The sequence below is a fragment of the Numida meleagris genome, chromosome 6 (genome assembly GCF_002078875.1).
Source record: "Numida meleagris isolate 19003 breed g44 Domestic line chromosome 6, NumMel1.0, whole genome shotgun sequence".
Classification (NCBI taxonomy): domain Eukaryota; kingdom Metazoa; phylum Chordata; class Aves; order Galliformes; family Numididae; genus Numida; species Numida meleagris.
The window spans coordinates 48,120,244-48,181,463 of NC_034414.1; the positions used below are offsets into that span (position 1 = coordinate 48,120,244).

The following is a 61,220-nucleotide window of genomic DNA, read 5'->3' on the forward strand; positions in this document are numbered from 1 at the left end:
ACTTTATGTGCAAGTCTGGTGTTTGGAGCATTGCATCATATTGTTTCTGGTTGTGTTGGATGAAGAAAAGCAGAGGTCTTTGGTCTTGTTATGCTGACTCTTCCCTCTTCACTGACATAAACCGAGTACTCTTCAGCATCTTCCTCCCTGTGCACTCTCCTCCCTCACCTGTGCACTCTCCTGGCTCTGCTTCCAGCCACAGAGCTTGGAAGTCTGGCAGCTGATGCTCTCGTGTTAGACACAATTCTCTGTGGACCTTAAATTACTGGTGTTGTTTCAGCCAAAACCAAGTGCTTGTGCTGATGTGGAGATCCACAGTCAAACAATTGAGATAACTGTCAATGCTATCTTCCTGGTCAGTGGACTATCTGGTTTAAGGGCAGAGCCTCCTTCAGCCGAAGACTTGGTAGAGAGAGCCTCTGTGATAGCACAGTGATATTTTGCAGACCTGGGAATGAAACCAAAGGGGTTTCTCTGGAGATGCCATGTGGTTTGACTGACATCCACGAGGAGGAAGAGATGTAGTAATACTGTACTATGCTTTCTTATGTTTTTGGACTCCTTGCAGGTCATAGTTCTAGCATGACTGATGGAATTGGATAAAAAGTACTAAATCAAATTGGAGGGTGTGTACCTGGAAGACTGCAGCTATGAACTTTGGCTGGTGAACTTCCAGGCAGCTGGGAGGATCTGGAGGGAGGGCCAGTGGTGCTGCTGGGCTGTACTGTGAGTGGGACACACTGATCATCCGGCAAGACCTCTCTGCCAACAGAAACTGTCTTCCTTTCCACCCTCCATGCTATCAAACATGCTTCATGACAGAAGCTTACTTTGCCAGTGTGAGGGAAAATATCTGCTGCTACACTCATGAAACCCTGTGTGGGCCCGTCTGTCCTCAGAACCAAAGAAGGCACTCCAGCTGGCTACATGCTGGGTCCAAACGTCCTTTCTTTACTATGAGTTCAGGACCTTGCTGAGGAAGAGGGGAGCATCAGAGGTGAAAGAGTAGCAAAGACTGTGCTGGAAACCTCTTGGGGCAGGTCTCCTCAGCACTTTGTTTCTCAAGGCCACATCTGGACAGTGGGGACAGCCAGGTTTGGGGGTTCGCAGTATTAGGGCTGGTGGAAGGATGGAGATGAACCAGGGCAGGGTGTGCAGTTAGCAGTGTAAACAAGCTTGGCTCTGGTGGTGAAGTGGTAAGATGTATTTTTTTAATTATTGAGCTGTGTACACATTATGAAACCATTACAGAACCAAAGAATATAACATTCCAAATTACAAATACCAGCTTATACAAAGGGGTAATAAAATAAATAATACATTAACTAGCTCAAGTACTCTGTATTCATAGACAGTAATGGAACCATATACATCAGAGACCATAAAAATGCATACATTAAGCAGGGTGCACAGTGGTAACTGAGGGTTCATCTTGACACTTCCTGACTACATGAGGGTCTATTAGTGCTGGAGGATGGGAACTGTATTTGCCACTTAAGCAGTTATTGATTGAGAGAGGGAAACACAAACCTTGCAGACCAGGCCAGCAGGAAAAAGGGTGAGAACTTAGCTTGACATAACACATTAATGTTGTCAACAAAGTGGACTTTGAAGGTTATTATATGTGATCACTACATACTGCACTTCAGGGTCTGCCTTGGTGTGGGATGACAACAGGGAGAACTACATTTTCTGCAGGTAGAACAGCAGTCCATCTTGTATGGAGGAGGTGTCTTCATCCACCCTGTGTCACCCTGCAGATTTTAGCAGGGGGATATATTTACTACAGGAATAACCTGACCCAGTAAAAATGAAGTGCAAAAGTCTTACTTCTGTAGAGTGTAGCAGAGCTGATATAGCTCAGGTATTCTGGAGGCAAAAAGAGCTATGCGGTAATTTTTAATGTGCCAGTCTGGTCTGGGTGGACTTGAACTAGCATCCTGTTCTCCCATTGCTGTGGATGTGTTCAATTATATCTCACTGAGTTATGAGAGATTTCCCTGACTCCTGTGCAGCACCATGCAAACGAGGGGAGCATATGAATTTGGGATGATGGAGGACAGAATGCGTAGCCAGGGACCTAAAAGCCAACCCTACCCTCTTCAGATTAACAGTCCTTTGCTCTCACTCTTGTTCTGCCTGCCAAAGCCCCTACATTAACATTTCTGTGCATATCCTGTGGTGACCACAAGAAATAATAGTGTACCTCTGCTCTGCTGGTGAGCACTTGGTCTTTAAAAAGCCTGTCAGTGGGAGAGTTTTCTATGTTAGGGTCTGTGTCAGATAGCTTACAGAATTGGTCTATTGTGAAAACTTAGGGAATTCTTAAAAAATGCTGGAGAAGAAGTTGAACAAAACTATCAGTCTGTCTCAATGGGTAAAAAAAATGTATATATGTATTTAAATATATTATGATAGCCATTTGACAACATGAGATTAATTCAGATAAAAAATGAAGCTTATTCCTTGACTCAGTTCTGTTGCTTCTTTTTTCTCAATGTGGCATACAGATGCATGCCCAGAAATGTGTTTTCACCAGATCAGGAGGTCATTCTGAAGCAGAATCTCTTTGTCTACTTGACTTGAGTGATATGAATGTCATTATCCACTTGCTGGCACTACAAACCCATAGGGAGGGAGGGGAGAAGGGGAGTCTATTAAACCTCCTAATCTTTTGTTTCATAATTTCTAACCTACTGATGGAAAAGAAGGGAAGGGAAAAAGTAAGGCAAAGGGGAAGGCACGTATAGATACTTCTCTGTGTACTTTCTGCTGTCTCTTTGGCAAGACCTTCATCTGATGTGAGTAAACACCATTCCATTGATTTTACTGACTTATAATGAGATAAGGATAGAGCACTGTAATCGATTAATGCCCTGTGAAACACAGTTTACATCCTTATTTCTGTTCTGTATATATTTAGAATGCGTGTTTGATTCCTAAACACCACTAAATGTAACGATGCTGCTATCCCTTGCTCTGCTTCTGTGTCAGGCTCTGATCTCACGTACCTAGATACAAAGTTAATGAGTTCATGTTAACTTCTGTTCACACGGATGTAGCAAACACTTAGAACTTATGTCTCCCTCTTCCTCACCTACACAAACCCTGATATAATCCATACAGAAATCTGTTGTGTTTTAATAACTAATGGAAAAGAAGTTCCAGTAACAATTTATTTTGAAACGTATGTAGTGGGCAGATGCAATACCATCCCAGTATACTGAGTTATTGTGCATCCTTTTCAAAAATTCTGTATAAATTCAGCTCAGAAAGGATTTGGAAAGTGGTTTTTTTTTTTTTACCCTTAGCAATCACCCATATTGCAATTAAAGCTCATGATGTAGGTTTCTTATTCCCTCAAGAAGACAATAAGATTTGCTGTCTAATTTGAAGAAGCATTTATAATACTGCTATTCATGTTGTAAGCTGATTATAAATAAAGTTCAGCACACTTGCTTCCATCAGAAAATCAGAATTCACAGTCAGATGAAGTGTACAACCCTGATGTGTAGTTGCTTCTAACTGCTACTGTACATAAATCAGATTCTGCTTAGCAACTGCTGCATATCATGTTTATTAAACACCTTCTGCTTATTACAGCAGAGGGTACTAAAAATTCTTCATGAAAATTTCTCAAATATATTTTCACATCTTGGATATTTTTAAAGGTCTCATTTCAGCGAACAGAATCCTTCTGCGGAAATGGTACTTGGGGGCTCTCAACATGTGCTTCCTGTTCCAGCAAGTCACATGGAAACTGTTCTCAGTTTACAAACCAGACAAATTGTTTTGTGTTGTTGCTTTGGTCCTCAAGCTCAACTCAGCATAAGGAGAATTAAGTTTCCCACTTTAGATAGCACTGAGTATTTTATTTGGAGCAGTGCTTTTTATGAGTCCTGGGAAGTATTTGAAAGACAATTATTTCATAAGGAAGTACATATGCTACAGAAGCATGTTGGAGCAAGCGATAGTTCATCAGAGAGAACAATCCTTCATTAACCAGTGATTATTTGGCACAAGCCACTGTAATCAAATAATTTCTCAGGGCTAGTTCATCATTTCATAAGTGAGGCATGTACATCACATGTAGGGCTTCACATTTACATACAACAGCAAGCCTCTTAAAATAGTCTTGGATGCTTCCAAGGTCTAATAGACTGAAAGTAGTCAGCTGAATACCCTGCCAATCATTAGTGTCACAGCATGTGGAACATATTCTAAAATGTCAGGCTCCACTTCATTGAATATCTTACAAAAATAAAATAGCAATAGAAATACTCATCTTTGAAATAACTTTCAGTCTGCCTCTTGCAGCTTGTTCTCTGCTCCCATCCCAATCTTTTCTTGTCTGTTGCATGTTTCTCATTTCTTGATCTTTATATCTGTATCCCAGACATAGCACAAATGTCACATCTCAGTCCCTACATTACTCTCTGCATCTTCTGTCAAGGTGGCCACTGAGTGCTGCTGACCTGGTTATGCAGCTAGCTAAGGTGGGAGAGCGTGGGGGTTGGCAAGTCCCTCCTGAGGGAGTCAGGACCATGAAGGCCATAAATCCACATGGACTTTGGAGATAACAGGGCACAGCTTTTCCTGGACTTCTATACCATTTTTTTTTTTAACATAGATTCATGGAATCATCTAGGTTGGAAAAGACCTTCAAGATCAGCAAATCCAATGAGCAAGTTCACTTACCAAGTTTCATCATACATTCCTCAGTACCATGTCCAAAAGTCTCTGAAATACTGTGAGGGGTGGTCTCTTCTGGAGTTAGTATCTTACATGCTGGACTCTGCTCCTGCTGGTACCCAAAGGTTTTTTTATTCTAGCGCGTGTGCTATACGGATATATCCAAAACACACTTCTTCCATCATGGATGATACAGCCACTGAAATTAATCATATCTCTAGTGAATTTCTGTGAAACTTTGCATGCAAAACTAAATGAACTAGCATCATAGAGATGGTGGCTCTGTGGAACAGAGTAGCCAGCTCTTCCCCAGTACACTGAAAGCAGGTAGCAGTGCTGTGTGTCACTACTTCTTCCAAGGCCATGGCTAGCACCAGCCCAGGCTCTGGCTCATATTGCAGCGTACCTTTGTCACAGATAATTATATAGCTGGAACCTGAGAGAAACCCTGCCTTGTTATCTGTTACACAGTAAACCTCAGAAGTTCTTTATCATCATACAAACTTTCTCCTAATTGTGCAAATTTCTTGGAGCCCCTGTCTTTGATACAAGCAATGAAAAATGTTATCTGGATAAGAATATATTTACATAGCCATGAGCTAATTACTGTTTGTCATAACTAAAATCAAGGCTTTATTACCTGAAACCTTGTTTAATTGTGCACTGGTATGGGAGAACTGCTGCTTTGTCCTACCCCAGAACTGGCTGCATTTGTGCAAACAATCACTCAGCTAATGGCCAGATGCACTTTCCGGTACAAGATGTGCTGTTCCTTCTCTCTTCTATTTGTTTTACTTTTTTTTTTTTCCTGAAGTATTCCTCCTGATTCAGTCTAGTGCTCCTACAGGTGGAATCTGGCACTAGAATCTGTAAAACACATTATACTGAATTAAAGGTGTTGTGTAGACACCAATTAGTAATAATGACATTCAGGCACTTCGGATGTATTGGAAAACAGTTGGCCGTGCTTGATGTATGGTAGAAATATGAAAGGACTATATCCTCTGTCCCTATTGTAAGTCTAACTGGGCTGCAGGAGTTTGATGGGATAGATGTCACAGATTATCCTTCCTGCACAAATCCATAGTTACATGATTTATGCTATTCTTGAGTAGCTTTATTAACAAAAATTGCCTAATTTCGGTTGTTTAGCAAAATTTAGCAAGTAAATAGTGGTAAAAAGCACTGTGCTATTTTTCTGCAGTTGTATGTTTGCACATTTATGTGCATTTTAGGAATTTTTTTTTGCAGTTATGACCAAATACTAAAAAAAAAAATATAAAAAAATAAAAAAAAATCCAGAAGAATTGCAGTTAATTCAAGATTTTCAGAAGCACTGTGTTATGTACAATGCAGCAAAGCATTAATCATGCCAATATGATTAGAACAAGCAAGACATATAAAAGGATGATGTTCTCTGAAATTTTTATAAATCACAGTGCTCATAACTTCAATGCGTACTTCATGTACAATACAAAAAGTTAGTATCAGCTGTATCCAAGTAACTGATATGTGTTAACCTAACTCTTGTCTTCTTTTTCTTCCTTTTTTTTTCTTCTCTCCCACCCTGCTCATCAAAGGCAATTTCTTTCCAACCATCTTTAATTTGATATTAGCCTCTTACCTTCTTTAGTAGATTGTGATTGCTGGAAGCCGATGGCTCTCAATGGTCTTGGTTGTTTTCATGTAGTGTCAGTCTAGTTTGAAATAAGAAATATTGAGACTGCTTCTAGTTATCTTGATTGCTCTAAATGGACAAATTGGCAGTGCTTTTCTTATTCTAGTGGAGATGTACAGAAACTGAGATCCACAATTTCAAGAACTGTACTAATACAGTTGAAGATCTGATTATGCAGCTGACACATCTAAAGGGAATAATACTTCATTGCTATTATTTCTTCCAGTGTTTTTGCATTGTAGAACTAAGGAGGTTTTTTATCCTTGTCAAGCAACCAAAACTACAATCTCTGCTAAGAATTCTCTAATGCTACTGGAAATCATATCAAAGCTACTTTATTAAGTATGGTTAGAACACTTTTAAATCTAGAAACAAATAGGGATTCAGGCTAGGTATCTGGGGGGAAACATTTTCCATTCTCCTGTGAATTTTGTACTCCTAAAAATTCTTATGTTTCACAACATTTTTTCATGTATGCTTTATGTGCAGTCATCAGTCTTTTTTTAATAACCATACAGCAGAAAGGACCACACACAACTTCTTTTCGGGATTGGTCCTTGTGTGGAAGACCTTACAGCACTCAGGCTATGTACCTCAGTTTCCTTCTAGCTAGAAAGATTATTCCTCGTACCATATACACATATATTATTTCTCTGATATTATACAAGTCACAACATTCTTTTGTATTTGCAAAACAATTATGACAATGAAAGCCTTACTAAGCACAACCTTCTTCAGACTGAATTTGCTGTCACAATCAAAAGGGAATCAAAATAGAAGATATGTATGCAATCAGTGCTAATATATGATCCAATCTGTGCCTCTCTGTTTTTGGGCTTGCATTTGACACTTTTTATGGAACATTAGGATCACTTATAATAACACTTTTGCCTAGCCACATTTGTGTTGATATGTATAGAAAAGCATGTTGAAACTCTTCTCCAAGAAGATCCCAGAGATCGCAAGAAACAAACAAACAGACAGGCTTTCCTTCCTTAAGCTTATCTTGTTGTGACCCTGGAAGGTGGGGCATCCTTTTCCTGTTTGGTTATCCCTGTTGACTATTAAAATCAAAAGCCTGCTATGTAAGTACACATGGACATTTAACAACGTTTCTTTTCCTTGTAAGCAAGATGCTTTGGGCAAATTATCCTTTTACTGTATACGGTTTTCTTTTTCTTGGAAGAGATACTGGGGTGAGGGATGTTGGGGGGGAGGGAGAGACAGAACCTTTTTTGTTAATCCTCTGCAGGAAGCAACAACAATCAATTCCCCTTTGGCAGCTGTTTTGTTCTTCAAATATACTATCACTTTTTAAACTGATGGTGAAGGTAAGAATGCATTAATTTTCAACCAGATCAGGCTTCAGGAAAAAAGCAAGTTCTAATGCTGAAGAACAACATGGCATAATGTTGTTTTTCAAAACACCCCCAGATTCGTCTTTCTTTTTAACGTTCTTCATTTTGCTTCTTAGAAAAGGGGTTAAAATTAGTAGGCACATTTCATATTAGCGTATTTCATGCAATAAAGCATAAATTATTTAAAATAACACGACCTTTTATCTTGCACCTTTTGAAGGAAGCAAATTAAAAATGTAAATTGGGAGCTAATTAATATGCAAATGTATTCATTCGCAGTTAACAATTAGCAATTAAACCTGCAGTGTCTACAAAGAGCACGGACAAAATTAGTAACTTAATTTATCATTAAAAAATGAAAACGTACACAAAATTTTAATTGACTTTCAAAATATTTCCCCTGCTTTTTCCCTTTATTTTTAATACAAAAAATCATATTGAGCTTTAGATACACAGATGAAACTTGCTACCTACAGCTTTCTACAGAAGTTCATTACAAAGACCGAGAAGGAATCATGTTAGGAAAAGTTTGTCTTTTACATGCAACGAATTAAAAGGACGATTGATTTCTGCTAGTTATTCTGTACAAAACGTAGTTACTCCAAGGCATACGAACACATACCCTTAGCATCAAGCTCGCTGCATAAGCATATAGAAAGTGTGCATGTGTGCGTATGTATTAAATATGCAGAGCCACTGGAAGGTTTGTGCTTTGGTGTTTGATGCTTCAATAGAAAAACAGAAACACAGGAAATTAACAGGCAATAAATAGCTGAAAAATCTAAATAAGATACTCTAGATAGATAGTCACGCATGTTTATATTTAATGCTTGCTTTATTCCCCTTTTACCAGTTTTTCATTCCTTTTACTTCTAGAGGAGTTAAAAAACCCTCTGCATATATTACTGCATTTTATGTCCATTTTCTCTGTTTTCTCATAATTAGCGCTGCTCTTTCTGCAGATGTGAGCCTGTATTTTTAAATATTCTCTTTCTAATGTCACGCAGCATACTGCAAACAAGATGCGCTTAGTCTCGCAAAAATATTCACAAACATTTGTTTGAAGAAGAGCCACAATGCTGTGATCATTCACATTTTTGCCCTCCTCCATACATTTTTCACGAGCATTTTCTCCCCAGCATTTTCCTATCTCCAGAGATACAGACATGGAAATTCAGCTCCAGCAAGTCGAGGTACCCAGCTCGTTGTGTGGCCGTTTCTTGAGTTCTTAGTGGCCGAAGACGTCTCCAGCAGAGGGGCAGCCTGGCAGCATATGGCCTCCACGGGCTTCAGAGCAGGCATTGTCTGCAGGGCCTGGGTTCAGGTCTTTGGGAAGTACAGCTCTCACGTAATCACACCAGCAATTGCAATAGCTAGTTTGCAAGCAAGTCAAGAGCTAAAATATGTATGTGCAAATTAATCATCATATCACTTTAAATATCAATCAAAACAGAACTCAGAGTTTGTTGTTTGACAATCTGTGTACAACAAAGGAGGCAAAATAATCAAATAAATTAACTGGAGATGTGTAACTTTTCAGTTCCTCTTAATCCCTACAAGACCTGTTTTTGCTGCCTGTTTGCAACCATTTAAAAAGTTATTTAAATAGCATCTGCTAAATTCCACTTGCAATCACTCTCTTGTTTTAATCAGTTTAGTGTTAACTTTTTGCTAAACTCCTTTTTATGAGCGGAGCTCTTTGGCTGTTCCCTTTTCTGTGTTCTGTTGCTTCTTTTTAAAACACTCAGATTACATTGTCTGAACTTGGATATCTCCTCCTGTTCGAGGAAGCCAGCTTTCACAACCACCAGACACCTTTGTGTGCCAGCACAAAGCTTAGAAAGAATTTTTGTTCCTGGGGTTTGTTCTGGGGCTGCCTGGTGACTTCTGCCTCCGGAGCTCGGAAGTAACTGCATCAGTACGGGCAAGAGCTGCCCTCCTCCTTCCTGGTCCCTATGCTCTAAAATACTTCCAAAGCAAGGTAATAACAAAATGGTTAATTTGGTTCGATGGGCAAAGGGATGTCTAATTTCAGGCAGATTTCAGCAATTCAGCGTGCTGAATATCGTCACAGCTGACTTGAATTTTGAATTTGTTGTCTTAACCCTTTACTCATTTCTGTGCTGGGATTTTACACATTAGATGTTGATCGAAGGGAGAAGGTTGCTTCATGTCTTATAATTTATACATATATATACATAGGTATCTATATTTGCATTTGTAAATAAAGGACTTTCTAGGACACACGTGGGCAATAACCTTCTGCAGAATATCTGCTTGCTGAACTGGTTTCAGTTCTTTCTCATTAAAATGAATAAAACAATGGGATAAGGATATCCAGAAAAATTTCTTGTAATGATAAATTATTTCAAGAAGAACTCTTTCTGGCTTGTCTTGATTATCCCTGTGTTTGTGGGTGCTTTTTTTTTGTTGTTGTTGTTTTAATTTAAAAACTATCTATGTCGATATCTAAGTTGGAACATTGTTAAAAGGAGAAATTGAAATTTAGGAATTACATGGGATGCATTATACACACGTGTAACAATAGTTTAGGCACGCAGGAAGATTCCGTGCATATAGTTACACACCTACCTGATCATCGGAAAGACAACATTAGAATTTCACGTGATTTCTACTGTCTTTTTAATTTTTTATATTTCTGTGCAAGAAAAATACGAACAGAATGTCATACAGCTCTCTTTTAAAAATATTTAAATATACCTATATGTCTCTCCTGGGTCTTTGCTTTGCAGCTTCTCTAACTGTTAAATTAACAGGGATTTTTTCAGCATGCACTTGTAGGATTTTAACACATTTCTCCACTGGAAAAGTTATTTCATGGAAATAAAATCTGAAGATAGCTGCACCTTTTTATCCGGTGCTGTGTTTTAAAGAACTTAATAGCCTCTCAGTATTTTTAATGCCTGTGATATTACACAGCTAACAAACAATTTCAGAATTCAGTTACCACAATTAGGAATTTGAAGCAGGTGGCACAATAATGGGGCTTTTTCATTTCATTTATTAGAAGGGGGAGGAAAAAGCCCAGCAACGCAGAGCTTCATTTATTTTCATCAGCTCCACAGTAAGAGCATGGCAATTTGCAACACCAGAATCATTTCAAGTACAGCTTTGCATACATCATTCATTTCTTTAGTTTTAAAAGCTTCTTATCGCTCAACCAAAATTTGAAAAGATAATTTCCTGTCTAAAGTCCAATATGGTTTGTGCATCCCGCACACTTTTTAACACTGTGTTGGCTTCCTCGGGGAGCAGATGGAGTGCTGCCACTGTGTAACCCCAGGTGAGTGTGACTTTGCTGTGTGTGCCCACCTGAAATTGCCCTGAGCAGGGGCTTGTCTTGGCAGCTCCCAGTTCCAAGTTTGCTTTGGCTTCCTGCTTGCTGGGAAGAGAGCTTGAAGTTCATTCTGCTTCAGTCCCAACCTCACTGCAGAAGCAGCACGAGGTAGATGCAGCAATACAGCCCTGAGCACTGCAGGTCCTGCTCCTGCACAGGCATCATGCCAGCTATATGCCACCCCTGCAGGCAACCCTGCACAACTTGGATGAGGAGGCAAGGCTGCCCACAGGGCTTTCCATGCATTTTCTGCTATACAATGTGCTTTCTGTTGTGCTTGGGGATATGACTGCTTTGTGCCTTGCCATCTACTGGAACACGTTGCCCAGAGAGATGGTGGATGTCCCATCCTGGGAGACATCCAAGGTCAGGCTGCAGTGGGCTCTGAGCAACCTGATCGAGTTGTAGGTGTCTCTGTTCATTGCAGGGGAGTTGGACTAGATGGCCTTTAAGGCTCCCTTCCAACTCAAAGGATTCTATGATTCTAGCACTCAGCCCCAGGCATGGTGTTGACCACAGGGCTTTGGAGAACAGGAGCCACCATTGGCATCTTTGCTATCATGAGGCTTTTATGGTACTTTGAGAGCAGTAAGGCTCTGTTGCTCTTGTGCCAAAATACAGGTGTTTATTTCACCAAGTAAATCTAGTAATAGAATCATAGAACCATTAAGGTTGGAAAAGACCTCTAAGATCATTTAGTCCAACCTCAGTAGTACGGGGTCAAGAGACATGTTTTCCTGTGTGTTGTGTTAGAAGGGTGCACAATTTTAAGTAAAGCCTTGACACAGTGTTCTGGCACTGCTCATGCTCCCTTGGACTGCCTCACAGCTCAGAAGTTAATTCAGTGCTTCAACAGCAATCCCTGTCACAGACCATAAGTGAGCTATGGCTTCTCACTGTCCATCTGGAATTGTGCAGCCCCTTCTGCCCACTGGAAATCCTTGGTGGGAGATATATGCAGTCTTAGTATCCTGCTACAGTTCTGGCTGCACATTCTGCTGGTTTCAGCCTTCTCAGTATGACTTTGTCCAAACGTGTTCAACATCATGCACAAATTTTGCAATTCTTAATTTGCATGTGTACTTGCCATTCAGCATTACTGAAAAGTTTCTCCTTTTCCCAGTCCTTTCTGCTTCTAAGCAGGTAGGGAATATTAGTGATAATATAAAAAATAGAAAAAGCACACGGTCCTTAGCTTAGCCCTTAGAAGCCCTCTTGTGCAGAGACATGGGAGGATAACTCTTGCAAATAGGAGTTACCTAGATAATAGGTATATACTGCCATGTATATTAATATCATAATCACCACCATTTTTGAATTAGCAAGTGGCTTAAGTGGCTTCTCTGTCTCTCTGTAGCAATTCTTTAGGATCAAGATGACATTCTGAAGACCCAGATGGATTTCTCCACCAGGATGCAGTGCTGCACAATTGCACAAGGGCAGTAAGGAGGGCTGATGCCTTCCAGCAATGTACCAGCTGCAGACACCATCCTCTGTAGGCAAAGGTATGGTCATGGGTGAAGGAAAGCTGGGCCATTATCACAAAGGGAACAGACACTGCAAACTTCAGCCCTAACCTGAATCATAGAATCATAGAATTGTTCAGGTTGGAAAGGACCTTCAAGATCATCAAGTCCAACCACAACCTAACCATACTGCTCTAACAACCCACCGCTAAATTATGTCCCCGAGCACCACATCCAAACAGTTTTTAAACACATTCAGGGATGGTGACTCAACCACCTCCCTGGGGAGCCTGTTCCAGTGCTTAACAACCCTTTCTGTAAAGAAGTTTTTCCTGATATCCAACCTAAACCTCCCCAGGCCTGACTTTGTTGCCCATCTATAAAACAGAGATGATTTTACCAGGTCTCTAATGATATGATGTATGAGCATTATTGAAATAAAGGGATATGTTTCTAAGATAGATGAATGGACAGATGGCTCACAGTGTCATCCTGCCCACCTGTTGCAGAACATAGCTCAGCTACTACAGCTGTGTTGAATTAGTTGCAAAGTATAAAAACTGCTGGGCCAACAAACCCCTGGTGAAAATGCAGTGACATCAGTAATTAAGGTACCTCACACATTTGCACAACAGTCACATTTTTGAGGAGCTGACAACTATTTCGAAAAGCTGTAGGTGTATTTAATTGATGTAAAATGAAAGTTCAGTTGTAAGAGCTTCTGAAACCCTGACGTGCTCTTTGCCATTGGTCTCCTCCAAACCTTGATTGCCTTTGTAAGAAACAACAGACTTCAGGACTGTGTGTTGTGAGGTGGAATACACCTGCATTACCATCTGCATATTGTATCGATTTGCTGCATTTACTTTAGAAAGGGCTTGTTGATTAGAGGTTAGCTAGTTCCCAGACCAGAACTATTCATTTTTCTTTTGCATCTTTCACTCTTTATGATGCCTGGTTATAGTCAGATTCTGTTGTGCTCTGTATCAGCACTGAATACTGAATCAGTATTGGAGTCCCATAAAGTCTACAATAGTTCTTAATTATTTATGTGTTGAAAGATTCTAGTGTTATTTATAGTGTTTGTAGTGATTTCCAAGAGAAATTACCAAGTTTGGTCAGACAAAGTAGATCCTAATATTGTTCAAAATTTGCTTTTTAAAGTAAATGTTTTCCCTAAAACTAGTGATCACCGTGTTTTATCAGAGAATAGCTCCTTTTCATTATTCAGAAATTAAATCTACCTTTAATTTCTTGAAAAAGTAAGTCTGGAGAAGACAGAGTTTTACCCCCTTTGAAAAACACCTTTTCAGAGAAAAATAAGCCTATATGTGTTTTAGGTACAGCTGATTTTGCTTTTGTATTCGCTTGTATAACGTGTAGGTGAGCAACACTTGTCATTAAGGGTGGGCAAGCTGTTATTGCAGCTTTATCTTCTTTTAGAGGAATTTTACTAGAATGACAGATGACTTTCATCGTTTTTGTGATCAGTGAAGCATTTCCTTATTAACCATGGACACCAGGCACTTACAGCCCCGTCCTTTGCTAGGTTAGTGTAAAATATTGTTCTTTCATACATGGTTTTTACATAGCACTGCTCTTGCTTCCAGTACATCTGCGATAAGTTACATATTAGTATTAATATTGTTTACCTTTTTTAGATTGTTTGTTGGGTTGCTGAACTATGAATAGCCTTTCTGGCTATTTTCTTATAAACTCTCAAAAAGTTTAGGGGAGGAACACTGTTGCAGCCTCACATTTATCAGTGAGAGCTGATGCACGCTGATGCCATGCAGAGGGGTTGGTTTTATTTAGGCATTCGGAAATTGATATTTAATTAAATTTTGAAATGAAATGTTAAAACCAGTGGGTGACAGACTGTCTGTAGGCGTGTCCCCTGAGGTGCTCCCTATTTTATTTGCTAATGATCTTTCTTCTTTGCCCATGCTAAGCCAAGCTCTACCCACTACTGCTATAGCACCATTATTCAGCAATTAATTTGCTCACAATCTTTTAAAATATAAAACTCACTCACACTACACTTAATTGTTACTCTCAGTGGCGATGATTTTTGCCCTCAATGGCATTAAAGCTGTCAGTGGTTGGATCTCTGCTTCTGTGTGTAGATACTTTTGTTATTTAAAATACTTAGGTACTGTTTTGCAGTCACAAAACAGTAGTATTGACAAAAGTGAGATGATCTGAAATAAATTAACCAAATTCAAACCATTAAGACAAGAATATGCAAGAGGTCAAGGACTGACATTTGATATTAACCATTGTAGGTAGAGAAGTATGGATGCTTAAGGGCAGATGCATGACCTAAACACTGAATTTGAAACTTGGAGTTTTTGGAATTTTCCATTCAAAATTTGCTTTATATCTATTACTGTGGCAAAGATGTCGCATGAGGAATACTTACAGATTAGTAAGTAGATGGGCGTTGATAAAGCTTGTAAAACATACAAGTTTCTTTTCTGTAGGACTGAACTGAGGGCAGGGCCCTGCTGAAGTTAGTGCAGATCTGGGTGGATTAAGGACATCTGACTGCAGAGCTTGCTTGTGGGAAGCAAAATTGCCATAGAGATTCACTTTATTGGAATTAGATATGTGCAGACACCAGCAAGGACTTCTTGAAACCATTCCTTGATCATATTATATTATGCTATTTCAACTTGTTTGTTACTTTGTTTTAAATTATACTGAACATTGCCATGATGAAAAAAGCAAGACTGCTTTTTGGATATGAAAGAATGGGTTACTGTAGGAAGTCGGATGAAAAAAGGTTGCAAAATGAAGTTGAGATATGCTTCTCTAAAGTTAGAGAAGAAAGCACCATATAATTCCAGCACAGGTGAACCTTAGAAGCATACAGAAGGGTGATAAACTAAGTCAGAGGATTTTTGAATATTAGTTAAACCTAAATAAATGTCATTCTCTTCAAAGGGAACAGAATGGACCAGGATGCTGCCTGCTGTCACTATCATGAGTTAAAAACCTGTTTCTCTCTTTTTTTCCAGCCTACTTCTCTATTAAATCAGTGTCGGGAGACTACTTCTGTTCAACTATAAATGATTAGAAATGTTTACTCCCTTCAGCTCAGTTTACAATAATCACTAGACAGATATTTTATTGTTGTGGTTTTTTTTTTTCATAGTCGCTAATATAAATCTCATATAAGGAAATGACTGCAGAAATGTATTAACAAGCACATGTTTGTTTCAGTCTGTGCCACTGGATGGCTCAATGTGTCATAAAAGAAATCTCTGCTAGCAGCGTAAGTTAAATTGGGGTTGTGAGGAAGCTGTTCCTCAAAGAGGATTTCAGTGTTTTCTGCTATGGATATGAAGTGGCCGTGATGGTCATGTTATTGAGATGTGTGACATTTTCTCTGGCTACAGTTCTGTAACATTGCTTTTAAAGTCTCCTGTAAAAGATGGAAGTAAATTCTTTGCTGTAGAGAACAGAAATGGCTTTGGGCAGCACAGTATGCTTCTTGATGGCTGAGAAACTAAAAACAGGGAAATGCTAATTTGGTCATTGCCACCTCAGAATCTGCTTGCTCACTGATGTGTTAAGGAGCAGCTACGGGGTGTGGCTACTCCTTACCCTGGGCTTAATCAGATCAGGACGTGTGCAGGTGTATGCTGGAGCACATGTCTCCATGTGAAATTAAAACAAAAATAAGCAGATGCCTTAAATTTCTACCTGCTGTAACTCTTTGCATGGTGAGATATCAAGTCTTCATTACTGGAGTTGCTCCAAGTTGGGTTCTGAGTCACAAATGTTTGAGAACTGATATAATGGGCAGTATCATGCCACAGGAGTATCGCAGTTCAGTACTGACTGAGTGGCTGCTCTAAAGACAGGTGGCACTGAAATTTTATGCACAGTATTGCAAATCAGGCTTGAAGTGCATGGTAACAGGGAAAAAACTGCTTTTCTGTACAGACTTAATTTTATTTGTACAATTCACTTTTTTTCAAGAAATTGCAGCTTCACCATAAAACCTTATAAATTACATGCTGGGTGTAGGTGTCCCAAGATCATGTCATGCAGTGAGAAGGGAAAGAGTGCAGTTCTGAACCATCACAAATGGTCAGCTCAGCAGGCGCCAGCCGGAGCATGTGTGGCCATGCTAAACAAACTTGGCTGGGAGCTTGAAGCTGGCAAGGATTTTCTACCTGCTGCCTTGTCTGCTTTAGTTTCCCTCCTTCCTCAGCTGGAGAAATCCATACTTGCTAGAGTGGTAGAAGACCTCTGAGACAGCTACATTTTATTCTTCTCCTCCTCCCACTGCCTGTCCTTTTCTTCTCTGATCAGTGCTGATTTGAAAAGGCTTTCCAGTTGGCCAGCCCATCTCTCCAGCTTTTTCAGCTCAGGTCTCCTTGCCTGTCTGGATTCTCTGCCTACACGTGCTGCTTTACCTGCTTCCCACCAAACTGAGTGCCCAGAAACACCAGGTGCAATACTCCTCTCCCTGCCACCAGACCAAAACCCTCAGCTGCCCACTCCTACCTGCTGTCACTGCTGTCACTTGTCTGTTAAATCCCCAGGATTCTTGCATTTCTAGGCAAATGTCCTTTCTGGTTCCTTCTTGGAACATCTTCAGTGGGTTTTGTGAATCTTTCTCTGTGTTATTTTTCATGATAGTTTTGGTTTTTTTTGTGTGTGTGTGTTATTTCATCTGTTAGAATACAGTAGGAAGTTGAATTATTTTAATGTGCTATTGTGTTTACTCACAATTCACAATGAATTGAAAGGGCATAAAATATTATTAGATCACACCTTTAATGGTTTATATTCACTCTGTGTTCACATTGCCTTAGTAAAAATGACCACGTTAAAGACAGACAAATTGATTTTTATGATGCTAGGTTGTTAATTAAAAAACAAACAAACTTGCCTAAAAATGGTGTTTCGTAAAAAGCTGTTCCAATGCCTTATAATAACTTGCAACCTTTATCTTATGTTTAGCTTTCCAGTGGTGGAATGGATGGTGAAACTGATTTAATCTATCTATTAGAAGTTATGGTAATCTAAAGAAGTGACAAACAGCATTTGAAGGAAAAGGTTTTATATGTTATTTGACGAAGTGCATACAGAAAGGAATGGTGGGGTCTCGATGAAGACTTATAAGGAATGTAGCATCTATGTTTGATAGGCACTCTGTGGCTAATAACTACAAGGAGGGAGCTTTTCATGCCTGAATGAAGGCATGGGTAACAATCTGCATGAGAGGCAGCGAGACACGATGTCTGCACTTGGGCTAGTTTAGCTATCCCTGCATGCAGTGTTGAGTAAATGGAGCCAACAAATCCACGCCTGAGGCAGGCAGACCTGGCCCCTTGCTCAGAAAACCATAGAAATCCAAGTCAACAGCAAACACCTAGGAAATATTTTCAGCTTTAAAGAAATAACTTACTAAAAGGTGTAAAACACCTGATGAGGTAATCTAATCCATTAGAAAGTTGTTCCCTCTTGAGTTTTCTGAACTAGAAATGCAGGCAAAGCAAGCTCTATTTTGGGGCTTTGCAGATAAATTATGTATTAAAAATATGCTATTACTTTAATGATCATTCTCAAAAGACTCTTAGAAAATGAAGCAAAAGCAAAGTTTACATTGGTGAAGGACGCAGGACACAATTCTAAGAAATATTCAGGAATGAGTTATGCAAAATTCATTAATCTGGAAGATTTACTCTTTTACCCATCAATTTTGGCCCAGCTCAGTTACTTTCATCAAGAGAGCTGGAACGCTTTATACTTACAGCCTTTCTAGCAGTCAATATAGTATTGACTGTATTGCAGCCAAAGTAGCCAGTGTGGTGATGAGATACTGTAGTTTTCACAGGCTTTCACTAGGTTTGCTGTGAAATGCCATATTCTCATATTAGTCATCCTTTCTGCTTTTTATCTTAGAAGATGCATTTCAAACTGTTTTTAAAGTATATTATTATTCAGCTGTTCACCAACATAGAACAATATACATTATAATATGCTTAGAAGGTGGCAGTCTTACAATTCAACAATTTAAAAGTTACATTCCATCTAAGATAGCTACAAAAATTGTTTCAAAAGGCAGTGCTTACTTTTTGGAGCAAGTAGTTCTAAATGAAAAGGTCGATGGCTGCAATTTGATTATTAGCAAGTAAAAGAACACAGATAGAAAGATTGCAGTCAGTATGTTGATATTCCATGGAGAATGAAAAATGTTTAGTGGACAGTTTAGAATATTGTCAGTATATGGTGCCATAAAACTGCTGAACTTGCTTCTTTATTTATATCATTTATATGCCATTTAAATATCTTCAAAGCCAGGTCTTCACTGACAAAATTAGCTGTTTCAACAATAGATAGCAAACACTTTTCTCCCAACATTTTACAATTTAATACAAGCTATAAGCAACTAGAGACTGAAAAAGCTTAGCATCTCCTGCCAAAAAGCTGCCAGTCTGCAGAGAATGCAGAACATGGAACATGTACTGCGTCTTTCATATGTGTAGATGGAGCCAGGTTTAGGTGTGTGAAGGGAAAGAGGTAATGTTCTGAAAAGGAGTAAATTTAACATATTTTTAAGAGTGAGGCATAAAACAGAGAGAGAGACCATATCAATTCATCTTCTCTTAGTGCCCTGGTAAGTTAATTGTGGCAGAGGACAAAGCTCATTAAACATATTTTCTTAGTTGCTACTAGTACATTAATTAATTCAATGCTTTCAACAGATGTCTGCATGAAAATACGGGAACTCGGCTAGAAAAAGCAGATCTCATATACAGAGATCTCAGGAGCTGTGATAATACCCAAGTAAAACAGTACTTCTCTGAATAACAGGGCCAGTTCCAATTTATGTAAAATAAGCAAATGAGACCCTGAGGACAGATTGAACATGGAGAGAAGGAGCACATTTGTAGTGTACCTCTTGAGGTCGAGGTTGGAAAAATGCTGGGATTGTGTGTGAAGCTACATGTGTGCTTCTGTAACTTCTTAAAAGCCTTACATATGTCTCCACTGTAAAATTTGTTTGGAGTTAACCTCACTCATCATTGGAAAGGAGGAAATGCTTTATCAATTTGCTCTTGGATAAGAGATTGCCATAAGCTATCTAAATACAGTTATGTCAAGTTGCCCTAGTTTTGAAATATCCAAGAAAGTGGCTTTAAAACCAAAAAGCACTGGTCATGTGCAAGATGCTCGAATTAACAGCTCTGTCCGTGGTATTGCAAACCTCCCATCCTCAGCTCTCTCCATGCAGCCAGGAGAACGCTCTCCTGCCTCCAGCCCTTTCATTCAGAGCCCTTGCTGCTGCCAGCATGTGTGACAACCATTGCCAATTGTAACAGTTGTTTTTGTGAAGGGAGACATCTGTCTACATCAAATCAGGCTGGGGTCTGCAAAGTCATTCACAGAGGCCATGAAATAGTCATCAGATGGTAAAAAATTACCTCCTTGGTTAAAAGACAAACCAGCATCCCAAAAATGAGAGAAACTCTGTACTCACCTAAGCCACACGACGGCCAGTGTTGTGTGGTCAGGGGAATCTTTGTAATTGCTGACAGATGGGTTCCCGTCTAAAGAGCCTTCTACTTCTATATGCATCTTGAATGTTCTGAAGTGCTAACATCAAAAATATATTCCCCACCATACACCAAAAAAGCAGGAACATGGAATTTTTGAAAAATATATCACTCTGTCCAATGGCTGTCTCATCATAAACCTGAGCTGTTTGCAACTTTGAATGGAAGCACTGGGGCTGTTCAGCCTGGAGAAAAGAAGGCTGAGAGGGGACCTCATCAAGGCTTATAAGTACCTAAAAGGTGGGAGGCAATTGGATGAGGCAGGACTCTTTTCAGTGGTGTGTAGTGATAGGTCAAGGAGCAATGGCCAAAAACTGGAATGTAGGAAGTTCCATGCAAATATGCAGAACAACTTCTTTACAGTGAGGGTGATGGAGCACTGGAACAGGCTGCTTGGGGAGGTTGTGGAGTCTCCTTCTTTGGAGATATTCAAGACCTGTCTTGACGCCTACCTGTGCGACCTATTGTAGGGAATCCATGTTAGCAGGCGGGTTGGACTCAATGATCTCTAGAGGTTCCTTCCAGCTCCTGCAATTCTGTGATTCTGTGACTGCCCCAGTAGTTTTGTAGAGTCCCACAGATGGGACTGTCCAAGAGTAGTTTCAATGTGAGCCCAACTGTATTCTTGGCATCTTATTTCTCTGCTGGTTGGTTCTCTGAGTTGTTTGTTTACCTTTCAGGCTGCAAGTCCAAAAGCAAAAAAAGCACCCCATACAGTTGGTGCCAACAAAGCAAATTAAGGATATAGATTTTTAAACAAAAATAAAAATGACATGGACAACATTTAAGCATTTAAAGCATGACAAGAATGAGTACATTATTCAGTGAATGGGAAGGCAGTTCCATTAACTCTTGACATTCTAACTGATGCAATGTATTTGCAGAGTAAATGCATTAGCAGTTTCGTGTTTCTTTAATTTTTGCACAGAAGCATCAATTTTTTTTTTGTCAGATCACATTCTGTAACACAATATCAATCTTGCCATATCCATGTTCTAGACGGGCTTTCGGGATTCTGCTGTAATTATGTAAAAAAATGAAATATTTCAAAATCTGATTGACAGCTTGATTACAATAATGCATGTGATTAAATTCAGGGTGTGCTGGTGTAACGAAGGAGGGAATGTCAGTGGTAATTAACTGTATTTTTGTTAAATTTTGTTGAGCATTTTTTGCTCTTGGGCTGGAGTATATTGAAACCAATGAGACATCTAGTGGTAGCATTTTTTTTAGAGCTTCTCGGTACCGTTAGGGACTAGGAGAAAAACAGTTCTTATTCAAATCATATATTTTGTTACATGTCATGTAAATTTTATGTAGATTAGTGTGGTCATGAACACCAAGAGTATACTGTGCAGCAGCATGACAGGAAGAATTCCATGCTATATCTGCATACAGAAGAGCTGCAGTCAATGTTTTTTCTTCTCCAGACAGCTAGTTCTGGATAAAACAGCTTGCCAGAAGACAGAAGAGTGTGGATTATAATAATATTGAATAGTTTATTTTTAATTTTCATGATATGGTATCTTCTCCTGTGGAAATATTAAACGACTTTTGCTACTTCTCCTCACTTCTCCTTAAAGAAAGTTTGTATAAGGCAATTAATCCACCAAATACTTATTTATATGAATGGGGATTAAAATCTCATATGAAAAAGCATACAGTATGCACTGCTTTTCATTATTTTTTTTCTCTGAACAATAAACTCCTTGGATAAAAACTGTTGTGTCCAATCTTATGAAAGATCTCTGGTATTTAGGGTGTTGCTTGGATGTAAAAGAAAAATGTTACCTATAGGTTAAACCTTCTCCCTGTAGCTCTGCTCATCCACTAAGTGTTAGATAAAAGCAGAAATAGGAATCTGTTATTTCCTTGATTCAAATGATTCCAGGGGCTGTGCAACAGCACTAGGGGAGGAATGGAGCAGAGCCACAGTCGTGAGATGCCTCACTGCTCTGCTGGTAATTGCTGACATTGCTATTCTGCTGCCCATCTTTTCCACAAGTTTTACTTTGAAATGCCCTCTTTACTACAGCAACATTAATTCCAGGCCACTATCTTTCCCCCTTCTCCAGACTTTATTCCCCTTTAGAAGCTGCTGACATGACAGAAACCCAGTTACCTGTATTCCGTCTATTTTTTGGGAGTGAAGAAATAGGTTACAACTAACAGAAAGTTTTAGAATATATTTGGTATTTACTGACTATAAAGTCTTTGAACAGCTGTAACATTCTCCTCTGTATCTGGGTACCATTCAGTAAACTTTGCTTTCTATAGTAAAAATACATAAATAAAATGCAATGTAATATAACAAAGTGAAATATAAATATATAAACTGACATCCTTATTTATTTTATGCAAAAGAAAATGCCAGGGAGACTGCTAGAGGAAGTAACAGATATATGCATACGGTAAATGATGTTTTTCATTTTTCCCAACACACAAAAACATTTTGAAAAAGTGGAGAAAGAGATTTTTATTTTCTTTTTGCTATTTTCAAGCCACAGAGTTATTGCTGCAGTTGTTTAAAAATTCACGATGGAAAACCTATGCTAACCTAGTGATCTTGGAAGCAATGGCAATGTCTTTAAGCAATGGGAAACACAGAATTGCAGATTGGGAGTAATTATACAAGGTCTTGCAAAGCATGGAGCTCTGCCTATTTGCATCAAAAGAAAGTTTAAAAATACATAGCCTCATTCCTCCCTGCATTTTGCTAGAGCACAGTCACCTTAAGAAAGCATTATTTGATTGGTAAGTCTATTGCTAAGGGTAAGCTCACCTCATTCAAGAGTTCTGTATCCTCTGAGCTACAAAGGATAATAAATAATAAGTTTATATATTCCTGGTTTCTTATTTAAATAGCACGCAGTGAGAACACCACTGCAATTTAGCAGAGAAGTGTTTGGAGGTATGCTAATGACCAGAAGAAAATTTCAAACCTCTATAATGTGCTTTAATCACCAGCTGGAGATCAAAAGCCACCATGTGATTTTATACAGCATGGGCAGCTTCCAGAACTGCCTTACATGGAAAGAGATCAATGGTAAAATTGGTAGATACAGCAAAGCTTTTGCAATAAAAGCGTTTTATGTATCTTGTTCAAAGCATTTAAGTGCCTTTTAGATCACTGATTGAACCATAGACATTATAAAGTGGAACCTTTTAATACCAAAATAAATTTGCAGAGTAAAATTCCATTATAGGAAAAAGCATTGCACTGCAACAGGATAGATAATAATTCTTTCTCATGTAATGTTTGATGATAAACAGAAGTTCTTTGTATTATTATAGTTAGGCTTCATGTACTGTTGTTTGTCTGTGTGTGAATGTATCTACATTGTAGGATATCCACTGTTCCCCAGATAAAACATGTGTGTACCTACAAATATAGCTTCTAAGATGGATGAAGACGCTTCACATCCAAGAAAGTCTGGTTATTTATTTTTAAGCAAAAAAAAACTGCCAATGCCTATGCGTTTTGGACCTTGACCAAAGAAAATATAGTTTAGAAACTCATGGAAGTCCTTTAATTGGGATTAATTTAATGTGCTTCAAACAAGATTTAGTCTTAGAAGCTTCAAGTTATTTCAAATGATTCCCTTTAAGAGCTTCAAATTACATGTCTGTTAGCATCAGAAAACTTTAGGAAAAAGTGAAACTTCCAACAGATCTGACTATGTAGCTTTCATTCCACAACATTTCATTTATTCCTCAAATATTCCATCTCTTCTTTATTAAATTTGTGGGTAATCTGTAGAGTTTGGACTTCTTCCCCATATTCAATTCCTTCTTTGACAATTCAGTTAATGTGGGGAATGAATTCAGAGAATATTTTCAAAGAGCTGCAAGATTTACAAACACATTTTTTCCCTCTGCATCTTGATTTTGAATTTAGCATGTTTTGAATAGTGTAATTAAGAATGGCCTTGTAATTTGTAATACTGAATTAGGAGTCAGGAACTCCAGGTCTTTAGCATTTATTAAAAATCTCCTTTGTTGCATCAAGCTAAACAAACTTCAGTCAGCATCTCTATGTCTGATTCTTCATTTTTTTTATAAGTGGTAAATAGATATTTGCTTTATTAAGTTCTTTCAGAACTTGATGCTATTATGAACCAATATTTACTGGACCTTCCCTGAGTGAGAAAAACTTAGGTGCTCTGAGGTAACCTGACAGATATTTTTAAGTGCTCTTAGAATGTATATTAATGGATGAACAAAGACAATTCTGGAGTGTTGTACTGATATTCTTAGGAAACAAAAACTACCCTCTTAAAGATTAGTAAGGACACATTAAAGCAAAAAGTTACACCTTTGGTTTTATTTGTACTTATCTTTCCACTAAGGAAAATACTGCGAAATGTGAATGAGAAAAAAAAAAAGAAAATAAATTTGCAGTAACCACATTTTTCCCTGGTGTCAGTATAGTCACACTGCAAGATAACACTTTGCTGTGTCTGGAAGCGTAATTCTTTGTGCACTGTGGTGGATGGCAATACAAGGAAGGCTACTGAGTCAGGATCTCCTTCTTAGTAATTAATCATGCCACTGTTTCTTCTCAAACAGTTTGTGACCTCTAACCATATTTTTAGTAAAATGTGTTTGGACTAATGCTCTAGAAGGACTGCAGTTTGGAGCAAATATCATAGTGATTTTTAAAAACTCTTGTCTGTGCTCCACAAAAGCATGTGAAGAAATGTGAAGAACATCATGTAAAAATACTATTGTGCCTTTTAATAACTTTTTAAATCCAAAGGTCACTTAGTCTTTTTATAAAGACATAAACAACAATTTTGTGAGGTTTTATGGCAATAATTTTCAAGGAGAATTTTAACTGGAAATGTTCTATACCTTTTACACTTCTGGATTGTAGCTTGTGTACTTGGATTGGTATGTGGAAATGCACATGTGAATCTTTTGCTCCAATATGCCCTTCTGATATCTTGAAGACCTGTGACCCATGAATCACAGCCTGACAAGAGCTACAATAAAGCAGAAATTAGCCTAACTGAAGTGTAAATAGTGTATCTCTCTAGCTCTCACTAGCTGCAGACAATCGACATTTTCTTATTTGGTGTTTTTCCTGGAACCCTCATATCCTTGCATTCCTATATTGCATTCTATCCAGCTTTGTGAGAAAGCACTAAACCAACCTAAGACATATGAACTAGACTTTTATTTAACATTGCCTAAAATTCCCTGTTTTCTTACTGTAGAATGAAAATGGGAGGACAAATCATTTGGAACACCTCACTTTTTTTTTTTTTACTTTTTTTTTGAGGTAGGTAGTTTCAAATGTTTTGTGCTATTTTGAGTCCACCACAGGAACAGTCCCAAATTTCTCCCTGTAATGGAAATGTGGAAATGTAACTCACATTTCTTATGGAATTGATGAGTACATGTAGCTCTCCTCAAAGAACAGCCATTTGAGAAAAACCTTACTCTGGAGATTCATCAGTCTTCTGAAAACTTTCAAAGTTAATCAGCCCAGTTATTTTATGAGAAGCCAGCTTAGAAGAATTCATGCTATAGTTTGATCTCTATCACTGCAGATATTCTTGTAAAACCATATTTGAGATGTGATTCTTTGTCTTTCATAGCTAAAGTATCTAACTGCTTATATAATATAGTCCAATATATATTGGATATTTAATGCTATTCTAAAGCTGCATTTGAACCCTTAACTGCTGTACCTGTAATGCGCACATACATTGAATTGCTCGTTTTGCTTAAGACTAGAGATCTTTTATTGAAAAGATTGAACATCCTTTCTGTGAAGAAGAATCGAACACAATTACCAAATCTAAGATAATTTTAAAAGCATATTTGAAAGCTGTAGTCAGTGCATTCCAGGAATCCTCTTACTACACATTACAATTGAAGGATGATAATGAGAAACCCATCCTACGTTTTGATAGTTTGGTCAATACCTGCTTTTTCTGAAATCTAGTAAAAAAATTAATAGTATGTAGTGGTCATTCAAGAAAAGTTGTGGCCACTTTGGATTAGGTTAACACTTGAAGAATCTCCAGCTACAGTAGTATTAAAGCAAATGCATTCTCACTGGCTAAACAAAAGCCCAACCCTTTGGTGTACGGAAGCATAATATACGAAAAGTCTCTGTCCTGATGGTTTCGATAAAAAGAAACAGGATTTGTGTATCATATCTGTAACTTTTGCTTAAAACTGAACTGATTTTTCTGGCCAAACAGAAAAATCAGAGGCATAATGAGGTCTAGGCTTCTCTCTTCATGTGAAAAAGTTTTCTGGACCAACTTTAGATAGGATAACATAAATTACTTTAGGTCTCTATGGTCTTGTTCTTAAGACTGTTTTCAGAATGTCATTCTGAAGATCAGCTTTTCTCTGTAGTTCTGATAATTTTGTTTTGGAACTAGAGCACAAAATCATATTAAATTAAAATGGGATTAGTGTGTATAATTTGAATATTTATTAAATTTCTCATTTTATTTTCCATATTGGCATCTTAAAATGTTTTTATGACCCCAGTAGTCTGATATTTACTAGAAAGGATGGTCCTTTGACTGAAACACTGTCACAGAATCACAGGTGATCGGAAGGGACCTCTGGAAATCATCTAGTCCAACCTTCCCACCAAAGCAGGTTCCAAAGGAAAGTGTCTGGGTGGGTTTTGAACATCTCTTGAGAAGTCCACAACCTCTCTGGGCAATTTGTTCCAGTGTTCTGTCACCCTCAAAGTAAAGAGGCTCTTTCTCGTGTTCAGATGGAACATCCTCTGTTCCAGTTTGTGCCCACTGCCCCTTGTCCTTTTGCTGCACACCACTGAAAAGAGCCTGGCCCCATCCACTTGATACCCATTCTTCTGTGTAAGTGTTGATAAGATACCCTCTCAGTCTTCTGTTCTCCAGGCATATGTGGTAGCATCTTCCACTTCTCCTGAACAGTCATTTTGGTGCAGTAGTATCCTACAGCATTCAGAACAGCTCAGATTCTTGAATATCTGCAGGATCCCTAGTCTAGATTTCTATTATTCCTGTGGAATGATAGCTGTTACCTGGTCTTAAGCTGTATGCACCAAGATTGCTCCATGTGGAGATGGTGGCAGTGTCTGTTTATTTTCTGCCTCATCCCCTGAGTCCCCTGTTGGGAATGCCTCTAAGCATGTTCCATGCCTGTTTCCAGCTGCACAGGTGTGGGAGTGCATGAATTTGTAGCTGAAGAACACCAGGTGACAAGCAGGTCAGCCCCACTGGGTGAATCAACACCTTGTGATTTGACTCAGATGCAAGAAATGGAGACAAGTTGGGAAAACAGAGCAGATCCACACTCGTCTGGTGTGGGCATGGGTTCATGGACGATTCCGTCTCGTCCAGCCCCGCTCTGAGGTAACAGAGGGCCACAGAGATGGCTGCCAAGAGCTGCTCTGTGCTGCTGTGCTGCTTGATCCCCATCAGCAACTGTCCTACACTGGCTCCCTTTAAGGGCATCGCCGCACGGCATCAGCAGGCAGAGCCCTTTCCCCGACTTGTTTCAGCTTAAAACTCTTGACAGTGCACAGGACAAAACGCCCATCTCAGAGCTGCGAGACCAGCGAGCTCACGGACTACACCTCCCAGCATGCCCCGCGCCCCAGGAGGGGCGGACCAGGCGAGCGGCAACAGCCAATGGGCGCGAGCAATGCTGGGATGTGGGCGCCGGGGCGGGCGGGCCGCCGGAGAGCCGCGGGCAGTGCGGGAATTTCGGACGGCGCGGGAGGAGCGGCGGCTGGGTCCGGGGCGCGGCGGAGGTACTGGGAGCGGCGGCTGTTTCTGGAGGCGCTGCGTTTTCTTTTTCCCCCCTTTTTTTTTAGGCTCCGAGCTCTGGGGCGCCTTCCCGCCTTGCTTTCGGCCTGCCCTGCGTCCTCCGCCGTTCCGGCAGGCTGCGGCCGGGCTCTCCCATTCCCTCGCTGGGGAGGCGCGGGGTGCGGGCCCTCTGCCGTTCCTCCCGGGGGAACCTGCCCGTGCCGGCAGGGTGAGGAGAGCGGTGGCAGGAGGCTTCCAGCTCCCGCAGCTTCTCCGTGGTCTGTGCTGCTCCGACCTTTGGCGGCAGCGGCCTAAATGGCTTTCCTTCATGTTTGATTTTAGTGCAAAGGTGAGGGAGGAGTAAAAGCGTCGCCAGCAGCTTGTCACCTGCGGGAAGATCCCGGTGCGGCCAACACACGGAATACTGCCGTGGCTGCAAAGCACTCCTGAGTTTTGTAGTTCAGTAAGCGTACGAGGGCTGCTCCGAAAGTAATGCCTCCTGTTTTATTATGTTGGCCCGTGACGTCAGAGGCGGATGTTGGTGGCATGGCAGTAGTGGTTGAGCCTTCCCGCCAACATTTTGCTCTGTTTTGTTGCCATGTGACAGATGGCAGCAGACGGGTGGTCTGACAAAATAACGTCTGTCATGGAAGTGTGGATGAAACAAAGGTGCATCACCATGAAGCTGGTGAGGGGTCTGGAGCACAGGCCTTATGAGGAGTGGCTGAGGGAGCTGGGATTGTTCAGTCTGGAGAAGAGGAGGCTCAGGGGAGACCTCATTGCTCTCTATAACTACCTGAAGGGAGGTTGTAGCGAGCTGGGGGTCAGCCTCTTCTCTCTTGTAACTAGTGACAGGAGGGGGAATGGCCTCAAGTTGCACCAGGGGAGATTTAGGCTGGACATTAGGAAATACTGCTTTTCTGGAAGAGTGGTCAGGCGCTGGAATGGGCTGCCCAGGGAGGTGGTGGAGTCACCATCCCTGGAGGTGTTCAAGAAGCATTTAGATGTTGTGTTGAGAGACATGGTTTAGTGGGGTTATTGGTGGTAGGTGGATGGTTGGACTGGATTCTATGATTGAATTCCTCTGTGCAGAAAAAATGGCACCTACTGACACTCCCTGATGCTTGCTGGACATTTCTGGGAGCCAAACAGTGGATGTGAGCACAGCGAGGTGGTGGGTAGTGTGTTTCAGCAGTGGCAGCAGTGGGTCGCCTCCATTGGTGCAAATTGTTAGCAGCGTGGCATGCAGGCTCTTGTTCATTGCTGGTGAAAATGCAATAGCTCATGGTGGTGACTGCGTTGGAAAAAGTCTTTTGGAGCTGAGCATCTGCTCTGTCAGTTAAGTGGTATTTTGCTCTTCGTGTCTGTTGTAGTTTCCATGGAAATAAATAGGAGGCATTACTTTCGGAGTGATCTATATAGTATTCCTTTTACATACAAACCTCTAAGTCACAAATGATCAGTTTTAGGATCAGGGTAGTTGTGTAACATCTGGACTAAGCTGTTTCTTGCAGTGGTTGTGGTTTTCATTTCCTATGTCTTGCCCTTTGCATTTCTTTTTGAGACTTACGTAATGGCATACGTTTCTAACTTGGTTGTCTTCTTGGGTTTTTTGCTGGTGCCTAAGGCTTTTTTTTTTTTTTTAATTTCACAATGATACATAGGCCTTTTGTATTACTAACAAAAATATAAAAACTTTTCCTGTAGTTATTGCTGTGTCAAAAGACTGGTACCTTCTTTGTGGGAATAAACCATCCCCTTAGTTCTTGAGGATAATCCCTTAGTTAGATTGTCTTTTTCCTCTTTTGCAGGCAGACCTAGATGTCTTGCCATGACTGATGAGCATTATTAATAACACATACGTTAAAGGTGTTGCTGGAGTTGCCTGTTCATGAACGGCAGCACAGGTCACCAGCATGCCTTCTTGCTGTTGGGAGTGAAAATGGGCCCTGTTGAGATCAACAACAGTAAAAATGGCAATGTCTAGAGAATAAAAAGGAGGATCAGGAAGAAACCAGTCTGAATTGCCACACTGCAGAAATACATCTTTTGAAATAAATTTGATGTATATTAATTACAAAGTTTCATTGAGAATGGATGCTGACACAAATTGAGAAGTCGCTATTTGTGTTTCTTCTAAGAGTTCAATTATACCTAGAGTTGCAACTGCTGCAGATGACATTTGTATAGATAACAGTACTAATGACACTACTGGTACCAAATTGTCTGCATATCTCAAGCACAGTTTATTCTGTTTCTTCCAAGGTGCTTTATTAGAGAGAAGAAGAAGAAATAGCCTTTGTGTTACTGAGAATCTTTCAGCGAGAATTTAGGCTTCTGCTGTTTACATTTGTTAGAAGTCAGGTCTTTGTCAGGAACACAGTGTAACCGCATAAAATGCTGCTCTTTACAGTCACGCACCTTGAAAATTGTTCTTATCAGATACCTTAGCTACGTAGGGTCCTGTCTATTTCATACTTGTCTGATAGTATAGTGCTTGACAGCTATGGCACACTTTCCAGGGAATTCAGATGGTTGCAGGCACTAATGAACTGAGTTTCACAATGCCTGTTAAATAGAAAATAGTTCCATTTACTGATGGGGAAGAGTAATTGAGATGCAGGAAAGGTAAAGGTAATTTTTTAAAATGTAATTTGAAAGATGATTTTAGGGAAAAGTAGATGACTGTATTCCAGCTGTTGAAAGTACAAGTGGGCAGTTCTATGTTAGGCTTGCAGGTTCATAAGTTTCCTGACAAACCCCTCATGTTTGCTGTTTTGTGAGCTGAAAAAACATGCGCAATGGCAGAATTTGTTCTACAATCTCAGAATGTTTTTTTTTATTTTAGCTGTTAATTTTGCTTTTCAATTTTGTACTTCAATATAGAAAGTTTTTGCAGTCTAAAGGTCTTTCAGCTTTCAATCAATCGAGTATCTTTGAATTGATTTATCCAAATAAATGTGTGGTCATTGCTTAAATATTTCCATGAATAACAGCTTTTTTTTTTTTTTTTTTTGTAAAAGGGTGCTTGCTTAGTCTTGTGGATGCTGCCCATTGAAAGCGATCTGTGTTTGGCACCTATGGCCTACTGATAGTTTGACCAACTTGTAAATAGGCACACTGCCATCCTAACAGATGGAAATGAATATAGACAGCCAAGAAACCATGTATGTGTATCTAGTGTATTTGTTAAGGGCATAGATCCCAGCTGGGGATGCTCAGACTTATGTCCATTTTCAATTTTTGTTTTTATGGGTAAAGGGAAGTCATTGTAATTTTTTTTTTTTAACTGAATACCTTCAGGCTTATAATTATTGACTACATTGAATGACAACAATGACCAAAAAGAGAAATACCAGCTCCTTTAATACTTTTGTAGACCTATTTCAAGTAAACTTAATTCTCTTTAAAGGGAATCCACTATCAGCAGAATTACTGTGAAAGCCAAGGATACTAAATGTATCAATACTTTTGTTTGACTGTCTTGCTAGCTTTGTTGAAGAAGACGCTGTGAATTTTGCTTTTACTGTACAGTGGTCTTTCCAGCATTCAGGCACCCCAAGTACATCTATCCAAGTCTCAGTGGAATTATTTGCAGTAACTCTGAGGTCATGTTGCAGTCTCTCCACCCCTGTTTATGCTCTCTTCATGTCTCTCAAATTGTTATCTTGCGGCCTATTTACTCACTTGTTTTTTTTTTTTGTACCCTGTCGAATATGATGGTGATCACAGTCTTGATGCGTGTCTGAGTCCATTGGGTAACTGCTGATTTTTGCACTTTTTTTCCTTACCTGTGTCAGTCCTAGGGTTCCAAACTTTTTTATTTTTTATTTCCCCATCTCTTTTAATGGTTTCAGTCAGTGCTTTCTGATAATGTCTTTTCTTTCCTGATCTGGGTGTCCTGAGAAGCTGTTGGCCTTCTTGGCCAGTATCAACACATTGCCAGTCCAACCAACCTGTTTCTTCTTGTGCTTTGACACCATCACTTTCCCATTTTCATGATCTTAGCTGAACTTGCATCTGATGCTTGGAAGTCTCATTTTTATTCCGTAGAAAAACTGGGGGAAGAATCTTCCTCTAGGACAGTATGGTGTATATCCCATTGGAAATGGAAAAAAAAAAAGGATAGAGGCAAGAGGATATGAGTAAAATTATGAGCAAAGTTGGTCTTAAATTTTAAGTGTAGGATGTCAAAGTTATATCTTGACTATAGGGAAGACATTCTGTGTATTCAAATATGGGAAAGCAATGCTGAATTAAAACATCCTATAATGAAGAAGCAAGTGCAGTGTAGGTATCAGTAAATACTCGCCTCTTCTGTGATGTGGGTGTTTCATAATACTGCTTTGTTGCAGTTACTCATTTCATCCATGTATGTATTCAGGTGTGGCTCTGAGAAACAAAATTCTCAGATTAAAAAGAACCCTGAAAAAGCAAGACATTTCTTTGGTATAGAATCTTATACCTTTTCTCTTTATTCCTATGTTGAATGGCTATATCACCTGCAGACTGACTGCAAACAAGAAGCATTTCAGGAAATTTGAGAGCTGTTCTTGTATTCAGCAGAAGAGAATTTGGCATGGGCTGTTGTCTTCAGATGTTAGGTGACGGACTTCATTTGGGGAAGGAAAATTCCTGAAGGTGTTAATAGGTGAGAAAAGGACCGTTTAGAGGGAGGAACACTTTGAGAACAGCTGCTACAGTTATGTGATTTTTTTTTTATTTTGAAAACTAAAAGAAGTTCTTTAGGACTACAGGAAGAAAGTCCAATAGAACTAAAAGAAAACTACTGTTAAGAAATGCATTTGGCTTAGGGTTGTTGTACTCATTAGCTAAACTAATGAGGAAAATTAATGAGGATAGACTTTTTTTATCCAGAAGTTTCCTGAATTGTGTATTAATAGTCCTTCCTTCTTTCATAAGAAAAATAAAATGAAAATCCCAACAGCCAGAGCTTCATCTTCTATGAAATAACTGGGGCTCTTTGTACACCTTTCCACTTCATAAGGTAGTGGGACAGATCATGTCTTTGTAAAAACAAAAGTACTTTCCAGTAAATAGAACTAGTGCACACCTTGCCTTGTTGTGCCCATGCATTCAGCAAGTTTTTTTACTGACTCAAAAGCTGGCTTTGTGAAAAAGCCCAAACGTGTATTTGCTTCAAATGAGGTCTGTTTTGCTTTGTTTGTTCCAATCAGCTGTTACGTTACTTCTAGAAATGCTGCTTTTCTGGAACCTAAGGTTGGGAAGTTGCAACAACATTAATTTTACATCTGTAGTCTCCAGATAGGTAGTTAGGTAATAGCTTTTTGGTGATCTATTAAGTACCATCCTGTGAATGGTAAGTGGATTCACTCCCGTTGCTTGCAGTTATGTTGGAGAAAAAAAATAATTAACTGTTTGAATCCCTATTTTTTCTGATATTTTCATACAGATAGAAGGAACCTCTGAGAAATGTTGATATTACTGGTTTGTTTGTTTTTGGTGTAAACGTTAATACCTTTTCCTATTATTACTGCAAACTTGGACTGTCTGACATTTCTTCAGTAAGTAAATTAAACTCTGGGAAAACTGATGAGCTTTGTTTCCTTAGTTTACTTTTTTCTGAGTTCAGAACTACAGTCGCTTGTGATCAATTTAGTATAACAGATTCTGACATTTTTCTACTGTGTATTATACAAAGTCTTCTAATAGCTTTCTCATGTGAAGATTTTTGCTTTCTGATATTTTTTTTTTCCTGAAGCCTGGAGAAATTTGTTGTTTTAGAATTCATGCCAATGAAATTACTTACTGTATTTCTTTTAAAGTATCTTTGTAACAAATTAAGCAATCTGTGTAGAAAGCTATCAGAAGCGAAAGCAAGCAGAAAGCACTGTCATGCGAAATAACATGAAAATAATTCTTGTCAGCACACAATCCTTGCTTTTTTCTATTTTTCTTTCCCTTCATTCCTCCTCCCCCTCTGCAGTGAAAATGCCATATATTAAGAAGACAGCTGGAAAAAAGGTCCCTGCAAAAAGGAAACTTGCTGAAGTGTTTGCTCTGGGGGAGGTTCTAACAGACACATCAAGAAAAGAATGGAAATTAGGTGCCCCTATAGGGCAAGGAGGCTTTGGACGTCTATACCTTGGTAAGTCTGTTGATCTTTGGTATTATTTTGAAGTGAGATGTTTATGCTTGTTCAAAACAACGAATAATTGACCCAAAGTTAGAAATCCTTAGTGTCTTCAACTTACCTTTTTGGCTAGAACCACAGCTTGGTTCATGTTCTTGGAAAAAATTGACAAGAGTGAGGAGATGATTATTGTAAGCACTGGGGTTTGGGAAGTTCCAGTAGCAATTTAAAGTAGTAGTTTGTTCGTTGTTTTTTTTTTTTTTTTTAAGCAGTGAAAAGTTAGTTGAGTATTTGTTTAAATTAGAGTTTTGGTGAGGCTGGAAGAAGAGATACTTACTTGAGTGTACTTATCTTGTGAACTGAAACCTCCTAAGGACATTGTGTGGAGGCTACTGATAGTATTTTGGCCGTTTTTGACTTCTGTGTTGATTCTGACTTCTTCACTGCATTGTAAACTTCTGATGTGAGTCAGATACTTTATCATGTACTCAGTGTTTGGAACAGATTGTAGTGTTGGACCTTACTGTTTAAAGCATCAGCACAATGTTTTACAATGTTGTTTATTGAATTCAGGGTAAACTTTTGGTGAAGATTGTTCTGTAATTAGTATATCTGGTTTTTGAACAGATGAATAGAGAAAAGAGTTCTCAAGGATAACTCAGGGAATTAGAAAACCTTGTTTTGCTCTTAGTCATCTTCCGAACAATTTTTAAGGGATAAAGTATAAGGTGATCATGTTAACAATCTTTCCCCTAAACATCTTTACTCTTTATGATAAGATTGCAGTCAATTCATACTAATTTAAAACAAGGTACCTTATTACTTTTCTTAGTGTCTGGATGAACAGAATGTAGCTTAAGTGGATTAAGAGATAAAACAGGACTAGTAGATGGTTGTTTTTTTTTTTTTTTTGCCAAAGAAGCCTTATGCTTACTTAGCCTTGCTCATTGAACTACTAAATTCACAGAGACTGGAGTTAGAGCTCACTCAAGTTGTGTAGTTCCTTGTATTAAGAACGCCTGCGCAGCTCAAGCCAAAGCCTGCCCAGTATTTGCTCAATTATAATTTGCACAGAGCTGTGCTCTTGACTCCTTCTGTGTTTGGTACTTGCGTAACTTAATGTCTTTTATACCTGTTTCTTCTTTTGTGACAGCTATCAACAGCTCTGTGCCAACAGACAGTCACTTTTGGATATGTAACGTGACAAAAAAGTAGAGAGAATGTTGTTTTCATCTTTATGCCCTCGACTCTGTGTTCGTCACAGTCCTAGAAAATGAAGGAAATGCTATTGACTGGGAAAAAGTTTTTAAATAATAGATGAAGAACTCCTTTATTTAGTAAACTGCCTGTTCTCCTCAAATAGAAAGGAGAATGTGAGACTGTGTCCATACAAAGTAGTCTTGCCGTACTTAGTAGTTCTCTTGCAGAAGTGTAAGCTACTGATACATGCTTATGTCAGTACTTAATTGCTCAGTCATTTCTTCCTGCAAAACAAACAATCGTGTTCTGTGATGGCTTCCTCTCATATTACTAATACACCCTTTCTTTTTAACAGCTGATGTTAATTCTTCAAAGTCGGTTGGCAGTGACGCACCTTATGTTGTAAAAGTGGTAAGAGAACATTTGAATCTTTACTTCACAAATTGAAAATGTTTGTTTCAGAATAACGTGTAATTTAAAGCATCTTCTCACTAAAAATAATAGTTCCACAGGGTGTTGTTGAAATGTGCTTTGTTTAAAACAGAACTGTGGTGATACAGAGGAATTCTGAGATAACGGAATTCTTGTGTATAGGAAGTGAACAGTGGAACGTCAACAGAGTTGAAAAGAGCTCATGAAATTCTGTTTCGTTTGCTGCTTATTGTAAATAGCCCCCCCAAAAAAACCAAAACAAAAACCAAAACAAAAACCAAAACAAAAACAAAACCTGGATAACTTCTGGAAAATTTCTGTGCTTCAACAGTGAGTCTGTGTGAACTGTTGCTCACTGGATGTTAGTAAGCTGACAGATGGCTTGGGTGTGGAAACAGCAAAATGTTGATTCCCAGTGTCCCCACAGACATGAAGTTGTTTAAACATTTTATGATAAAACACATACGTATTCTATTTTCTAGTGAATTAAAATGGTATGGAGACATTATTTTTTTTAAATCTAGTGATTAGATAGAGGAAACAGCAGTGTTGGTTGGTAGCTCACATTTTAGCCCACTGAAGTAAATCAAAGTCCTTTTTATTAGATAAAATTTTCTTCTGTTTTAATATTAAACTAACAAAGGACTTTTTTTTAACTTGATTTAACTATAATGCTGCTTTCCTAAGGTAAATGTATAAATTAATTTTTCTTGAATTTTGCTGGATTATTTTGTGTAGATCCTGCTATTATAAAATCATAGCTGTAAAATCAGTGTAAAAAATAAAAATAAAAAAGGAATGTGTGAATGGACATAATAAATGGTCTGGATCTACTATCTCGGTACTTTTTGGCCCTATGAAGAAGGTAGATACCAGCAAACTGTACAAGAACTTCTCGATATGAAAAGTTAGTTTTTCAGCACAGTTCGGAAGTGTGGCAGTTTCATCTGAAATGCTTTACTGTGATATCTTGTCACTTATGCAAATATGTTAATATTCCTAATTTTTTTCCCCCAAATTAAAATAGGGATTACTTTAGAATAAAATACATTTTAGTTATTATGTGCCTTTAATCTTGATATTTATATAAGTTGACTATAAGGAAATTGTAGGGTACTGTTCTTGGCATCCCTAGATACTGTCGGTGGTGACTCTCTGTCTGAAATGTTGTCGCTTATTTAAAGAAAAAAACACACTGCTTACAATGCAGATGTAAGTGGAAACTGCAGTGCTTTCGGTGTCCCAAGGGGCGCTGCAAGTTTGGTGAAAAGTCTGGAAGGCAAGATGGAGGGGCAGCTGAGGTCCCTTGGTGTGTTCTGCCCAGAGCAGAGAAGCTGAGGGAAGGCCTCATGGCGGCTGCAGCTCCTCACAGGGAGCGAAGGGGCAGCGCTGAGCTCTGCTCTGTGACAGCGTCAGGGCCCAAGGGAATGGCATGGAGCTGTGTCAGGGGAGGGGCAGGTGGGGGTTAGGGAAAGGTTCTGCACCAGAGGGTGGTTGGGCACTGGAAGCTCCTGGGCTGATGCATGGTGGTGTCCTGGATTCTACATGTCCAACCTGCACTGGCAAAGCAGGGAGCGTCCATTCTGTAAGAACTGGCCTATTCCAGTGGCAAGGAGCAGACGCTCAAGTTATCAGCAGTGGTTTGTCTCTGAGGAGCAGTGGCCCCAGGTGCCAGGCTCATGCTGAGTTTTGACAGTTGGAAATGATGAAGTAGAGAACCAGTTTGGCTTGCTTGTAAAAGTATCAGATATACATTATTTTACATTGTGCATAATTGCTGACACCTTTCCCCAAGGTTCAAACCTATTAATCTGCTTTTCTTCCTTCCACTTTGGGCTCTGATAATAAGAAGAGTTATGATAACTTTTGGTTTGATTTTATGGTAGATGCACTTTGTTGCAGCGATCTGTAAATACCCCCATTTCTAATCTCCCTGACGACCACTCGCTTTTAATTTGTGTTCTATAATTTTGTGTTGATGGCAATAAAGAGTAGCCCAGTTTTGTGCTGCCCTCACAAATGACCCATAACATATTATGCCTCTACAGTTGAGTATAACATGACTATGGATAAGGGTCTATTTTCTAATGCTTGGGTGATTCCTAGTTGATCTAAAGCAGAGTGGTTAACAGCTTTGAACAATTATTAGTGTTTAACAAAATATGTGCTTCTGTAATAATGTTCTTCAAATTAAGCTATTAAAGCGGCATGGAAATTGGCTTAGTCTTTGACATATCCTCATAGTATTGATGTCTGAGCAGTACAAAATGAATTATAGCTTTTATTTAAAAAGAAATGCTTTTTAAACATGTGGACCTTTCAGATGTCATTGTTCAGGAGTGGATGCAGAGTTTAATAACACTCAATTAAATTGCTGACTTACAGAGATTGGAATTCTTAAAATACTACCTGAAGAAATTTGTTGAGTTTTGACTTCTCCGTAAGCACTTCTATTATATCTTTTCTAATTAGAGCTTAATTTCAGTTCTGCAAGTAGTGTGTTTAGAGTGACTGTGGGCATAAGTTGCGGAAATTTGTGTTTGAAGTCTTTCTTGTCTTAGAGTATTGTAAGATGAGTAGTATGGCAGACAGTGGGCATCATCATGTGAGCCTTTTTAATATGCATTTATTTCTCTTTATGTAGAACTAATGATATAATAGGAAACAGTGTAATAGTCAGCATAAACTTCTGTTTTATGATTAAATAATTTCCTTGAGTATGACGAAATTCCAGATTTTCAGCATTTGCTCTGACTAGAGAGATTTTTTTCAGCAGAGACATGATTTATTGATGATTTATTTAAAGGCAACTATTTTAAGAATTTATAACACCTACAGTTTTTCACTATATTTTAGTAACAATAGCATTCTTCAAACATAAGTAAATTGAATCAAAATCATATGTAGGCTTTATGTTCTAACTAAGAGTATTAATGGAATATACTATGTGGAAACAAGCAAATAGGTCAGGTAACTTTCATCCAAGACAACCACAATAAAAGAATTCAAATGTTTAACCCTTCTCCTCCATGTTAGATAAACTATTTATAACTGATACGTATCCATAGTAGATATGTAAGTGAAAGTAGTTACGCGTGCTCCAAAGCCTCTATGTGTACATCAGTAGGTTGAGTTGCTTTTTTTCAGGTTCGTTGCTCAGGTCTAAAGCTTTGTTGCAGAAGAAGGGGCCAGAAAATGGTTGTCTTAGCTCCACTGTTTATCAGGGCAGTGCTGCTGCAGAAAGTGAGGTGGAGACAGTCTTTTTAATTGTGTCCATGTCTAGGACTCATGCCTAAGCTTGGTATTTGGTCTCACTGTGACTGGTTTTCATACTCTACCTGTAAACCAATAAATCAGATGCACATTAAAGGCCTTGTACATCACTGTGTTTGATCTCTTTGCATTATTTTGTTAGTGTTAGGCAGCAGTAAACCTTTAGTTGCTGTGGTGCAGTCTGGCATTTAACAATTTTCTGGATTGCTGCATCTACATTTAAAAATTACAGTTTTAACCGTGTGTGATCAGTGTTATATCTTGAAACTTTTGTCTGTATCAGGTGATTGTAGTCTTTGTGATTGTCATTGCTGGTAATCACATACTTTTTTTTTTTGTTTGATGTTCCAAAACGGATATTTTCACTGAGAAGGAATGAGTTTGGGCATAAATGACTAACCAGACAAACATAAGTTGCTGAAGCCTGAAGCTTATCTCAAAATCAATCACTTAAGAAGTGCAAGAGTTGAAGTCACTTTTTTCTTTTTCTTCACTAACTTCTGAAAATGAATAGTTAAGGTACTTAGGTACCTGCAATTCTTGCAGTATTTCAAAGCTTTGGTGTTTTCAGACCAATTTCTCTCTTGCGCTTCACTTGTAATATGTAGCTACCACAGCTTATCCAAAGATTAAACTTGAATTCATTGCGTGTCTACCTTGTGTTTAAACTAAAGTCAAAGTAAGTGTAGTTCTTCAGTTAGAGAGAACTCATTAAATCTTACGTAATTTTTACTTTGATCAACTAACGTATGAGAGGCACAAAATACCTTATGTTCAGCAAGAATTTCACTTTTGTTGAGCTTTTTCTTTCCAATCATTTCAGATGTTATTTAAACTCACTAATGACTATTGCAGCTGTGGCAATCCAACTTTAATTTGGAAAATCAGAGATAATAAATGTTGCTTAACGTTTTTTCCTAAACTGTTATTGCCAATTACTGGTAATATTTCTATATGTTTCAGTTGTTATTTTTTATTCTTCCTTGTTATGGGAAAGAATTTTTTGATACCTTTACTGTTAAGCAATTTGTAATAAAACTAACTTTTTAGAGCCAATCTTACTTTATTTAAAAAAAAATCATTCTATTGAATTAATCATTTATATGCTTTTAGAGAGTGAAGTTACTTTTTTTTTAGCTTAGTGTTAATGCCTAACAATTAAAGCAGTTTTTAACTAATTTTAAATTGTCTTAAAGGAACCCAGCCAGAATGGACCTCTTTTTACTGAGTTAAAGTTCTACATGCGAGCTGCTAAGCCAGATGAAAGTAAGCAGTCTATTAAAATGTTTTTAATGAACTACAAGCATTTAGGAAAATAGAGTGTGCAGGAGTAATGTTGATCTTTAAAATAATCTTTTTTATATAATTTTCAAAATTATTTTTAAATGTTTAAAAACATATAGACATACAGTCTCAGAGATGTTCAGGCGTATAGTAAAACTAGAGGGTCTGGAAATAGCTTAGTTATAATTGTGTCAATGGCATTGTCAAAATTGAAACCGTAGTTGTATCCCTGTTGCTATAAATGATATGTCATTTATTTTCCAATACAACTGGCATAGTAGTTTCCATAAAATAAGCAGCTCACATGTATACAGAAACTGTAAGTGACGAGTACCCTCCTTCTATGTAAACTATTCTGATGCAAATTCATGAATTTACCTCTATTTGTATTTTCAGTTCAGAAGTGGACTAAGTCCCATAAACTGAAATATTTAGGTGTACCAAGATATTGGGGTTCTGGCTTGCATGAAAGAAGTGGAAACAGGTGACTATATCTTTTGTTGGCATGTATTAGGATTTATTCTATCAGCGCCCACCATCTGTTTTAACCTAATTTGGTTTAAGATGTATTTTTCACTTCATATTGTTCACTTCTATAGTAAAAATACACACCCTGTTATGAATATGAATAAGGAATAGATGAATAGATACACTTCATGCTGTTTCTTATTCATTTGTGTACATTCTTAGTTTTCATTTGTCTCAAATGTTGCTGGAAACAGTAAGGCTATATATATGTGTATATGAATTAGAAGCTCTTCATATGTGAATTAAAATAAAATTTTATTTTATATACCCATGGTTATTATGACTAAAATTATTTAGGAGTAATTTCTAGTATTCTTTGTCAGAAAGAGTTTTTATTATTTGGTATTGAATGATACGCTTCTTCATAAAACCTGGCTTCCTAGTGGACTTTCCTTTTATAGCTATGCCATGAAAAAGTTTTACTAGTTCTCTGGCAGTATGTTAGGCTTTATCTTATGTAAAAATCACATGAATTTTGAAAGACAGAAGTAAATATAACGTAACAGTATTTTTTGGAGTAAATTTTTGATTTTATTAGCAGTTGAATATCTGTAGCTCTTTTGTATAGTTACTGTGAACTCTTACATTGACCACTTCAGCTATAGTGACGAATGTCATTACACCTTTGGCAAGTGAGTCTTTTATTTTTTGTAGTAGGCCAAAAGAAAGTTTGTAATAGATTTCAAGAAACTAACTCTTTAAAGTAACAATATTAAATCACTTGTTCATCTAGCAAGCCAAAAAAATTTATTTCTGTAAGTAATTGGTACTTGGTTTTACCTATGATGAATTGTAATATTTTCCTGTGTGAGTATGGTATTGTGTAACCAGACAGGCATAAGAACAGGCACTGTTCTTTTAAATGGACAGACTTGACTAGCTCATGCAGAAAAGTTGCTACTTGATACATCACTTTATAAAAGAAAAAAAAAAGTCATGTATTTCCTATACAATTGCTTTCTGTGAATCTGCAGCTTATCTTTTGAGATGTTTTCATTCATTTGTACAATTAACACAAAGACAAAATACAAAGAACAATTCATTAACTTTGCTGTTTTTTTCCCTTGCATTTAGCTATCGGTTTATGATAATGGATCGTTTTGGCAGAGATCTTCAGAAGGTGTATGAAGAGAATGCAAAGCGATTTGCTCATAAAACTGTACTTCAATTAGGCCTGAGAATAGTAAGTTAAAAAAAAAAACTTTTTTTTTTAACAATCTAGCTTCCTTGTGTAGCTCTCAGTTAAATCATGTTTTTGTGCTGAGTACAGGTCCTCTGCTGGGTGGAGCTGGGTACTGCATTTATATTAATGTTTTGTTTTGCTAGCTTGATATTCTGGAATACATCCATGAGCATGAATATGTGCATGGAGACATCAAGGCCTCAAACCTTCTTCAGAGTTACAAGAACCCTAATCAGGTATTTCTGATGCATTTTATTCCTCATGTTTTAAACCTTCTGTTTGACAACACATGGAAGTGCTTTGAACCAGTGAAATCTAGCAGAAGCTCATTTTTAAGAATGTATATAGTAACATTATTTCTGCTTGACATTTATATCTAGTTAATATTCTATGATTTTTTAATGCAGTTTGCTGGACAGTTATCAAATTGACTGTTTGCCCTAAATAATAATCTAGAGAAGCTCTCAAGATTTAAAAAAAAAAAAAAAAAGGACTCTCAGATAGGTATTTGCAGGTGGAAGCTTAAAATTATATAGCACACCAGTAAATTATGTTTGCCTGTCTGCATGTTACTTCGTTCCTTTGTTCAAGAAATCCATCAGATAAGCATTCTGTTACTTGGAAAAATTGGTCTTAAAGTGTTGATTGTTCCACTTGATTTACAGAAGTCTCATTTTTCTGCATTTATAACTTTCTTCACTATTCAAAAAATGCATATTAGAATTTCAGAGTCGTGTGTATCTTCTTGCCCAAATTTTAACTCATGAAATAAAGTAATATCAGTTATCTTAAAGAAATCTGGTGTCAGTGAGGGATAATGTGAGAGGTATATATTAGTCAGTATTGTTTAAATGGGACAGCTGACTTAAAAGGAGGTAGGACAGTAAGTGAGAGACAGAATAACTCAACACTGAGATGTGGTAGATTTTTTTTGTTTGTTTGAAATTAAACTTGTTGGTTATAACTGACTGTTCTGCTGTGCTTTTCATTAGCAAGAAATGATTTTTAGATCAAATTACAATACGGAAAAAAGAACTTGACACATTGTTTAAAATCATATGTAGTGATCTCAATAAAATGAGGTTCACTTAAATAAAAAGATAACTCAGAATAGTTGGGATTGACATTTATTATTTCTGCATTTTTGTATTTATAATTCTTTAACCTTTGAATTCTTTGTGAAAATTACTAGGTGTATTTGGTGGATTATGGGCTTGCGTACCGATACTGTCCTGAAGGAGTTCACAAAGCATATAAGGAAGATCCTAAAAGGTGTCATGATGGAACTATTGAGTATACCAGTATAGATGCACACAAGGGTGTGGGTAAGGATATAAAACTTGGTTCTCAGTGACAAACATTTGTGCATCCTTTTAAAAATAAATACTTAAGACTTTGCTGCATTGTTTTTAAATGACCAGGTTTCTGAAGCTATTAAAAAGAAATTCTCTGTGGGTTATATGAACATATTCCTTTTTCTAAGCTTACTGATATTTGTTTTGAAGGTAGTTTTCTGTAGTTTTTAATGCAACTCTCTTAAATAGATGCCCTTAATTTATGAGGGCTGTTAAGATGTTTAGTGTACTGCTTTTTATTAACTGGGTAGAAATGGAAGAGTGCTTATTAGATCTTGATAGACAAACAGATCTTGTTTTCAAGGGAGAAATCTTTTATCAATATGAACATCATTCCTTCATATTTGGTAGAGATGCACAGTATTATTTATAGATTAATTTTTAGATGATGTTTTAACAAAGCTCTTTGTTTATTATGAATATTAATAATTGTGCCTGTAGTCATTGAAAATCAAAAGGCAAGAATTTCAAAAATGTTGAATATTAAAACAACATCTTTGTGAATATATCTTGTGCATTTGTGGTGGATATCAATTTTAGTTTCTTAATTTTTTTTAATTAGCATCAAAGTACATCTTGCAAAAATGTCAGATTTTGAAAATTACTTACAGGACGATGAACTGCTGCTCTATGCTTGAAACTGAACGTGGACAAAATCACTTGAATTGCTCATTTATCCGTTTAAAGTGTAATTTGTATCCAGTGTATGAGGTGTTTGTTTTGTTTTGATGAGACTTAGGGATCTGATATCTTTCTGTCCTGTATTTGGTTTTCAGGCCACATAAAATATTTCAGCATTGTGAATTAATTATTTCAGGAGCTGTATTTCAGCACTGTTACAGAGAAAGGGAAGAAAAAACTGTCAGTCACGTCAGTAGCTTGCTCAATTTTTTTTCCACAATCAGAGTATTTAAAAAGCTTCCCAAATTGGGATAACTGCAGCATGCCATGTCCTTTAGTAGAAGAAAGAGGTTGATAAAGGACTTGAAAATGAATTTATTCTTCCAGATGCAGAAACAATATTTTTTTTTCCTTCCTTACTTTTGCGCTTAAAATAAATAGCAGATACAATAGCATTACATTGTTAGCATTGGTTTTCTATTGTCTTAACACATATACAAATTTTAACTGTTGTTCAACTCTGCATGATTTTTTTTTTTAGCTACTCTTGCGGATCTTTTTTAATCTGTGTATATCTATTTAGCACCATCGAGACGCGGGGACCTGGAGATCTTAGGTTACTGTATGGTTCATTGGCTTAGTGGCCATCTACCGTGGGAAGATAATTTGAAAGATCCAAATTTTGTCAGAGACTCAAAGATCAGGTGAGAAACTGCTTTTTTTAATTTTTTTTTTTAGTTTAGAATCAGAAATAGAAATCAAAATGTCTTAGCGTAGAAATACTTTGTACTTTCAAAATATTCCCTTTTGGTCAGTACGCTGTCTTGTATACACCTCAACTTCTCTTCATTGTGTATAACATATCCTTGATTTGTAATAAAACTTGTACTGTTATGTTCCTGTTTGTCTTTTGCAAATAAGATGTTTGTTTATCCACCAGTAGTGTTGCTTTAGAATACAGCCATGGTAATAGCATAAAGCACTCTCTATCAGTATGCACGTGTCTATAAATTACACTTTAGAAAAAGAGAACTGAAGCATGAGGCATTAATAGCATCATACTTGGAAGTCAGTGGCAGAAATGGGACCTAAAGATGGATCTTTGACATCTTTGAGCATCACTCCAGCTACAGGGCTACTAATGTGGATTTTTTTTGTCTTTCTCCCTCACTCTTGCATTAGTTTGTCACTTCCCCCACTAACCTTCCACTCAAACCTCTCATATAAAAAAGGTTGTCCCAGCACAGCAGTTTCTGTCCTATAAACAAGTATCTGTTACTTGAATTCCTTGCCCAGTTTTCACACTTTTGCTTCCATCAATGTTAATAATGTTTATTTTTTGTCCTTCTCTGTAGTTCTGCCCCCCTTTTCATTATTGCTTTGGCCCGGAATCTGCTCTGAGTAGTATCAGCTAGAGAAACAGTCCTCCAGCAGGAGGAGATAAGGGCACTGGTATGTGAGATTTTAAAGTGGAACAGTGCTTTTCCTGCAGTCTTCTACTTGCTGGCTTTTATAGGAATTGAAACTGGTGAACAAAAACCTGTAATATTTCAGATAGCCTTTGTGGCACTTGTTAGGTTCTCAAATCTGCACTCCTGAAAACAGCTGTACTAAGTCAGACCAAAGATTTCTCTAGTAGTGTTTTCTGTCTCTGACAGTGGTCCAAGCCACATGCTTATGAAGTGTGTCAGAACACTAAGTTTTGAAACTTGAAAGAAATAATAGTTTTGAATAATATCTTTTTTCAGATGTAGAGATAATATTTCAGAGTTGATGGACAAATGCTTTCCTGGGAAAAATAAACCAGGTAAGAGGGGCTATTCTAAATTACAGTGCGTAATTTTTTTCTAAAATGTGTTGTAAAAAAGTCATAATTGTGAGTTTATAAAAAAACAACTTCAAATAAACAGCATAACTAATGCATGTGTATCTTCTCATACTTTATGGTAGAAATACAGAAACATACAGAAATTAACTGGAGGTACCATTTTTTTTTAGATGAAATAGGGAAATATATGGAAAAGGTGAAACAACTGAGCTATGAAGAGAAACCTGCATATCCACATTTCCGAGAAATACTTCTGCAAGGTCTCAAGTCTATTGGGCAAAAAGATGATGGAGTACTTGACTTTGGCTTGTCAGAGAATGGAGACGTGCAAACGAACCCTGTGCAAAAGGTTTTTGTACTCTTAAGAATTTAAAAGCTTTTAATGCATTTTTGAGCTAAATGGAAGAACTAGTCATATTGGAAGTAGGTATCATTACTGCATCAAGTAGGAAATAAGCTAGTAGTGAATGTTTAAGTTATGCTTATTTCTCTAGGTTAACATCACTAATTGTTATGAAACATTAATCCAGAATGATGTTTGTTGATATACTTTCGTATTAGATAGTATCTTAGATAATGGAATGTGTATATGTAGTTGTAATGACATTTGGAAAAACAAACATTTAGTTAATTTACTTAAGTTGGTAAAACTCTCCAGATGGGTCAAAATACACATAAGGTAAAAGAAGTCTAGGTTTTTGTTTCGTAGAATTATAGAATGGTTTGGGTTGGAAGGGGCCTCTTAAAAGTCTGTCTAATCCAACCTCCCTTCCCTGACAAGGACATCTTCTGCTAGACCAGGTTGCCCGGGGCCCCATCCAACCTGACCTTGAGCACCTCTTCTCTGGTCTACCTATTCCAGTGCCTCATAGTAAATCTACTCTCTTTGAATTTAAAACCATTACTCCTTTCACTGCATGCCATTGTAAAAAGTCTCTCCATTTTTATTACAAGCCCCTTTAAGTATGAGGGCTGCTCTGAAAGTAATGCCTCCTATGTTATTGTGTTGGCCTATGACATTAGGAGCGGATGTTGGTGGTTTGAAAGTAGAGGTTGAACCTTCCCGCCAATATTCCGTTACATTTTGTTGCCGTGTGACAGATGGCAGCAGAGGGGCAGTCTGACATAATGGCATCTGACATGGAAGCACGTATGAAGCAACGGTGCATAATTGAATTCCTTCATGCGGAAAAAATTGCACCCATTGACATTCATCGACGCTTGCTGAACGTTTATGGAGACCAAACAGTGGATGTGAGCACAGTGAGGCGGTGGGTGGTGCGTTTCAGCAGTGGCGACAATGACCTGAAAGACAAGCCACGTTCCGGACGGCCATGCACAGCTGTCACACCAAGAAATGAAGAGCGTCTCAATCAGCTCATCCACTCAAATCTGGGGATTACAACCAGGGAACTGTGTACAGAGCTGAATATTGGCTTCAATGCATTGGAAACGATGGTAGGTAGCTGAGAATTTGCTCTATCAAATAGTGTTGTTGTACTCTTTGCATTTGTTGTAGTTTCAGTGGAAATAAATAGGAGGCATTACTTTCAGAACAAGCTATTTTAAGGTCTCTCTGGAGCCTTCTCCAGGCAAAAAAAAAAAAAAAAAGCTCTTTCAGCATCTATTCGTAGGAGATGTGCTCCAGCCTTCTGATAATCATTCTGGCCCTCCTCTGGACCTGTTCTAACAGCTCTGCATCCTTTTTGAGCTGGAGGCCCAAGAGCTGAATGCACTGTTCCAAGTGAGGTCTAAAAATGGCAGAGGGTGAGAATCACTTCCCTTGGCGTGCTAGCCCCGCTTCTTTTTTGATGTAGCCCAGGATACGCTTGGCTTTCCAGCCTGTAGATATGTGCCTTTGGCCAATTTTTCATCCACCAGAACACCAAAGTCCTCTTCCTCAAGGCTCTTTCAGTTCATTCATCCCTCAGTCTGTACTCATGGCTAGGATTATTCTGACCAGTGTGCAGCACCATGCACTTTGCTTTGTTGAACTTCATGATAGTAGCTTCCTTTCCAAGATTAGTTCAAAGTTTATTTTTAAATACAGTTTTTTATGCCACTTAATATTGACATTTACATATTGAAGTTACAATGATGTAATGTTATTTACGAACCCAAATTATAATGGTAGACTAGGAGTATTTTATTTCTTGCATTTAAGAAGCCTTTAAACTCTAGATTTGGACTTTGAGTGCCATGAAGAAAACTTTTGAGAATACAAATTCTGTAAGACATAAAATGATTTTTAATAAGGATAAAAAAGGAGCTAGCAGTTGAATAATAAATATTCTGTTCTTCAAACTGTATTTATTACCTGTCTGTCTGCATTTCTTAAAAAGTGGGCAATTCATTGGTTTCTCTAGTATGAGCCAGGGAGCTGAGAATCGTTAAGAGAGCTGCTGTGAAAGTAGTGCCTCCTATTTGTTGGCCCATGACACCAGATGCAGATGGTGGTATGGCAGTAGAGGTTGAACCTTCCGTTACATTTTGTTGCCACGTGACAGATGGCAGCAGAGGGGCAGCCTGACAAAATGGAGCCTGATGTAGAAGTGCATAGGAAGCAAAGGTGTGGAACTGAATTCCTTCATGCGGAAAAAATTGAAGCCATTGATATTCATTGACACTTGCTGAACATTTCTGGAAACCAAACAGCGGCTGTGAGCGCAGTGAGGCAGTGAGTGGCACGTTTCAACAGTGGTGGCAGTGACATGGAAGCTAAGCCTTGTTCTGGATGGCCATGCAGCTTTTACACCAAGAAATGAAGAGCATCTCAATCAGCTCATCCACATGAGTCAGCTAATGTTGGTGATTGTGTAGAAAAATAGTGCTTTGTAGCCAAGAATTTGCTGTATCAAGTAGTGTTATTGTGTTCTGTGTATTGGTTATAGTTTCCATGGAAATAAATAGGAGGCATTACTTTTGGAGTGACCTACGTACAATAATTCTGTCTGTTTACTCTTGCGATCAGGGAAGGAAATGTTGGTTCTTGGTTTTCTAAGAATCTATCTCCAGTTTTTCTTTCTTGATTTTTGCCCAGTGAACCACTCAGTTTACCATGACTAAAATTCTGCGGAAACATTCCATGTTTCCTGTGGAATTAAGTGTAAAGATTTGTCCATAAAAAGAGTTTATTAGCATAAATTCTTTTTCACTTGTGGGTCAACATGACTTGGGTGTTTGGGGGGGAGAAAAAAAAAAACCACATAAAAACCCAAACCTGTTTAATGGTTGACTGGGATCTTTGCTGAATAAGTTGACCTGCTGCAGAGCCCACATCTGTGACATTTAATGTCCTTGTCAAGCAGAGATGGCTGGTGAACATTTCCATTGGAATGAAACTACAGAAGTCTGATTTCTGTAGCCAATATCAGTAAGACCAAAGGGTGTAGTAACAGTTTTTCATAGGTTCATGCTAGCATCGATTAAGTGTTTTTACACTGTATCTCTTCCTGCACTTCTTCCCCTTTCCTTCTAAAAAAATCTGGGCTAGTTGGGAGAGAGCTGGACTACAGAGCTGCTGAACAATTAGGTAGACAGAGGAAGAAAGGAAGAACGTAATATACTAATTAAGAATATTCATATTTTTAGTGGTGACAAGAAGCTCAACTTGATGACTTTTTGAAAGATAGGTGTTCTCTGTGATCCAAACTGTCAGAAGCTGCTTTCTGTAAAGATAATTTACCACTGATCAGTAGCATCTTGCCTCAGAAAATCAGTATCTTCCACCATGTTCTGAATTTCTTTTGGCATGCTTGAAGTCTAATTTGGAAAAGAAAAATGGAGTCTCGCTTCCACCCTTGAGAAGATGTTGATCTGTAGTGTAGAGTGTTTTTGACACTTTGGCTGTACTGATGATTCAGTTCTGCCAGGTCTTAAGACACCTACTCTTCAATTCCTTGAGGGCAATCTACCGTAATGCTGTCTTGAAAATCTCATTTGGTGTCCTGAAACCTTGCTATTTCCTAACTGCAAGAGAATTTCTAGCTTCCGTCTAATTGTTAGGATGTGGGATTCTCTTGTGTATTCATGGCTCAATTAGTTATATGAGCTGATGTGCATTGCACGTTGCATGTAAGCATGGTTTTTCTGGAATCTCATTCTCCAGCACTGGTATCTGGCTAAAACACACAGATGCCTGCTATATTAAAGCATTTAATTAACATTTTATTTTCAGTATCATGACTCCAATGACTCCAAGTTTTCTCCAGATGTTTAAGTAAATTAAACACAGTCCACAGTTCTGCTGGAGGATTTTTTCTTTTTTATTTCTGTAAAATGCATGCATGTTGGTGTGTGTGTGTGGTATTTTGTAATAGTTCTAGCTGAACAGAAAACTAGCAGTCCCATATGTTGAAGGAAGTATCTGAAACTCTGTGCTAAATTACTCAGGGCAATGACCACATCTTACTTTTGTTTAGTATTGAGGAGTTGCTGGGAAATACTAGGAGCCAACTGGAAAATATAGTTTTTAATTTAATGATCAGCCTCAGATACGCAGGTGTGGTTATTGTTAGATAAATGCAGCCTGATTTCTATTACTATGTAATTCACCTGCATCAAGATTAAGAAACCATTTTTATTAAATAAGCTTGGAAACAAGATAAATGTATTTTGCTTTTGTGTGGCGTATATTGGATATCTGTTTTTCTGATGAGCATTTAAAATGTTTTCTAGTACAATTGGGAGGAATGCATTATCTCTCATATAAAAGCAGTACAGCACTGAAATAGTCTTCCTTAATTTTGGTCAGAATGAACAAAAGTGTCTGTGTTTATTCCTGCCTAATGCATCACAAATCTGCTGACATGCTAACCTTGGAGTCTTGGCTGGCGGTAATCAGGCCTGTGCACCGGCAGGAAAGATGTACCTAATGCACTCCATCAGTGCAGTTTGCATATGGAAGTTCTCACAGGGGAGCTGCCCTGTGCCAGCTGAGGGTTACCTGCCCACTGCAGTTATTGTATGTAATTATCGAACCAATCTGTTCAGCCCAGCAGGGTTTAGATGGTAATCATGAAGCAACACTTTGGAAAGGAAAGATGTAATGCACTCTCCCCTTCTCTCAGGAGCCACGTGAGGTTGTAACCACTTAAGAAGCTGTATTAGTAAAGCTGTAGTCTTACACAATTTTGGGGAAAAAAAATAAGTAAACTCTTCTAGTGTTCCTCAATTATTGCTAAATCTTTGCTACAAATATAGGTCAACTCATCCTTTGCAGAAATGATATGGCTTTTGAATAAAATATTTTCATAACTACCTTAAGAATAGTTTGCAAAAGTAAGATTAATTGTAATACACAGATAATAAGGTTTCTATCAATTTAGAGATTTTAAGATAAGGTACCTTGAGTAAAGTTGTACTTGTCTTTGGAACAGAACCCACAGTTGCTATTAGATAAAATTAATAACATACTGTTAGTGGATGTTAGCAACTTTTAAGCTGTGCAAAGCAAGCCTTCAGAAGCCAGGATCCAGATAAACTTGAATGTAATGATCATAGAATCATAGAATGGCCTGGGTTGAAAAGGACCTCAAGGATCATCGAGTCTCAACCCCCCTGCTAACTGCAGGGTTGCCAACCACTAGACCAGGCTGCCCAGAGCCACGTCCAGTCTGGCCTTGAATGCCTCCAGGGACGGCATGATGTGTAATTGCTTAAGAAAAAGCCATTAACATAAACTTGGGGTAAAATGTTTTTCTGCATTCTTTAAGTTTTTTTTTCAGATGAATCTGTTTGTAACCATTTAGCCAATGTAAATAGGTTTTGATCATAAAAACTTACGTTTTCATACATTGAAATTTCAACTGATGTGATCTGTAGATAGGGGAACTGAACTTTTAAATTGTTTGTTGCCTAATACTAGTATTCTTACATTGATATATGAATAAATGTTCTCTACAACTGATAGCTTAAAGTATACGGGGAAATTATGGTTAAAATTGTGGAATAACTTGTGAGGATAAGATTTCTTCTAGTTTATGAGTTCAGTTGCCATTTCTTCTACAGAAAAAAAGAAAGGCAGCAGCTGCAGCCAATGAGAGCAGTGAAGCAGAAATGGAAGATGCAGGAAGTCCAGAAAAAAAGAAGCCTACTTCTTCCAGTAAGTCAAAAGATCATTCTAGTACTCTAAAAATAGTAAAGTGATTGTAATAGATAATACTTCAAATCTCCTTATTTAAAAAAAGTAATTGATGAAGTTGCCTGACAGAATGGGAAAATAAAACATTTCAAAAACAGTGATATTGTTAAGTTATGAAATTACTCCAGTGTATTTACTCATTGTGGTACAAAGTACAAGTAATTAAGCTAGTGTTATTCCAGAAGGTGACACTGCTCTGTTCATTTTCAGCTGTTCACATTATAGAATACCAATCATTAAAATCACTGATTGTTTCTCTTACTTGAATGCCTTTTGAATTGTTGATCTCAAGTTAAGAATTTTCTAGTCTGTCAGCAGCTGAAATAATGTTAATTAGCTAGATTATACTTTCTTTGAAGGAAAATATATTTGACATGATGTTGACTTTTATTGTTAGTTCTAACATTTTATTGAAGACCCTGAAACAATTTTTTTTTTTTAAATACTGTTGACTGCTGGCTACTTGTGATTTGGTGTATGTGAACAGAATGTACACATTTGAAGCATGGCAATTATATGTTACACTTACCTTTAAACTCCCCTGAGATTGTGGATTGAGATTTTCATAGATTGAAATGAAAAAAGGCTTCAGAAATTGCAATCCAAATCTCATCAGCTATATAAATGCTAAGATTTTTCAGACTAAAGTTATTTGGGAGGGTATAGGTATTTTCAGCATCCAGTGGGTAAACAGGTGATGGACGTAAATTTACATTTAAACCTTCTCTTGGTAATTAAATAGGTTAAATGGTTCTAATTTCACCTTTATGTGCTACTTGATTTAATGAATACTAAGCGGGGGTGGGGTGACTTCAGATTAAAAAGAGATGCATGCACTTACTCATTTTATTCTCTTCAAATTTGGCATTAAAAACTTTCACTTTAAACATGATTCATAAATCTGTATTGGAAGAGAAGGCAACTGTTTCACAGTCTTACAATTCTGATGCTTTTGACGAATTGAAAATAGCTGATTGCAGAAATATTTAGAACTGTATTTCCTAATCTGACTAATGACATATGCTAACATGGACTTGTTTCTCGCTTATGTGTTTAGTCTTGCAACAAAAAGATACCTTAAAGTTTACTGTCCATTAAAATGGGTAATTTCTTGATGCATCTTTATTGTAGAAATTAAAGTTTAGTCATGCAAGAACATTTACATTTTTTTTTAAATACTATTTTATTGATTTCTAACATGTGGTTCGTATGTCTGAACAGGGGTTACTCCTGAGCTGTTCAGTTGTTTAATGAGTATTTGGACTCAAGAATGACAAAGAGTCATGCAGCTTCTTTCTGTTTAGCTAATTAATGCTATTTGCATCCCACTACTTAGAAAAGCTGAGTTGTCTGATCCAGTCCCAAAAGATTCCAATCCAGCTGTGCAGCCACTTGAGTACACCATGGTGCTCAGAGGTCTGTAAGGGATTCCACCAGTAAGGAAATCTACTTGTGCTGTGATCAGGGAGCCCCAGGCTTGGTGGAGGAATGGGAAAGAGCAGAAGTAAAAAAGGCTAGGCAGGCTGAAATTCTTTTTTTCCATCTGTTCCCTTTGGTTCTCAGTGTAAGAGTGGTCACTTCAGATAAGTACAGTAAACGCCATTTCTTTCAATATGTCAGATATCAGTCTTTCTGAAACTGTCAAGCAAGAGTGTTTGACTCTTCAGCAACTGAATTTCAGAAAGCTCTCAAGAAACGAGCTGTGTTGTACTTAAATGAATAATGAAAATTGTTTTTTAAAAAAGTTAAAAATAGCATATTATGATCAGTTTCTTCTTTCTTTTCTATGATGAGAACTCATATCCTTCCATATCCTTTTCTGAAAGCCAGAATTTCAAGATACTATGGATGATAATAAATTAATCTATTAGTTGACCTCCTTAATATATTAGTGACCAGTAAAAGTACTATCAAAAGAGGTGATTTCAATTTAAAAGAAAAGTTTCTTTTACATTCTGTTGTTCCTTTTTTTCTTTTTTTTTTTGAATTAGCTGCCTTTATGTATGATAGTAAAATATGCAAACTTACAAGTGATGATCCTGTAAGAGCAAAATAGCAGATTTTGGCATGTACTGTTCATATCCACCAATGCTTCTGCAGGGGTGTACTCCATAATATTAATAGTTCTAACATGTTTTTTTAAGTCATCGTGTATGGAATAAGCAGCTACTATAGGGAACTTCTGTGAAAGTAGCATAAATAAGAGTTTGATGAGAATTTGTAAGCAGTCCTAGGTTCAAAGCAACCTATGGAGTTCAAAGCTACTGGGAGTTTTCTTTAATCTTGGGGTTGATAAAGATTAGATTGTATCAAATATTTTTTTTATACAATCCCTTTAATTTTTTCTATTTTTTTAAACAATTTTGGATTTTATTAATTGAGGTAGAGTGAAATGGAGTGAAATTCTAAAATAGGCATGGAATTGAAAGAATTTTTTAAATGGGATTTTTTTAATAAGCAGTATTGCTAGAGGTAGGAATTGTGCATGGCTATATTGCTATACAGCTTCTAACGTTGTAAGACCTTACCTGGGGTCTTTGGCTACTCTTGTACTGTATAAATAAAACAACCAAAAAAAACCCCCGTGAGCACCACCAATATAAAAAACCACTAATATAAAAATTGTTTAGAAGGCATTCAAAGCTAGAGGCTTAGTAGCATTTCTTAATTAAGAGGTACTTAGCTTTGTGTTTATTTACATTTCATAGCTTTGCATAAATAAGTATCTGAGTTTTTCCTCTTAGAAATCTCTATTCAAGCAAGATTTATTACTTAATGTTAGATTAAATCTATACTTGGATTCCATTTTATATTTAGAGAATTATTGGTCTTGTCATCAAGTTTTAGGAGTAAGCAAATAATAGGATTTTTTGGAGCTTGTTTGTGCCACTACTTTTTACTCATCATTGTACTCCTTACCCAAGCACACATTACTGGTAGATATCTACCCCTTAATCTTACACCTTAGTATAAACATTTTCAGCAAAACCTGTACTTTACAATTGTTCTAATTATCTGTTTTTCTTCTTTTATCATGCTCATGATGACGATAATAAGCACCAAATTTCAATTTCCTAAATGTAAAATACAGGAATACTCCTGTTTATTCCTGTCTACTTGGAACACATTTTTCTATGTAGTGTTCTTCCATAGCTTAAGCTTATTTCTGTGCAGTCTCTCCAGAGTCTTAAGACTTTAAACACCTTTAAAATGTAAAGTATATTAATGTTTCCAGTTGCATGTCATGGAACTTTCTTTCATTTGCTGCTAACGAAAAGTATTCAAGTATTTTAAAGGCATTGAAAAAGTTCTGAGGAAAATACGTTATATCATTTAAGAATAAAAGAGATTTCTGCTTTTTTGTTGTACTGTGACCAGAAGATACAGCACAGTGTGATGAACAAGTGTTGCAATTTAAACTCAGATACAAATCCTGCAAGTGAAATTTATCTCCAGAAAATAATTAAAAAAAAAAAAAACAACCAAACATATAGTGACCCAGAATTTTACAGGGAATAGTAACCTTTTCAAGATTTAAGGTACATGTTTAACCTAAATTTTATTCTTCTTGCAAATTGCTGTGCGGTGTAGAGGAAGGCTATTTTTAAACACATATTGCATGTGACTGCTGTTTTATGTAAGTTTGTTCAGTTGTGTATTGGAGCCTCTTCAGCAAAGCTATTTTGACAAATAGAAGTAAATAAATCTTTCTGTTTTATCTGGTGCAATTTTCTATTTTTTTTTTCAGAATGGTCAGAGTCAATGTTATCTTTAGGAAATAAGCATGCACAAAAGTCACGGAATGATATGTTCCTATGTCCTGATGTCTTTCCGTACTTTCCTATGAAAATGTATTGGTTTCATTTATTATAGCTAACATTATCAGGCAACAGGACTTGTAACAGGATACTGAAAGCCAAACCCCATTCCAAAACTCTGCCATCCTTCTTTCCTCTCTCTCTTCCCCCCTAGCATTCTTATATTTCCTGGAATTCAAGCCCATATTTCAATTCTTCCAGTCTCTATTTCTTTTGCTGAAGTGTGTTCTGATTTTTTGTTGTTGTTGTTAGACAAAACAATTGCTGAGAAGAGGGAACAAGCCAACTAACTAAAACTCTAGTTGCTGCCCTTGCAATCACTTCAGCAGTCTTCCAAGTACCAGAAAATTCTTGTTTCAGATGCATTACCCTACACGTCTTTATTAGCTATGCAGAGTTCTGTGGAGGAGTTGGAGAGGGCATGTCAGAGGACTACATGCTCTTCCTTATTTCTCCTTTTCAAAGGAAAGGGGGGGAAAAAAAGGAAACCTTGTTATGCCTGATCAATGTGCTCAACTGCTTGTGCTTCTTTTGAGGGCAGAAGGTGATAGCGTTATTGTTTAATGATGATTACCACAAGAGCTTGTGTAGATTCTAATTTCTGGCTCTGTTATACAGAAACTTGCATGGACTTGGTCTTTGTTAGGTGTAAATTCAGCAGATGCAAGTGATGCAGCTTCTAACCGGCAGCATGCATGATCTAGGTATTTTTCACTTACCTGATATTTGCTTGGAGTCTAAAATCTGTATGTGGTTTTACTGGAAAATATTCTAGCCTATGATGTAACCTAGTAGTCACTTTGATACCTACATTGTAACTGATTTCTGCTCAGCAGCTATGCTTTCATGATCAGAATCTCACTGTCCTCATTTCCATCAAAGCAGACTGAAGAAACCTTCGTCATTTATAGAAACATCATTTTTAGACTTAGGTATTGTTTTATTTCTCATACTTCATATAGAATTGGAAAACAGGTTGAGAAGAGATATCAAAAGATGATCTGCTCCATACGCCAGTCTAAAGACAGATTATCTATCTACAATTGTGTTAATATTGATGCATACCATAATTTTCTTTTAAAACTTCCCTGATGAACATTCTAAAACAGTCCTGGTCAATAACTTGTCTGACACTTAACTATCCTTACTACTGAAAATGGACTAAGAAGCAGTATTTTTTTGCTATTTTTAGTATTTAATATGAATTTACCCTCTTGACATTTTAAGCTTATTAGTTGTCATATTCAACATGGACGTGAAAATAGCTCTTTTTTTTTTTTGCAGCAACCCAATTTATAAATACTGAAGGCTGCACCTTCACATCTCCATTTTATTTCCCTCTCTTCCGTTCATTTTATTTTTTGCTGAGTCCATGATTACCCCAATTTTTTCCCCTATTTTTTCTCATTTTTTCTGCTTTCTTGAAAAGCAGAACCCAAAACTTTATAAAGTGCTGCTGGATTTCTTTTGCATAACACTGTTTACACGGAGAGGATCAGATACCGTAGTAAACATGTCTAATAATTCCTCCAGAGCCTGTGGGACTCTTTATGCCACTGCTGAACTTTGTTCCAGTCTCAAAACAAGCTGTGCAGTGACACCATCTGGTTTATTTTTTGCCTATATAATTCTTCCTCATTTAAATTGCTGTTTGAACCTAATTCAGTTTAATTTACTTTATAAAAGCCCTCTCTTTTACTTGTAGTAGCTTTGTTTGCATCCTCATTTGGTGTTGCCCACACAGGACTGTTTCTATTTTTGGAAACAATTGGCATTCATACAGGAAAAGTTTGTGGGAAGGGAGCAATATGTGTTACTGGGCTAGCTAATTTTGAAAAAGCTGGTGGGCTCCTTGGTACTGATCTTCAGGTCTTCTGAAATAGCTGCAAACTTTGAAGCTAAAGATGTTTTGTGTTTAACGTAAGTTAATCAGATAATTTAAGCCAATATTGCTTCTACTTAGACTTGAAATTATGACCATGACAAGGATTGAGTTTTTTTGTCTGTTATGATCTTCTTGGATATTCTCCATGAGCATGTTTGTTTAGAAAAGCTTTGAAAAGAACTCATTAATGTGATAAAAATAAAGGAAAAGTCAGAGGCAGGGTGGCTGTCATCCTCTCCTTTTTGGTGTTCTAGCATGGGCAATTAGAAATGGGTAAGCTCTAATTGAATTAGAATCATAGAATCCTTAGAGTTGGAAGGGACCTTTAAAGGTCATCTAGTCCAATTCCCCTGCAGTGAACAGGGACACCACAGCTAGATCAGGTTGCCCAGAGCCTGGTCAAGCCTGGCCTTGAAAGTCTCCGGGAACGGGACATTCACCACATCACTGAGCAACCTGTTCCAGTGCCTCACCACCCTCACTGTAAAATACTTTTTCCTAATATCTAATCTGAATCTATCATTGAAACCATTTCCCCTTGTTTTATCACAGCAGACCCTGCTAAAGAGGATTCCCTTCTTTCCTGTAGCTCCCCTTTACATACTGAAAGGAAACTGGAATTATTAAGCTTTATTTGCTTGGGTTGTCCTTGACTACACATGAAACACTACTTTCCTGCAATACAAATATGGAAACTAAATACCACTTTTTTTTTCCTGTCAAGGCAAGCAGCTCAAGGTCATCATTTTCATTGACGCTTCTTGATAATAGAGCATAACTTTGAACTGTCTTTTTAAAATTTGGTTATATAATCTATAATCAGATGAATAGAAAAATCACAGTTACTCTTCTTCAAAACTGGAGAAGAGTAATGAATGGGAAAAATATCAAATTATTGAATTTTCTTGAGAAGATCACTTTGGTCATTCTCCGTTTTCTATTGCGATACAAAGATTCCAGGGAAAAATCTCAGGAAGGAGAGTGGACGACCAATACCGTGTATAGAGTTGTCAGCAGGATAATTTAGCCTTCATGCCACTGAAGCCGCTCAGTTTAAAAACTCAGATATTTCTGTTGCTTGCTAGAATTTACACTTGTAGTTGCTGAAATATTGTATGACTTTGAAAAATATGAACTAATACTTGAGAACATGATGTAATTTATCTGGGAAAAGGACTATTTTACGTATTTGAGTTACTATTTTAATTTGATACCTGTATGTGTAGCTCTTAGTTATCAGTATTCCAGTATTTGTAAAGATACCAAAATAGATTTGATTTTTAAATAGCAGTTGTGATTGGAGGGTGTATGGTGTTATGCCAGAATAGATCTTTCATTGATAAAGCTGCTCTGCTCAATAACAAGAAACCATCATCAGAGCTGTCAATTTTTTTAAGTGATTTATTAACCAGAGGTGCACTGTCTGACAAAATCTGTTTGTAGTTTTGTGCTGAATGGCGGTAAATGCTTTTGGACCAAAAGGGAGCAAGAATTTTTTTTTCTCCATTTCAAGAGTGGAGACATTCTTCAAAGTTGATTTCGGCATTTTTTCATTTCAAAATATTTTAAGAGCCAAGTATGTTACGTAAAACAAAGCAGAAAGGCACAATAAACAATAACTTTGCTTTTCTTGGTGTGGTTTTGGTTTTGAGTAGACTCAAGACTATTTTGGTTTGTTGTGCATTGTTCTCTGCCTTGTTTCTTTCCTCCAAATTTACTCATTAAGCTTCAACAGTCAGTGATTCGTAGTGCTCAAAGGCTGTTGTCTTGTACAAGAAGCTTCTTTGTAAAGGACTTCCCTGAAACTCAGTCTTACATTTTTTTCTTTGTCATTGACAGACTAGGAAGTTGACAGGAACTTCAGGGTTATACATAGATTAATAGGCAAGAACTTAAATAGACATGCTGTCTTCAAGGAGGAAGTCAGTCTTCTTGGTAAACCTGCCCACAGCAGGGGGTTGGAACTAGATGATCTTTAAGGTCCCTTCCAACCCAAGCCATTCTATGAATCTATCAAGTCAAGGTAAAAAAATAATCTGAAAAATACCACGAATAGATGATGTAAAGCATTTCACTGTGCTGTTGAAAATGGTAGCAAGTTTTATTACTGTATTATTTTATTTTCTCAAAAGTGACGAGATGAATGTGATTGAGGTAAATGATCTGGCTTTTATTGCTGCTCTTATGTATGGTCTCTTGGAAGAACCTGCCTTTCAGGTTTACTGAGAATCTTTTTTAGATTGCAGTCTTGATTATGTTTGTTTTTTTGATGTTGTCCAATAATATGTTTAAATCTGAAGACTGAGTTGGACTGTTAGCTGAGCTGACTTAGCAGCTCAACGCTGCCAAACAAGTCTTCCTCTTTTCTGTGTGTGTACGTTCTACTTCCTCTTGTATACTCTTAGTTCAGAGCAGTCTAAGCCACTGCAATCATTAAGCTTTCAGAATACAGAGACCCCAAAAAAGTTCTTAACCAGGTAATAGAGCTTGATTAGGTTAGCACAAGATCCAAAGAACACTAAAAATGACTCAACACTAGGAGGGATGGAAAGAGGATGGGGAGGAAAGAGGACTTCAGGATTTTAAGAGGAATTGATTCTTCATCCTTTGCTGAAGGTGGGCTTTAAAATTTGCTAAACTGTATGTAAATGGTTTGAAAAACTGAAGTGTATAATGTGTTGTTTTCAGGATAATGTTGGTTCCCAGAAATTGTGGTAAATTCCTGTTTTCTTTTTCCCTCCTCATATAAATCCAAACTAAATGAGTAATTTGAGTTGATCTGTCTTCTTAAAATGCAGCAATTTAATTTATTGTGATTCATTTCTGTTATTTTACAGAAGATATTCTCTTTTTTCTTCTTTTTCTTTTTCATCAAATTACAGAAGCGGTAGCTACCAGAACACGAAAAATGACATCACCAAAAACCAAGAAAGGCGCAGCAACCAGGAAGAGAGTTCAGAAGTAAATAATACATGGAGCAATAACTTAAGTTGCTCTTCAGCTCATCTCTTTTTTTTTTTTTTTTTCAGTTATTGTAGCACTGGAATCTATTTCATTCCCTTTTTTTACACAATAATTCCTGTAAAAAAAAAAATCAAAAAAAAAAACCCCAAAAAAACCATGGACTGCTGTTTGTACTTGTTTTTTGAAGAATAAATGTTTTAGTAAAATATTTGCATAAACTGTGTGCTGTAGTACCAATACAAAATTTTGCCAACTTTGAAGTGAGGGTGCATTTTTAAGATGAATTTGTGTATATAAATGCAAACTAAAAGAGTGATTTTTTTTTTTCTTCTTTATAATGTAGTTTTGTTATGGTTCTTTTTAAGGAGCAATAGTGTTGCATCTGATTTCTTTTAATTTTGAATAAATTTGAAACAGTTCACTTAGATATACACTAAGATGATTGAAGTCAGGAGTCTGAAATAATAGAGACATGTTTTAATTTCTCAAGTATTTTAATTGAGATAACAAAAGAGTAAATAACACCTTTCTATTCCAGTTTGTTATAAAAGGTGTTTAAACAAGTCTTTTTAGGACAGGTACTGAATTTGAGTGTGAGCTCCTCTTTTTCTCCTCTCTTTCTTTCTTTTTCTCCTCTCTTTCTTTCTTTTTCTCCTCTCTTTCTTTCTTTTTCTCCTCTCTTTCTTTCTTTTTCTCC

At 37.5% G+C, this 61,220-nt stretch overlaps 1 protein-coding gene across 1 annotated transcript; it reads left to right on the forward strand.

Moving 5' to 3' along the window:
* On the forward strand, positions 27,770–60,731 carry VRK1 (vaccinia related kinase 1). The gene is made up of 13 exons (XM_021402756.1): positions 27,770–27,900; positions 33,864–34,025; positions 35,566–35,621; positions 40,112–40,181; positions 40,596–40,683; positions 41,802–41,910; positions 42,054–42,146; positions 43,103–43,235; positions 44,470–44,590; positions 45,635–45,693; positions 45,885–46,063; positions 51,724–51,817; positions 60,442–60,731. Exons 1-13 carry the CDS (start codon positions 27,792–27,794, stop codon positions 60,522–60,524), a joined length of 1,356 nt encoding a protein of 451 aa, XP_021258431.1. The 5' UTR covers positions 27,770–27,791; the 3' UTR covers positions 60,525–60,731.

Bases quoted from the DNA above. Each gene is read 5' to 3' on its own strand.
- VRK1 (XM_021402756.1), top strand. From the start codon at position 27,792: ATGCTGGGATGTGGGCGCCGGGGCGGGCGGGCCGCCGGAGAGCCGCGG. The intron at 34,026-35,565 runs GTAAGTCTGTTG...TCTTTTTAACAG, and splicing joins CTTTGGACGTCTATACCTTG to CTGATGTTAATTCTTCAAAG. The intron at 46,064-51,723 runs GTTTTTGTACTC...TTTCTTCTACAG, and splicing joins AAACGAACCCTGTGCAAAAG to AAAAAAAGAAAGGCAGCAGC.